The 72,089-nt window shown below is 37.1% G+C and overlaps 1 protein-coding gene across 1 annotated transcript; it reads left to right on the forward strand.

The window, feature by feature from the left end:
* The first annotated feature begins 15,975 nt into the window (after window positions 1-15,975).
* LOC149847066 (histone deacetylase 9) lies at window positions 15,976-54,360 on the forward strand. The gene is made up of 14 exons (XM_089998280.1): window positions 15,976-16,094; window positions 24,755-24,867; window positions 24,979-25,096; window positions 27,506-27,580; window positions 27,783-28,002; window positions 36,773-36,836; window positions 51,202-51,294; window positions 51,411-51,519; window positions 51,697-51,746; window positions 51,988-52,078; window positions 52,254-52,324; window positions 52,422-52,520; window positions 52,862-52,928; window positions 53,863-54,360. Exons 1-14 carry the CDS (start codon window positions 16,058-16,060, stop codon window positions 53,949-53,951), a joined length of 1,296 nt encoding a protein of 431 aa, XP_089854406.1. The 5' UTR covers window positions 15,976-16,057; the 3' UTR covers window positions 53,952-54,360.
* Window positions 54,361-72,089: the final 17,729 nt, after the last annotated feature.

A 72,089-nucleotide genomic window follows, 5' to 3' on the forward strand; every position in this document is an offset into this window, starting at 1 on the left:
GCTTCATGGAATTCTGTTTTGAACATGAAAGGTTGCTCCGCCACACCCACGAAGATAGAAGAACCCTCTGCAATAGACTGCAACGTAGGGGAAAGAAACTCAAGAGTAAAATTTTGATACATCAGGATGGTGGTGCTGGTAATCTCTTTCGCTTTGTCATCCCTCACCCGGGACTGGTGAAAGGTGCCCTATCAAGTTAAAGTCACCCCTCTATAAAAACATCGTCTGTCCCATGACACTGATCCAGGTGTTTGTCTGTGTTTTTACCCACAGGGCTAAGAAGTGAAACTTAAATGTATGTATATTAGTTAGGTATAACATGCATCACATAATAAAAAAATGTAATTAAAAATAAGAATTGGCTCATGCATATGAATGGCTTCTGCATTGGTAAGTATATGCATTTTAATTGTTCATGCATTTTACGTGCTTAAGTTAAAATTAATGATGCATATTTGATATTTTTGTAAATAGTATGCTTACTTGAATTATTGAAATCCATGTTGAATTATTTTATATTTAATTTGATTTAATATATGAAAAGTTAGATGTAAATTTTACTTTCATATCTTCGCTTTACTTGTTTAGTATAGCTCAACCCTACTGAGATATGGTATGTCTCACCCTCTCATTTTAATATTTTTCAGGAAGTGAGTAGACTTACATGCGATGATGGGAGGTTGCGATGGGGACCGAACCATACCTTCGATATTTTGGATTCAGACTTTAATATTTTATTTAGATTTATTTGTGAATGGATAATTATAATTAATTTTGGATGATTATGGACTTTTAAATTTAATTCACAAATGTTTGAATTTCAAATTCCATGGTTGTATGGTTATGAATGTATGTGAGAAGTAACACGCCAAGTTTTAGTCGTGATAGAATTTTTTCACTGTTATTTTGTTAAAGTATCTTAAAAAAATTCTACCATTTTTTGAGATTTAAAACTTAGTGTTATATTGAGTAAAATTTGATTTTTTATTTGTTAATTTAAGGTAAGGAGGGGACCCATATGGGACGTCCCTACCTACCTAGAGATTAAGGAAAAAAAAGAAAAAAGAGATGAAAGAAAAGAAAAAAACAATGAAAACTAGAAGGCAAGTTTTGGATTTTGAAAAAAAAAAAAAAGCTCTAGAGGGGGCAGGGGGACCCACCCTCATTCCTTAAAGAATATGGGCTGCTAAGTCAAAGTATTGGTATATACTTAGTTGGACCCAAAAACCATAAACAGGAGGGGCCCTCTAGAGAGGTGTCCCACCCTTGTTGCCTTCTCTCTTAAACCTTCTTTTTCTTTTCCTTGTTCTTCTTGTCTTCTTTCTTCACCAATAAGAGGCTGGTACAACAATCATTGTAGTTGTACCTTGGAAGTGACCAGCTACTACATTTATGGGCTTTGGCTGTTTACGCAACTGGGAGATGAAGGACCATGAACCTGAGAACTGTACAAGGTAGGTGCATCGAATGCATAGGCTTGGGTCGGTCTGAACACATGGGTTATGCATAGGGGTTATTCCAAGATCTAAACCAAGGGTGGTTCATACCTTCGAACAACAAAAATCTATTTGCTATTGGCCTTTAAAATCATTTTTGATGAATCCATGTCACCATATGGGATTTTTGAAAAATGATTGGCAAGAAAAAAGATAAACATATTTTAAAGCCCTAAAACAAAAAACAATTTTATGACGGATTAGGATCTATGATTAAGTATTAGATCTCAATTATTTTCAGCATATTTAATGTGTGAATGATGGGTTTATATGTTGCAAGCATGAGTTATAAGTTCTAAAAATTTTGTGATGCTTAAATGCATGTTTTTGGTAGAGGAATTTAGGCAGAATTGATGTGGGGATTTGTTTTATGTTAATTGCATGTTAGTTGTGTCAATTAACATGAAAATATATCTGTAAAATGTATGTGTTAATGCCTTGATGGTTTTCTTGATGTTTTTTGACAAATTTTGGCTTTTGGTAAAACTCCAAGAAAGAAAAATACTTTTTTTGAGTATGTGTACAGTTATGTCAATTTTTGCTAGCATGTTAAAGGACAAATACATGCTTATGGTGTGTTGTTAAAAATTCTTAAGCATCTATAATCATGTTTGGTTATGAGTTAATAGCCATTTTGTTTGTATTTCTTGATTGTACATGAATCTTGAAATTTTTTGTTATAATATTCATGTTTTAATCCCCCCGTTTAAAAAAAAATCTTTTTCTCCTAAATATGAATCTAATAAATACAAATAAAAATACAAGAATGTTTTACATGTCTGTGGCTTGATTTTGGAATCTTATTTCGTTCCATTTGAGTCAGTTTAAGGGTAAAATGCTTATTGCAACAGAGTATAGTTTTTTTGTCTTGTTTGCAAGACTATTTTGACCAATCATTTTGAAGAATATAGAAACTTATAAAAAATGACTCAAATTAATTTAGAAAAAAAATTGAGTGGAAGCCAATGCATAGTAAAAGACTTCATAAAAAAGATTTTGTCAAAAGAGTTCACAGTAAATCCTAAGAAATTCTCAATATTAGAAAATATTTCAACAGTTTATAGAATCTGTCCTATAATTTCTCTGGACAGGAGTCTGATGCAGAATTTTCATATATTTATGGTAAATGATTTTGGGGTTGTGCTTTTGAGGAATTGTTCCTAACATGTTCAGGCAACTCCAACAAAAAAAATCAAACCAAAACTACTCTTTGTGATTTTTTCAAAATCAGGTCGACAAAAAACTGATTTTTTCTAAATGTTTGTGTTAATGCATAAACATTTTGCTATGTTGATGATCATATTGAGTGATAGCTAGGACCTATTCTATGTTATTTTATGCAGGTTAAATGGATGTGTATCATGCTGAATCATGTATATTAAGAAGCCATGTCTCATGCTACATGAGATTGTGCATTATGTATAATTAAGCACGACCTTAAGATATGATTGAGACATGTGGACTTGGTAAATAAGCATGATAGTCAATGAAATTATGTATGATGCCTATATGTGTTTGAAAGCTTGTGAGCATGTAAGTTAATGCATGCATGATGACAATGTGAAGGGGTATGTATGACTTGAAAGGTATAGCATGTTTGATGAGCCTCATGAGGCAAAATTTGCATATAAGATGTATTGTTATGTATTAATGACTCAAATAGTGATTTTATAACATTACTCATTGAATATGTGGTATGAGGCATGTGCATGGCTCGTGAGTGAGCCCAAGTTCAATGGAACCCGTGAGTGCCTGTTGGCACTAAACAAAAAACATAGTAAAACATGCACATAATCATTTTAACCTCAAGGAGGCAGAGCACAAAATTATTGAGAGATGGGGTATGTACTGCCAGTTGTTTGAATGTATGTATTAGTAAACAACCATGTGTTATGAAAGTATCCTAAAGTGGAACTCGAGCTAGAGAGCCCGTGTGCTAAGTGCACTTGAATTTTAAGTTATGAGCCTAATTTTAAATAACACCTAGCGCCCCATTCAAACCCAAGGACCACCTTTAGGAAGGTGAAGGTACACACGACCGATCAATCATTTGTTATTTTATAGAGCAAGGCATCTTCGTTGATCCCCAGTCATCAGTTGTACGAGGCTAGAATACTGTGTGGCATAGGTGGTATCTCCCGAATCACTGTAGAGTATGAATCGATTTTGTATGGACCACTTAGAGTATCTCTTGGTTACAAACCGCACTTGTGGGAAACTCCAAGGAGAGTTTGCAGGTTCTTATAATAAATGTGGATAAAAAATCATATGGCATAATAGACACCCCATTAACTTAGTTAAATCAAAGCTAGAATCTCTGAGTGTGTATCCTTTAGGGTGAGAAAAGAGAAACAAAACACTAAAATATAGACTCATAGACATTAATACAATTTGTATATGCATGCATTATTTTTTTATGAATTGTTTGTTTACCTATAAAAAATAGCATAGTAGGATACTTATCATATATGTTTCCTGTAAGTATCACTTTGTTATGAATTCATGAAATGTATTCATCTGATATACTATGTTACATGATTCAATTGTTTATATCAACATATACCTATTCTTATCTCTTGTGTTTGGATCATATCTATATTTATGTTGTTAGTGTATCCTACAGGGGTTGTGGTTTAATGCCTCTACTTTAAAATTTTACAGATATTGCATGAGCTAGCATGATGATAGGTTGTTCCGCAGTGTCAGATGAATCATCATCGTTCTCTTTTTCGGTGGATTCAACTTGTTTTAGATATTATTTATCTTAAGTTGGATTTTTTGGTTGAAACTTGTAAATTCTAATTTATTTGAGTACAAATTTGAATTAATCTGATTAATTAAGTTCTTTAAATATGATTGTGTGTTTTGAGGTTATTCTAACTCGTCTAAAGTTTGAATCGATTTTAAAACGACTATTCTAGCGTTTCCCATGTGCCAAAATCGGACAATTCAAGAGATTATTCCTATAAAATCAAGCATGTAAAACACATTTGTATAATCATATTTGCGAACAAAAAATGAAAAAGAAAATCTTTTATAAGCCTAGTAGGCTGGTGGCATGCACAGATCAGAGTAGAAAACTACCCTCTACTCTCTATCTAAACATAAAAATATATTGTGTTTCTAATTCCACATGAAGGAACCATTACCACTTGTTACAGTTGAATGCTCTTGGTGCAAAACCAATTAACATAATAAAAGTGCCATACTATCATTGACATTCATTATTGTGAACAATAGTAGAACATGTATTTGGTTTGCTAAAATCTTGATTTTCAATTTAAAAAGCCCAAGTTGAATATTTGGTTCTCACTCAAGCAATTTTTTTTTATGTTGAACACTTATTACATAATTTCACAATAGAGAATAATCGACATGTTGAATAATTCACACTTGACAATGATAATCATTGTAACGGCTCCAGACTGACCCTTAAAAATTTTATGATTTTTTTTTAAACAAATAAATAATATTAAAACATTACGGAAAGATATCTTAGGGACTCAGGGCATATTATAGATTTATTACACACAACCCAACCATCATTCTACACATAGAATAAATCAAACTATGAATTTATATTGAATTGAATTTAATAAAATAATTTTCATTTAGGGTTCAACAAGTTCTCTCAAAACAACTCCAAACTCTGTCAGAATCCAAGCCACCAAAAACATAACTCTTGATTTCTCCAAGTCGGTCCCGCCATCACTATGCCTTAGTACTTGAAAAATATTTTTAAAAATAGGGTAAGAACCGAAGTTCTCGTGCGAGACTCTCTTAAAATCCAACAGTAACACTACAACAAAGCAGTAGATTAGCGACGACCACATTCCGTCGCTAATCCGTCGCTAACATGGTTAGCGACGGATTAGCGACAACGAGACGACAATATGCTTACGTCGCGAATATTTCGACGCTAACTGGCGACAGAATTATTCTGTCGCCAGGTCCGTCGCTAATTGCGACGGAATAACGAGCGCTATATTCCGTCGCCAATCCGCCGGTACTCAACGTCGACCACCGCTTGGCGACGGATTTACTTCCGTCGCTATATTAATACGAATAGCGACGGATGGTTCCGTCGCAAACACGAAAAAAAATTAAAAAAAATTATTTGAAAATTAATTACCGAGAACTGTACAATTTCTATTTCCTGTAAATAAAAAACAAACTACACAAAAAAATTCATATAACAAGAATCTACAACAATTAATCGTTCCACCTTAAAATTAAGAAGTTTAATTATTTACAATTCAACAATTACAATTAGGAACAATAAAAAAAATAGAACTTCTTCAACACAGTCCTCTAATCATCGTCAAGATTTTGTGCGTCTTCTTGTTCATTGTCTTTATTTGTCCCTTCAGCTCCACTACCCTGATTATCGCTAGCAGCCTACACAAGAAAAGAACAGTCAGTATTGATAAACAAAATATAATGAAATAAATTACACACTATATGTGATTCTATCATGTGCTCATGTGTGATCTAAGGCAATAAAAAAACTCTATATGTGATTCTATCATGCTCATATGTGCTCTAAGGCAGTCAAAAAATTGAATATGTGATTATAGCATGTTCATATGTGTTCTAAGGCATCTAAAAAAACTCTATATATGATTCTAACATGCTCAGATGTGCTTTAAGGCAGGCAAAAAACTATATATGTGATTCGATCATGCTCGTATGTGTGCTAAGGCAGTAAAAAAATTGAATATGTGAATATAGCATGCTCATATGTGCTCTAAGGCAGGCAAAGCCAAAAATTTTATATGTGATTCTATCATAAATGATATATAACATGTTCATATATGTTCTAAGGCAGTAAAAAAACTCTATATGTTATTATAGCATGCTCATATGTGTGTTAAGGCAGTCAAAAAACTGAATATGTGATTATAATATGCTCATATGTGTTCTTAGGCAGTCAAAAAACTGAATATGTGATTATAGCATGCTCATATGTGTTCTAATGCAGTCAAAAAAACTTTATATGTGATTCTATCATGCTCATATATGCTCTAAGGCAGACAAAAAATATATATATATATATATATATATATATATATATATATATATATATATATATATATATATATGTGATTCTATCATGCTCATATGTGTGCTAAGGCAGTAAAAAAATTGAATATGTGAATATAGCATGCTCATATGTGCTCTAAGGCAGGCAAAGCCAAAAATTTTATATGTGATTCTATCATAAATGATATATAACATGTTCATATGTGTTCTAAGGCAGTCAAAAAATTGAATATGTGATTATAGCATGTTCATATGTGTTCTAAGGCATCTAAAAAAACTCTATATGTGATTCTACCATGCTCAGATGTGCTTTAAGGCAGGCAAAAAACTATATATGTGATTCGATCATGCTCGTATGTGTGCTAAGGCAGTCAAAAAATTGAATATATGAATATAGCATGCTCATATGTGCTCTAAGGCAGTCAAAAAACTGAATATGTGATTATACCTGAGAGGGACCTGGAATCGAAGATCCCCTATCCTGAACAAAGCAGTCCTAGATATCAACAACTAAGTGAGTGTGTGAACAATAAAGTGTTACATTCAATAAATTAAATAACATGTGATGCGCTTGCATCACTTACTCACCACGGGTATTTACCCGATTTGCATTGTTTTTGTCACTTACTTACCACGGGTGGCGGGGCACAAGCGAGTTCCGTTGAGAAATCTGCAAAAAACACTGTGTTAAAATGAATATTGAAGCTAATTAGGGAAACACAAACACTTATGCAATGCAAAAAACAACTAAACTGTTGATGATATATCTAATGATGAAATGCGATGAAATAAAGTGAAAAAGAAGCATTGATGATATATTTTTTTAAACTAGCGTCTTCCCCTAAAAAAAAGGGAGAAAAATTATAAGTGCACTCCGAACCTTGTTTTTGAAGCTTGAACATCAAATTGTAGTGAGAACTCGATGAAAAAACTAAAGGCTAATTTTTCAAATTGCTCCCATGTTTTCAGTATAATTCAAAATTGCACCAATGTTACAAAACTTTTCGCCCAAAGTAGGAAAAAAAAGAAATCTGATTCTTTCATGCTTGATGCACACATTCATGATCATCACCAAAGTGGAAAAAAGAAAAAAAAAATACTTGTGGTTCTGCAAGTTTACACTGAATGTAGGTTCTTAAGGTTAAGGAGTTAGAAAGTTTAGCTTGTAGCTTTTAACACTTGACAAATTTTGCATCAAGAGTCAAGGAACATGTTCTCTTTGTATACGCTTCTTCTCCTGTACTAACCTCACATGTCTTACTTCCAATGGTGTTTTGTCATCATTATATTGCCCTATTTGTGGAGAAGTTTAACATATTGTTAAAATGTGTGTTTCCACTTATATATCCTTGTTCAATGACATTTTCTTATTCTAAGCGTGAAATTTTATATGTTTTGTTCTTATTCTTTATGAAATTCATGGTTGGCATTTTCTAGTGGAATAACAGTGTGATAACCCTTTTCTAAAAGTCTTAATATTTAGAAGTCTAAAAAGTATTGTCATGAGTCCACGTTTTGCCAAAATATGAATTTTACTCAAACAAAGCTGGATCCAAAATGGCAGTTTTTTAGATGGTCGGTCATGGCATGAAACTTTTTAAGGAGAAAAAGTCCAAATAACTGTAACAGGAAAAAACAAAAAAGTTTTAGGCGTGGATGAGCAAGACCTCAAGCCTGACTGAAGTGAAGAATGGAGTCTAGGCTGAGGTGAGCTCACCTCAGGGGAGGCTCAGACGTGAACCTGGCCCAGGCGAGGGCTCGACCCTGGCCTCAACGAGCACACCTTATGGCTCGAGCATGAGGCTGGCTCAAGCGAGGACTCACCTCAGGCTATGAGCCTGAGGCAAGCCCGGCTCAGGCGAAGCCTCACCTCAGGCCATGAGCTTGAGGCAAGGCAAGCTCAGGCGAGGTTCGCCGCCGATAGCCCGGGCTCAACCTCATCGGCCATCGCCGGGGCGTACAGCGTGAAGAAGAAGAAGAAGAAAAAGAAGAAGAAGAAGAAGAAGAAGAAGAAGAAGAAGAAGAAGAAGATTACCTGCGCGTCGCCGGGCGGTGGCGGGAGGTTGACGGGGAGCGGCAGCTGGCGAGCGGTGGACGGGGAGCGGCGGCTGGCGAGCGGCGGCGGCTGGCGAGCGGCGGCGGCCGGACGGTGGCGAGAGCCGACGGGCGGCGGGAGGGAGAGGGCGGCGGGCGGGAGCAATACAGCGAAACAGGAAAAAGAGAAAGAGGGATGGGATTAGGGATTTACGCGACATTTAGCGACGGCTTAGCGACGGAAACATTCCGTCGCTAAGCCGTCGCTAAATCAAAATACAAAAAGCGACAGAATATATTCTGTCGCTACGCCGTCGCTAATTAGCGACGGATTAACGACAACAGAGTTCCCTCTCTAAATCCATCGCTAAAATGGTGTTCTTGTAATAAAAAGTAGCGACAAAAAATGCAGTCGCTAATCCGTCGCTAAGTAGCGACAGATTAGCGATAAAAGTTGTTTCCTCGCTAATCCGTCGCGAATTAGCGACAAATTCTATTTCTAGCTAATCTGTCGCTAATTAGCGACAGAAAAAATCTGTCGCTAATGTCCGTCGCTAATTAACAATTTTCTTGTAGTGTAATAAAACTAACATAAATCAAATCAAACATAAGTTTAAGATAGCTCAACAAACACATATTTATAACAAGCTTGCATATACAAGCAGTTCAATTCAAACAACCATCACTCTCATGTTAAAATAGCCATTTAGGGATGCATGAATCAATGTAACATACATAAATGACTTTTAACTTTAATTATCAGTATTGTTTTTACATGCATATCCCTACTTAATGCATACAATTAAATTTTTAATTATATAAAACTCGTAGATATTAAAAAATGAGCTAAATTCTCGAGGTTAAAGGTAGTTCTCAGTGATATCTAAACACACAAATTGTATTTTATTTACTGAATTCTACACATGTTCATTGATCGACGTTAGGAATCATCATCATCATCAATCGAAACATTAGGAATTATCACTTAATGCTAGAACGACAAAGAAAATCAACAACCATTGACATCATTTTTTTGATATACTAATAACTACAACTAAATAGCGGGAGTTTCCTATAACCGTGTTTGGGAACACAAATAACTCATTTGGTTTTTGGGCAAAACAATGCATATATCATTTAGTATCCTCACGGTTCTCCATGGACGCCATCCGCGGTTTCTACCCTTTGAGAGGGCTATCAAGGAAGAAAATTTTATTATATTGTTTGATCTATTTTATCATTCTTAATCAATTAAGAGTTTTTTATACAAGAACAATTATGAAAATCAACATGCAATGACAAATTTGAGCCTTTGCCCTATTAATTTCAAAAATATAATTAATTAAAAATAATACAAAACATTGTTGTAATATGTTTCAAATTTATTATTTCGCGAGCAACACATGCTCCTAGCTTCCAAAGGGCCATCTGTGGTTCATACATAACCACTACAACATTTAATACAATTAAAATGACATTGCAAGCTTTTTAGTAAACAATAATTATACATAAATATTTAAATTTGTGTTCACGATGTCATATCAATGCATAATCATAACACCTGAACCATTGCATATTGCAGTACACAATTTAGACTTATTATGATAGCAAAACTCTAAAATTTTCTTTCTAACCAACCCAATTCATCTTCTATAGATTTCAAATTTGGCTAAATATTAAAAAAAGTTTAACATTGAATTATTTTTAATGAAAATCATATTTTTGGACAACATAAGACAAATTTTATTTTTTCAAACATTTTTTCAAATTATATTTTTAATTCATATAACATATCAGATTTAACGATTTTAACAAAGTTTATTAAGCCCAAATGCTCAATGCCAAATATATATTTAACTAGTCAGGTTAAACCGAATGACACCAAAAATCATATTTATCTTTTCTGACAGAGACAACCACTAAAGTTCATTTTTAATATATATATATATATATATATATATATATATATATATATATATATATATATATATATATATATATAACATAAATTTATCCCTGTCCAACACTGAAAACAACCCCCAAAAATATGGGTTCTTGCAAAAAAATGCACAAGTTACTTTAGTCTGTACATAAAATCAGATTCAAAACACGTAAGGACAGACTAACATGATCATCAGTCCCTTATCCAAAGTTTATTAAACACTGATTAAGCTTTCACAAAATCAGTTTTAACATGGACCAGTCCTAGTGAAAATTTTCAGGACAAGCATGAAACATATTGTGGTTCACTAATCAGACCATACAACAATTGAAATTGAATACATATGCTGACGATAACAAAATCAAATGCATGTCCAAGGTTCACGATTTTAAAAAAATGCAATTTAACCTTAAATAGAACCAATTTAATTACATGCTTGAGCTAACTAACCCATGATGAACTGCTGACAGTTATAACCAAGTTTTGCAACAATCATGATATATATGCATAAATGTCTCTCAATTAACAAGCATCAACATACCTAAATCACAAATCAACAAATTTACAAAACATGCATTAAAACAACCATCAATGCATGGGAAACATAATCAGAGTATGTGAAACTCTGAGCATACAAAAAAAAACATGAATATACTTAAATTATGGGCATGCAAAATCTGTCCATGTTTTGAATAGGGTCAAACTGATCCAACCACCCAAACTGGTTCATATGGATCCAATCAAACACGTAGGGAAATTTTTTAGATTTTTACACAATGATTTGAACATGCTTGAACATTATAAAAAAATTAAACATGATAGCAAAGAAAAACCTGTACATAACCCCACAAAAATCTAACCTAAACCGTGAGACATATATATGTATTTTGGAGCTTAACGTCACCTAGGAGTGTTACCTTATTTAGTTCAGAACTAGCAGATATGAATAATAACAACAAATCCAATATACTTATTAATACTGACACGCTTATTGAATCGGGTATGCTCGTTAAACCTAACGTGTTAAATAAAAAATTCTAAACAAGCTATTGAATTCAATATATGTGATAGTCTGAGCATGGGGAGAATCAATATGGGAGATAGTATGAGCATGCGAAAAATCTGGTCAGGCCATAAACAATGTCAGCTTTTTACTCAATCAAACAAAAATTTGTTCATGCAATTAATCCAAAAAAAAAACAGGGTTTGAACCTATCTTGGGTTGACTTAAACCTATGCCTAATTCAATCCATGCATAACCCCCCTCACCTATGAGATCTTAAGAGAAACCCGTACCTTGCTGTAGATTCGAGAACAAATTAGACAGAGGAGACGTTGAAGGAGAAGGTCGATGCTCTTTCTCTTTCTCCCTCTCTCACAATTCTGCTTCCCTCCTTATTTTCTCAGTTCAACCCTCTCTCTCTCTGAAAATCAATGTTGAGAGAGAGAGAGAACTCAATTTTTTTTTTAAGAACATGAGGGTCTCCAATAGAGGGGACATCCCATGTTTTTTTTAAATAGGAAGTGTTCTATTTTCTTATGAAAATAAAAGTCTTTCTAAACCAAGAATCTTATATATATATATACCACTTTGTTATTATCTTATCACTAATAAAAGTTAGTTTTGAAAATTAATTTACTTTAGCATAAATGGATCATGGATCTTGGCAATGGGTCCAAGATCCATATTATGATCCACTTTAACGTCAGCCACTATATAGTAATATATATTATTTTAATTTCAAACATAAAAAATATAATTATTTAAATATAAATTATACTTATTAATTTTATAAATAAAGGCAAAGATTGTGGGATATTACAATTATAATATTTCTCAGCCTCATCATATTTTTCAACATCATATTGAAGAATAAACAATAAGGCATTGTTTGGCATGGTAACAACAATGACCTAAGGGATGCAATAACGACTCAAATGTGGATTTTTTTACAATATAATAAGTATATTTATGATTTTAGTTAATTGTTGCATGTGTTTGGTGATTGCATATTCATGACATGTTTGTATTGAATGTTAATTACAATTAAATGTATATTTCATGTGTGTTATAAAACTTACATATTTTTCTTTATGTTTATGTTTTTTAAGGGTTGAGAAGATGACATTTCACTATAAATATTATGTTATATTTGCAAAAAAGGCTAGAGGTATCTACGACTCTTGGAAAGCATGCCAACCACAAGTATGCAAGTACAAAAAAGTAGCATATAAATCAATTAACAACATTGGAAATGCCAACGGTTGGTTACAGGAGTATATGACACATAAAGGAGGAATGTAGAAACAACAGGAGGTGCACCAGGGAGCACATAGATGCAGCACAAGAAGATGCTTCATTTTAGATGCCATGAGACTTACTGATTGATTTCTTTCATTTTTGTGATGTTATATATTGGTGGTTGAAGATAATGAAAAACCATTTGACATGAGTGATTGGTTGGTACTTTAACATGCTATTTGACTTTGTTTTAGATTTTATGACTTTTTGATAGACAACTTCATGCCCAAACTATGCAGACATTAATACATTTGATTTGAAATGCATTATGTTTTTTCATTTTATGAGTATGATATGAAAAATGTGTTTGAATGTTTATGGGTGGGTATATTTGTTGATTGCTATGGTTAGTATATGCGATATATTGTTCTCACTTTATGGGCAATATATGAGTTATGCATTTGAATGTTTGATGAGCATGATATGCATAATGTTCTCATTTTATGAGCATGATCTTTGAATATTTATGGACAGGATATGCATTGTGTATTTAAATGTTTATGGGCAGGATATGCATTATGTATTTGTTGAATGTTTATGAGTAGAATATGAAATATGTGTTTGAATGTTTAATGAGCATGATATGCATAATGTTCTCATTTTATGTAGGATATGAATTATCCGTTCAAATGTTTTTGGGCAGGATTTGAATGACCTATTTTAATGTTTATGGGTAGGTTATGCATTATGTTGTTTGAATGTCTATAGGCATGATACGAATGTCTATAGGTAGAACATGCATTATGTGTGAATAAGATATGGGTAGGTTGAACATTATGTTGTCATAATTTTATGGGGCAAGATATGTAGGGTTTGAATGCTCGTGGGTATGATATGAATAATGTGTTTGAATGTTTATGAGTAGGTATATTTATTGGTTGCTATGGTCAGTATATGTGATATATTGTTCTCATGTTATGGGTAAGATGAGTTATGTATTTGAATGTTTGATGAACATGATATATATAATGTTCTCATTTTATGGGCAAAATATAAATGATCTTTGAATATTTATGGACAGGATATGCATTGTGTATTTAAATATTTATGGGTAGGATATGCATTAATTATTTGTTGAATGTTTATGAGCAGAATATGAAATGTGTTTGAATGTTTAATGAGAAGGATATGCATAATGTTGTTCTCATTTTAGGTAGGTTATGAATTATCCGTTCAAATGTTTTTGGGCAGGATTTGAATAAACTATTTTAATGTTTATGGGTAGGTTATGCATTATGTTGTTTGAATAACTATGGGCAAAACATGCACTATATGTGAATAATATATGGGTATGTTGAACATTATGTTGTCATAATTTTATTGGGCAGGATATGCGGTGTTTGAATGTTTATGGGCAGGACATTTATGAGCTCTGAGAGAGAGAGAGTGAGTGAGTGAAACAGAGTCTTCCCCATTCATGACCCTATTGAGAGAGAGAGAGAGAGAGAGAGAGAGAGAGAGAGGATGGACGATAGTTGTAGGGTTTCTTTAATCGATAAAGGAAAAAGAGCCTAAGAAATCAGATCTTATCGTTTGGGTTTTCTCGTTTTCTTTTTCCACCGAAAGTTGGGGTTTAGTTTCTATAAGATCACGGTCTTTGGAGGAAGCTTTGGTTTTCTGAGAATTCAAAAAGGATGAGAGCTTGCGATAGGGGATTGATGTTGTCCTCCATTTTGAATCTTAAATAAGAATTTTGCTAATTATCACAGCCGATTGTTTGATCATATACCTAAAATTTGCCCTTTTTTTAGTTTTGGCCATAAATTGCAAGTTATATAATATGGTAGTTTAGTGGAGCCATTTTGGTGGATCAAAAGATCATTTTTTTTCTTTTGTGGCTTTTGGGGGTATCGGTAGTAGGATTAACGTTTTTGGGGTGTTGATTTATTTTTGTGAAGGAATATATATGGATTCTTGATGCGCTATTTTGTGGCTGTGGTGTGTTTTGGTTATTGGGAAAATCTTGATTTTTTGACATCAAACTGTTTATCTTAATGATTGGGAAAGATCGTGAAGTCAGTTGCAGAGTTCAGATTTCTCTAAATTGTTTGTGATCCTATTGCTGCTCTTGTTGGATTAAATGTTGGGAGATCTCTAATTCGCAACAGAAAACAATTAGATCGTGGTTGTCAATGTATGTTTGGCTTGATTGGAAGTGTACAAAATTCTTGAATTTGGAAGTTGGGCGATGAAGAAAGTAAAACATTCAGGAGGTGTCCCTGGAAGACAGTGATTTTCTTGGGTTGGAACTTGCCTGAATTCGGTCGGTACTCGTGAGCAACGTTTCCAAAAAGTGGAAGTCTTCTGGGAACAGACTTGATTTCTCATCCTCAATGGCTGAAATACCAGGGTCCAGATCTTGGAGGAATGAATTGGTGAGCCTTGTGGATGATCCAAGCGTTCGATACATGGGAGATGGGTTTGAGAATGGTGAAAAGAAGATGATGGATTTCAGGAGTATCAACGATGGGTTCGACCGTGAAAGGTTCAAAGAGAGTCTATCGGATAAGGTGAAGAAGGGCTTCTTGCAGGCTACGACAGAAATGCTGCACCAATTCGGCATTGGTTGTAAAGATATTATGCAATAAACGCTTGGCGACAAGGACTCTTTGGTAGTGAGGAAGTTTGGAGGTCCTTGGGCTGTAGTCTCTAGCCGATTAAAGTTTCTGAATGACTGACTACATGCCGGAAGACAAGGACCCTACCAGACTTGGCTTAGGTTGGACCAGACCTGGAAGTTGGCTTAGAAATAAGGAACCACATCAGGTGCTAAAGATATTTGACAAATCTTATTCGATTTAGGGTAAAAAAATCATCAGACTTTCATAATAGGCACTTGGCTTTGTGGGTCTGACTATGTTAGCCAATCAGACCTACCTCAGTAGGTGCGGGGCCTAATACCGTAGTGACGAATTGGTTCGGGTCTATACTACTCGGATTTTGTGGTCCAGTCTTATTAGCAAATCGGACATACCTTAAAAGTTAGTAGGTCCAGACCCTAATGCCTTATGTACGGAAGGGATGGCCCGAGCTCGAATGTGTCTTTTTTCTCGAGCCCAGCCTGTTGATTCCTTCACAACTAAACATCGCAAACATCTATGAGCCGTCGTCGGGTTCGAACGGGATGAGTAAATGCTTAGGTCTCGAGTTCGAATTTCACGCGGGTACAAGAAAGTGTCCCCCCCGCTTCGGGGTGTTGGGTAGTCTCTCTCTCTCTCTCTCTCTCTCAGAGCCATTACAATGCCGCCCAAGGACAGGATCTCCTACTTCTATGATGGTACTCTCTCTCTCTCTCTCTCTCTGTAATATTGAATTCGATGAATTGCTTTTCCGAGTCTCATTTGATCGTGGAAACGGTGGCTCTGAAACTCCATTCAATGGAAAAAAAGTTAGGGCGTATCCGAGACATGGTCTTTTTTCCCCCTTTTCTCTTGTTTGATCATGGATCTCTTGCCATGGATATGCTGAACCCTAGAAAACCTAGAACCTTGCAGAGATTAATAGTCATCGAAGATCTGGATAATCTAGGAACATAGTGAAAATCAAGCCCAATTTTTCGTACTATGAGTAGTTTTAGGGGCGAAGTTTAGTTTCGCAACAAGAAACTCACTGTTTGGGGATTGGAGACGGCTTTGGCAACACCGTTTATTGCGTGTTTAGTTGCAGCCAATTATCCGGAGAAGCTGGAAAAGGTGGGATATTCCATTGTGCTCCAAAAAAAATGGTTGTCCCGGGCCTCCCAGCTCCCCCTTCTTTTCTGGATAAGTTGGTGCATCTGAACATCACCTTACGAAAGACTCAGTGGATTATGCGAAGGCGTGTGTGGGATGCCTTGCTAGACAAATCCTACGTGTTTGCCACGGGTTGTATGTAATTTTCCTAGGAAACATTTTCCCTATAGATGCAGAAATCATGGTTTTGGTTTCATATATGCGTGCGCTATCATTACAACCATGTAAAAGAAAAACAGAAATAGATAACTGTTGACAAAACGCCTTAAAAACTATATGCGTGCGTTTTCATATATATTTTTCTAAGTTTTCTTAAATGATACAACTAACCGTAGTATTGCACATCTATAGCACATGGTAAATACACCCCTCACCAAAAATGGGGTGTATTGTGCTATGACCATGCCCCAACATACAATACTTATTGTGCAATCCATGGCGTACTCTAAGATACAAAATTTTTGATGAAAGATTTCTATATCAATTCTTTAGCTCAATTTTCATTTTTTTAACGAGATCTTTTTGAACAAATAAGACTATTATGCTCCTATTCACCCAATTCAGAAGCTAAGAAAAAAAAACTAGACTATTCTTCCAACAAAATTGTTGAATGTTTCTAGTAAAACAAATGCATGCCACATGCATAGACAACAATTATAGGTAACAAGCATCCAATCCTTGTGCTTGTACTAGTAATCCACAAAGAACATGTTTTTTCTTTTGAATGCCATGAAGAACTTTCTGCTTTTATGGTCAACTTGTGGGCATGGTGCCACCACTTTCCTAGTCATAACTATAGCAGCATGGAGTTTTAATTGGAGCAGTGTCAGTGTCACGGGCTTATTTCTTCAACAGGCCAGTGCGGCACGATGGTCCTTCTTTACCGCCGAAAGCCTATTCGGTCGCTCGCTTGCCGCTGCGAAAGTTTTAAGTATAGAGAGTGCAAGAGAGCAAAAGCGAAGAGAGGGAGAAAAATTGCAATCATTTGAAGGTAATCACAACGAGGGTGAATAAAGAAAGCTCAACGCATTTGCATTCATTCACTATTTTGCCCGCAGGCTCGTTACAGTTCAGATCTACGGGCTAACCCTTCAGGGTATTGATCAACCTGAACCAAAGTACAAGGGTGGCCCGGAGAAAAGTGACTCAACACTTACATCATGACTCAACCAAAGCAAAACAAACTCTAAACACTGTACAAAGTAGGTCACAAGGAAACATGCTCTACCCTTCAAATCATGTGCCGCCCTCGGCGCCATATGTTTCATGGTAAGCCCTGACTTCATCTGGATAACGGCTCTTCATTCGGAATGCTGCCTCTCACGTCAGTTCCGCTATCTCCTCCCACTGCACAAAATATTTCTTCACTTCACCCAAGTAGTTGACCTTGTGACGAAGGATCTTACTGAGATGCTTCTCGTCCCGTTGTATTGCTGAGACCCTCTGCAGGATAGGAGCGCGTTGTGGCACACTACGTTTCGGATCCCCCTCGTTCGTATAGAATGGTTTTAGGCTGCACACGTGAAATACCGGGTGCACCTTGAAGTCCGGGGGCAAGTTCAGCTTGTACGGCAGCTTGCCCACTCTCTTGGTGATGGTGAATGGTCCCTCATACTTTCTGATCAGTCCGCGGTGTCATCCATGGAAGATGCTTGTGCGATCAGGATAAAGCTTCACCAACACTTGGTCCCCAACACGAAACTCAGCAGGTTGATGACGCTTGTCCGCCCACTTTTTCATTCTTTTAGCTGCCTTGTGCAGAAATGCCTTTGCCAACTCGGTTTGCTCATACCAGTCTCGAACAAACTGATAGGCAAAGGATGTCCTTCCCTTTTCCTGTGTGCCTAGAGTATGCAGAGTCAGCAATTGCTGCCTCGTGGCTATCTCGAACAGGCTGTGGTTTGAAAACTCATTCTTCTGAAGATTGTAGCAGAATTAGGCCACGTCCAGGAGCTTCACCCAGTCTTTCTGATTAGCACTAACAAAGTGCCTGAGATACTGATCCAACAATTCGTTGATGCGCTCAGTCTGCCCATCCGTCTGTGGGTGAAAACTTATTGAAAACAGTAGATCAGAGCCGAGTAGCCGAAACACTTCACGCAAGAATTTGCCTATGAAGCGAGCATCACGATCAATTACAATGCTTCTTGGTACATCCGAATGCTTCAAAACATGCTTGACGAACAGCTCTGCAGAGGCACTCCTTGTAAGCTGCGATGAAGGTGACATATTTAGAGAAACAATCCATCACCACCAGGATGGAGCTTAGGCCATCTACCTTCGGCAGACTAACAATGAAGTCCATGGAAATGCTTTCTCAAGGACGTTCTGGAATAGGTAGAGGCTCAAGGAAGCAGACAGTCTTCTGGTTGGTCCCCTTGTTTTGCTGACAAACGAGACACATTCACATATATCCCTCCACATCGTCTCTTATCTGCGACCAATATTAGCTGCTCTCAAGAAGTGCTAAGGTCTGCTCCTGACCTAGATGACCGGCCCATAGTGTATCATAACACTCCTTAAGCAGTTCACAGCGGAGACTTCCCCACCACGACACAAAAATGCGTCCCCCTTTTGTCACGAGGAGGCCGTCCCGTGGCCAAAATCGTCGAGTCTTTCCTACTTGCGACAAAGAGACAAGGTGTTGTGTCGTTGTGTCTTGCTGCATACCTTTGCAGATGCGGTCCAACAATGCACCTTCTAAGTGAACTTTGGAAGGTTCTGCACGCGCAACTGCCAGTTCCGCCTTGCGACTCAGAGCATAAAAAATAACATTGGTCTCCCCCACCTTATACTCTAAAGTGAAGTTGAACTCAACTAGGAACATTTGCCATCGAGCTTGCTTGGGTGTCAGCTTCTTCTGCGTCTGAAAATAGCTCGTGACGACATTGTCTGTCTTGACGATGAACTGGGCACCCAGACGCTAGTGTCGCTAGGTCCTGAGGCAGTGCACGATGGCCGTCATTTCACATTCGTGCACAATATAGCACCTCTCAGCATCCTTTAACTTCTGACTCTCATAAGCAATCAAATGTCCTTCCTGCATGATAACTCCACCAATGGCGAAGTCTAAAGCATCTGAATGGACTTTAAAGGGTCTTGTGTGGTCCGACAACTGTAGCACAGGTTCCCTCACTAAGGCTTTCTTCAAGCCATTGAAGGCATCTTGTCAGGCTCCTATCCAGAGCCATACCCGATTCTTATTCAGCAAATCCATGAGGAGCGCAACAATGAGGGAGTAACCTTCGATGAACCACTGATAGTAGTTTGCCAAGCCAAAGAATGATCGCAACTCTGACACTTTAGTTGGCAGACTCCATTCCTAAATGACTCTTATCTTGTGTCCGTCCATACACAACAAACCACACCCCACAACGTGGTCAAGGAAGCTGATCTCTTCCTGTTCGAAGAGACACTTCTCTCGCTTGACACAGAGGTCATTCTCCTTCAACACCTAAAATACTGTTCGCAAGTGCCCAACATGATCTTCCATGCTGCTGTTGTAGATCACGATGTCATCAAGATAGATTACCACGAACTTGTCTAAGGGTAGAAAATCTTATTCATCAATATCGTGAACGTGGTCGAAGCATTAGTCAACCCGAATGACATTACCAGAAATTCATAGGCACCATAGCGAGTGACACAAGTTGTCTTTGGCTTGTCACCATCTGCAATCCTCACTTGCTAGTAACCCGATCACAAATCTAGCTTCGAAAAGACTCAGCTCATAAGTCCGCTATCAGTGGCAACAAATACTTGTTCTTCACCATGACTTTGTTCAACACACGGTAATCCACACATAATCTTTTGGAACCATTATGTTTCACCTGAAAAAGCATAGGGGCGCCAAAGGGTGCTTTTGAAGGACAAACGATGCTTGCTTCTAACATCTCGCCCAGCTGCCTGCACAACTCCTTCAATTCAGCCGGTCCCATGCGATAAGGGACCATGGCAGGGGGCTTTGCTCTCGGGGTCAACTTAATTTTGTGGTCGACCTCGTGTCTTGGCGACAAACGCTTTGGCAGTTTCGAGGGCATCACTTCTTAAAACTTCACCAACAGTGGGGCAAGGGTTGACAACACTGTTGCTTCAACCTTCCTTTCTTCAGTGCACACAACAATTAAGAATGTCTGATCTCCTTGCTTGACACCTTTCCTCAGTTTCATTGCAAATAACATTGAAGTCTTGCCTCCAAGAGTGAGACACTGCACCGTGTGCAAAGAGTTCGACCCCATGATTGTCAATGAGTTAACCTTTGGCAGCATCATTACGTTCTGGCTGTGAAGAAACTTCATGCTTAAAATCATCTAGGGACACCACTGAGAAGTTGGCTTTGCCGGCCCAACTCTCAATTTAGATAGCCACATCCCTTGCTTCACCAAGGATGGGCTTTGCCTCAGAGTTCACTGTCTTGATGGTCCTTTTCTTTGACCCAGGCTTCAAGCCCAATCACTCCGCCTTTTCTCGCAAGACAAAGTTATGTGCAGCCTCGGAGTCTACCATTGCTATAGTAGAGTTCTCATTCGCAATGACTTCTAATTACATGAGTTCTTTGCTGACCGGTATGCTTTCTACTGCATAACTTTTGACTGCATTTATGGTCTGCATGGTCCCCATCTTGGGCTGCACAACCTCGGTGTCACTACTCTCTGCTTGTACTGCATTGGCCTGTCCGTCCTCCTTCACGAGACGCTTTGGACATTACCTTGCGATATGCTTATCACCATAGAACCAAGAAGTCACAACCCGCCTTTTGTTGTCGTTGTTGTACTTCTTGAAATTTTGCTTCTTATCAAAGTGGTGTTGGGTCGACGCCTCACCCTTGTTGTCACGCCGATCTTCTTTCTTGCCTCCGTGGTCTGGCTTCTTCCCGACCTTGGTCGATGGAGTGAAGATCTTGCGCTGAGTATCCACTAAGCGCTCGACCATCACATATTCATCTTCCAAAGTTTCAGGATTGCTCATTTTCACTTCAGACTATGCCCACGACTGTAGTTCAACAATAAACCAGTTGAGTCTGTCTTTATCTGACATATTAGGTACATCCAACATGAGCTTCTGGAACGTCCTGATGTAATCTATCAAGGCTCCAGTGTGCTTCAATTCCGACACTATCCGATAAGCTTGACGTTGTATATTTCGCAGCATAAAGTAGTTTCGTAGCTCAGTTTTGAAGGCCTTAAAAATATCTATTACGCAATGCCCTCTTTCCATGTTGCTACGTTTCCGTCTCCACCAGGCTATAGCATCTCCGTCAAGCAGAGATGCTACAACCTTTACCCTGAGGTCCTTGGCCAGTATATTCTGAATATCTTGATAGTCTTCCATCTGAAACAAGAAATTCTCAATGGCTTTGCTGTCTCTGGAGTCATTGAACTTTGCTGGCCTCGACATATCTATCTTCGATGGCCTATCACCATTTTCACCATCTAGGGTCACTGTTCGTTGTAACGTGCGGTTTTTCAACTGAAGCTCCCCTACTTCAGTCTGAAGGGCGACCAGTGTCGTAGTCAGCGACGTAACCTGCCCCATCAGCAAGTTCACCTGCTTTCGCAGGCTTGTTACCTCGTCGTCCAGTCCTTCGAACGACTCCAATGCACATGAAATCACATAATGCGAAGTCACATCAGTCGCCAGTCTATTGACATTCTTGGCCATCTACTCATGGCCCCGAGGTGAACCCATCTCCTCGGTTTCGACGACTTCGTTACCTTTGGTGCTACGCAAGTTGTATTGGGGCACCACGATGTCTTGCTTAGAAATTGCGGTCTGTCAGCGCGTCTCTCGACACTGACTCCAGAGTCCCTTCTCTAGCTCGAGAATAGGCTCAGGTACCACTTGTCACAAGCTTATTTCTTCAATAGGCTGGTGCGGCGTGATGGTCCTTACCGCCGTGAGCCTATCCGATCGCTCGCTTGCCACTGCAGAAGCTTTGAGTATAGAGAGTGCAAGAGAGCGAAAGAGAAGAGGAGAAAAATTACAATCACTTGAAGGTAGTCACAACGATGGTGAACAACGAAAGCTCAACACATTTGCATTCATTCACTATTTTGCCCAGAGGCTCATTATAGTTCAGATCTACGGGCTAACCCTTTAGGGTATTGATCAACTTGAACCAAAGTACAAGGGTGACCCGGATATAGTTACACGTGACTCAACACTTACATCATGACTCAACCAAATCAAAACAAAATCTAGACACAACTATACAAAGTAGGTCACAAGGGAACAGTCAGAGTTCACTTCTAATTTAAAGGGAGTGGTAGCATCATCAATGTCCATAAAGGATCACACTACTAAGGTTTAGACCATGAACGTGATTGTAATAACACCTTTATGAGATACAATTGCCTGCTTCTTAAAATGTGAAAATTGGATGTACTCAATTTTTTTCCAGCTACATCCAACAATTATGACCAACTTGACCTTGGCCTAGCAGTAAAGCCCCTACAACAAATAGTGACTTTCAATGATAGGTCCAAGGTTTGATGCTTGGTATCCTCCATCTCTACATCCAACCATTATGCTCTTTTTACCCTCCCAAGGCAATAAGGTACAACCAATCCAATCTAAGATCATCAAGGGGAAATGCCCAAATATTTTTTTTTTCAGGTAGGCGTATGCTCCCAATTACCAAACAATCATGCATGCCTATCAAGATCAAAATGTGACTTCACATGTTAGACCAAGGTTGCCAGACTAGGAAGTGAAAGCGGGAAACGATACAGGAAGCGAAAGCGAGAAGCGAGAAGCGATGCATTTTAAACTATATAGGAAGCGGGAAGAGATGAATAAAAAAGAAATATAATAATTGAATGAGAATAAAAATAAAACACAAATAAAAACTAAAATATAAGTGACTAATATTAAATTTCATGATTTTTTAGTGTAAGAATTAAATTTTTAACAAAATCTAAAAATGATGACTACCAATTTAGCGAAAACTCATGGCAGTGAGTGAGAAGAGTCAAAGAAAACACATAAAAAACATGAAAAGTTAAGAGAACATATAATAAGAATAAATGAAGCGTGTGGAAAGCATAGGAGAAGCGTAGGGGAATCGAGGTTCTCATCAAGTTTCGGAAGTGAGGAGTATCGCGCTTCTGAAGCGAGTTTCCGGGAAGCGAGCTTCCCACCTATCTAAGAAGCTTCCGGTAACTCTGTGTTAGACAACATCATTGGTTTTCCTAACACATTAGTTTCAAAAAGCGATATGAAAATTTGATGACATGCAAACCCTTTATTCAAAAGGCATCGTTTTGCCATATTATTTCCGAATGGAACCTTCAATAATACAATCATTTTCTTGATGTCACATTGACAAGTTGACACCTACCACAGTTAGATTATGCTTAGTTATTGCCTTTGTGCTTGAGCAGCTGAATATCAAGTTAAAACCAATATGAAATATATACTTCATGCAACGTGTGCACATACATTGCTCAATGGCATACACACAAGAAGCACCTACAAGTTACACAATCATGATACCATGAATGAATGGTAAGGAGTATTCAATTCCTTCAATTATCAAGATCACAATGAACAAAACTCTTCCAGACATTCATGTTATGCATCTTCTCATTAATGTCATTTACTATACAAACCAATATTGTAAAAAGTGTCATAAGATGCACCAAGGGTTCAAGTTATGGGTCTATCATATCTTATAGCATTATAAAATACATGAAAAAATCAAAATTTGAACAAAATATTGAAAATTAAAATTTAAAACATAACTGAAAAGTTTAAATATCAAAATTTTGTAAAATTATAAAAAGGATTTGACCACAAATAGAAACAAAACATGTTTAACAATCAAATTACATTATTAAGTAAACCTAATTATGGAATAAATACAATGTGGATAAATATGTAAAAGCTAACAAATAATACATGATACGGACAATGAAAACAACCATATTTGCAATATTGTAAAAGTGTATATATTACATGTGCCAAACAGTTTAAATTAAATTGTTGAAAAAATAAAAACATTAAATAAAGTAATAAACCACACTTTTTTTTGGGTGGGGATGGGATCAGCCATCAAATGTTTACTTCAAGTTCAAGATTATAACAAGTTTCAGTGAGTGTTCAAATATGAAAAGGAAAGATTTCTCAATGTCTTTATTAATCACTTTCATTGATAACATGCCTATTATTTGGTGATAGTAATTTTCTTTGATTATAAATGTTCCAGGGGATGTTGGAAGCGTTTATTTTGGGCCAAAGCATCCCATGAAGCCACACCGTATTTGTATGACACATCACCTTGTACTTGCATACGAGCTGCACAAGAAAATGGAAATCTATGTCAGTAAAATATTGTTTTCTTTTTCTCCTCTGATTTTTATTCTTCATGTTAAAGAACAAAATTCTTGATACTTTGTTCAGAAATTTGACCTGATTTTCTGTTTATGATAGAGGCCCCATAAAGCATATCCTGTGGAGCTTGCTCAATTTCATTCAGCAGATTATGTCGAGTTCCTGCATCGAATAACACCAGACACCCAACATCTATTCCGAAATGAATTAGCAAAATGTATGATTTTGGAATCGGACAGCTTGGTTGGTGTTTTCATGTTTTTCCTGAGTTATGTAGTGAGTCCAATTAATCAATGTTGCTCATTCTACTGACATGGTTTGAGAGTCAGAGGATCGTATGATCGTGATGAGATGTCACTTCGTGTTTGTTTCTTCCTGAATGTTATTAATAATTCATGGGTAAGGGTTTGAGCATGCTTAGCCCTGGACGATCTCTTAATGTGTACTGAAATGCACATTCTAAAAAGGTCACCGTCAAACCTGCTAGCCGCACCTTAGGAATCTGATGTTTTTGAAAATCATTGCTTCCTCTCCTATGTTGTTCCTTTTCAACTATTGCTGATCAGAGGACTTGTCCTAAGAGGTACATAAAAGAATCTGAAAACATCTATCATCTTAATGAGGGATATAGAGTATTTGAGTTTTATTTATAGAATTGAAAGGCACCTCATGTGTACAGATGCACCTTTCTATCTCTATGACGAAAGCTAGTTTGAGTAGGTAAGTGGAAGCTTAATCAAAATAGGAAGTGAACAGAATAAACGGTAGAGATGCCTAAATTGCTCAATCTCCCATTGACATCGATTATGATTTGAGCCAGTGGTCCTACCTACTCTTCATGAGCTAACAGTAGGCAAACATATGCAAAGGATGAGAAATGTGCAATTAAGCTGTGCAGTACTGTTATCCTTGAAGTAAATGGCAACTTCAGGGGGTGTCTGGGTGATGCTCGAAACATCATTTTGACCACCCAAGCTATGTTTTCAAAAATTGGCTGACAAATAACTATCAAAATGGCATTTCTGACACATCATTTTGAGGATCAGAACATAGTTTTGAAAAAAATGGAACAAATCTGTTTTCTTAAAAACCCTTTTATGAGAACCTCTTGAGTTGCTCTCTCTCTCTCTCTCATGCCACTTCTTCTCTTGCCCTCTTGAAAGTATTTCTGGACATGTTTATCGTCTTTTGAGCCACTGATAGAAATTCCATATCAAATCTCTTTTATGGCGGGAAATATCATCGGAAAGTGCAGGCAATGCCATGGATTTCATATTTTTTCTGGTCATATACATATATGTATACTGTATGTATATATATACATATATATATTTGTTTGTTTAGATTGTAATCTAGGTTATTTCATATGTAACTTTCCTTTGTATTTTTCTTCCTTTTTATTTTTATTTTTGTATTTTGTATGCCCAATAGGGCCGTTTTTATAATAATGCTCCTAGCTGTTTGAAGTGGCCTAACAGCCGTTAGGCTACTCTAACAGCTACCCTTCTTCCCTTCTTTGTATACATATGGGGCAAAGCCCCTCTTGTAGTCAATGCTTTTCTAGAGCATTTTTAGAGAATCTTTTTATTTTTGTTACTGTGAGCTCTTTGAACTATTGTGATTATTGTAAGTTATTTGCTCTTTGATCACTGAATTATTATTTGGGCATTTGTTGCTTTGAGATTGCGATATCTTGTGCTTGATTACCATTTCCTTGCAGTAACAACAAAAAGAAATGCAAGGAGAATTTCCATAATATTCAGCAGAACCCTCTCCCCTATTTTCTGGTGACAAAGGTGCAGCAAGAAAGAAGTGCAGGGAGAGATTCCATAATATCGAGTGAAACTCTCCCTTTTTTCAGTGACGATGCTGTGGTGATGACTATGATAGTGGCGATGGTGGTGTGTCATTCAGAATTGTGATGGCATTATGTAAATGTGATTGCTGGTGGTGGCCTGGAATGTCAGGATTATGGTGATGGTGTGTAGGAAATGGATGATGATACAGTCTATGGTGGTGGTGATGCAACAAAAGGAAACGATGATGGCGATGGTAGCGGTGGCTGAGGGGAGAGAGAAATGACAAATTAAAAATTTATTTATCTTATTATAAAAGCAAAAGTAATTTTTTGTCATCCAAACACATTAAATATGAAATGTGGTTTAAAAAAATCAAATTTTAATAAGTTTGTCTTAAAAAATAAATTTCTGAAAAAGCTAATCTATCAAAGGTGTCATCAGTCATGCAAATGGGACCTTAGCCTAATGCGAAGATTTCAGTGATCAAGTATGATGACACTTGGCATGTTTGTTATGATTCTTTCTATTTCATGAGAAATGATTCAAAAAATTCTGGAATGGTTTAAGTTTTTTATTCTTTCCTGCGGTGTTCAAGACAAATTTTCTGCATCTAATTATCTCAGCAGCACCTTAACTGATCTTTAAAACGTCAACATTTTCTCATATCTTGAATCTAGTGTCCAATAATTTACAGGTGCTATCTACTATCTGCTGTAACTTTGAGATCATTGTTTGTCTATTGCACATGGAACTCATGGTTATCTTATTATATCTTTTAGATTTTCATCATGCTTCATATAACTGAATGCTTTTCTATTCATCTGTAGATAATCTTGGTGAAGATTGCCCTGTCTTTGACAATTTGTTTGAGTTTTGCCAAATCTATGCCGGTGGTACAATAGGTAGGCTTTGATTGTTTTGTCTTTATTTTTCTTGAAGCACCAAGATATGCATCGAAAAATGGCTACTCGTGATAAAAAATTACCAAAAAGCATTTTAGATTATGCGGTAGGAACTTTTTCCAAGCAGCATGTATGAGCTGTTATAGACTTTGCATATGATGTGGTCTTGATATTTCTTTTGGTGGCTATTTGGTTTATGCAGATGCTGCAAGGAGATTGAACAATAGATTATGTGATATTGCTATAAATTGGGCTGGTGGATTACATCATGCTAAGAAGTGCGAAGCATCTGGTTTTTGCTATATCAATGACTTGGTACTGGGCATCCTAGAGCTGCTGAAATATCATGCTCGAGTTCTGTATATTGATATTGATGTGCATCATGGTGATGGAGTTGAAGAAGCTTTCTATTTCACAGATAGGTGCTGTACATGTTATTGTTCTTGTTGCCTTTTTTCTATGCAAGCTGTCTTTTCATGAGGCCTATTTTCCAAGATTAGTCTCGTGCTCTTTTTTGGCCACTCTATTCCATGAATGGATCTCTTCTTGTTGCTTGTGGTGGTATTTTGTAGTGATATAAAGTCAATGCTTTGATCACTGGGTGCTTGTTTCCTTTCTTATTTGTTCTCCCCTTTGGTTATTGAATGTTCCATGCAGTGTTGTTAAAAACGTGCCTCAAGGCACAAAAAGCGTACCTCGCCTCAAGGCAAGGACCTTTTTGACTTGAGGCGCAATTGCCCTGAGGCGTACGCCTCATGCGCTATGAGGCATGCGCCTCACAGTTATGAGTCAAATGGGGGTCAAAGCTCCCATTTGACTCAATTTTGGGGCTAAATAGTCCATTTTTTTGAGCTATCTCCCTCCCTGCTCTCTCGGTCTCCTTGTGTCTCTGGCAAAGAAGAAGAAGAAGAAGAAGAAGAAGAAGAAGAAGAAGAAGAAGGTATGTACCAATCCTCTCTCTCTCTCTCTAGTCTCTCCCTACTCTCCATGCGTCTCTCTGCTCTCCATGCGTCTCTCGGTCTCTCCCTCTCTTTCGGTCTCTCTCTCTCTCTCTCTCTCTCCCTACGTCTCTCTGGTCTCCTTGCATTTTTTTGAAAGGCAAGCTGAGCTTAGTCAGACCCCTACCAGTTATACAACTATACCATTGGGTTTTAACCTACAACACCCCAACATAAGGTGACATGCACTAGCTGCTCCTACCAGACAAGCCGAGCCCCTGTTGGTTTTTTTGGCTGCTTTCTAAACATATCCAATTCATTGGATTAGATAATGTTAATTTTTTATGCATTTGGTTGTTAATGTTAATTTTTTATTGAATGAATGCTCATATTTTATTTCTTAGATACTTACGTCGATCAAGTTGTTGCATTAATGTTACTTTTACATGTTAATCTCATATTTTTTTTCGGTATTTATTTGAGATTTTTTATTTCTTGTTAGTTGTTGCTTCATCAATAAAGCATTTATTTATAATTTTAGATATTTTTTATAGTTTTTTTAAGTTTTCGAAAAAAAAATCGAGTCTTACACTTTATGCCTCTCAGTTTTTGGTGGAGCGCCTCGCTACGCTTCAACGCTTTTCACAACATTGGTTCCGTGTTTAAACTTCCTTTTAAACATGCATACGGCTAACTATCATTTAAGGTTTAGTCTGGTATTTAAAAAATAAAAAAATCAGTAGCTCGGGTTATTGTATGTTTATGGGCTTCTTTAGGCTTTTTCTTCAGAAAGTATTTACTTGGTTCTTGAACATCTCATATATTTTTTTGGACATTCTACATGACATAAAGTCATACATATATCAAATATTTAAGGCAAGATGGGAAAGAAGTTACTTCTTTAGGTAACTCTAGTTGCTTTATCACTTAAAGATATCACATTTCTCTGAATATTTTTTAATGTTATTACTCTTTATGGTTATGGCGCCCTTTCATGTAATCAGGAACCGAAATATTCCTGAACAGTGATTAAATATAGATTTTTTTTGAGCAAAAGTTGTACTTTCATTAAAAATGCAAGACAAGAAAAGTGGCCAGGTGTCACATGGTTACAAAAAGAAGTATCAACGCATACATAACATAATTAAGAGAGGAATAAAAGGAACAACTCATCTGATTAATGCTGTAGCCTATTCCCTAGTCATCTTGGCCCAATCCTGCTTATATGCAAACCCTTTCCCATCGTTTTGGCATAGAGATATAGCTGGGACTAAATTCTACTATGTATTATCATCACCTCCTCTTTATTGCTGAAGATCTTATTGTTTCTTTGTTTCCATGTGCTCCACTATGCCAAATAGATCCACCATCAACTGGCTCCTATTCTTGCCCCTTTTACTTCCTCATCATGCTAGGATTATATGCTTGAAATTTGTTGTATGCCACTCATCGAGTCTCCAGTCTTCCCAAGCTAGGTTGAGTAGGTTGGCTTAAAAGGTTCATGCTCATAATAGGTGCCAAACTACCTCCACACATGTAGCTTCTAGAGGCCCAATGATAACCTCATTTTTTGGAGAAATGGCTCAGTTGGAATGCTTTCTGGAGAGATGAGCCAGGCGAAAGAAACCAACCTGGGGTTCGGACGAGGACCCATATAGACCTTTTAGAAAAAACTGAAATGAGGGATTGCATATCATTAGTAACATGGTTTCATGCTAAAAGGTAACCTCCTTTGAGAAACTCCTAATGACAATATCCTCATCTTGATTAATTGACTGGTTGACTAACTCTCAGTTCAACTCAAACCAGTCATCAAGTCCAGAAGAGGTTAGCTGTCTTTTGAAAGATATGTTCCATGCACTATTTCCAATCCAAATGCCAGCAACTGGTGGGCTTTTGTTCTTATCTAGAGTGTACAGGTTATGGAACCTAGCTCCCAATATTCCATTCTGCACCCGTGGATCCAGCCCGAAATTTGTTTTCAATCCATTTTCTAACTTAAGGCTAATGCGTTCCTTAAATTCTTTAAGAACCCTGCACCACACCTTCTAAATTCTCAAGCAAATATTGCCCGATGTGCTCAATTGCCATAGGGAAGGGAATCTTTTCACACTATATTTGACTCTCACCATTGCTGACCACTAGTTGTTATCAGAAAATAGTTTCTACTACCATTTGATTAGGAATGTCTTTTTCAGATCCCTTAATCTTCTAATACCCAATGCTCCTCTATCAAGAAGTAATTATGCTAATTTCTAATCTCATAGATACATTTTATTCTTTTCACCTGTACCTCTCCATAACAATTTGACAAAACTGTTTAACCTATGTCACAGGGACTCGGCAAACTGGGTGCCGCACCTGCATCGACATGACGCAACGCGATGCGACGTGGGTGCGCGTGCGGCACCCGGTGCGGTCAACCTGACGCTGGGTGCGTTGACCGCACCCTGGATCATTTATGTCCAACTTTTGGACACATATATATATATATATTATATTATATTATATTATATTTTTGCCGCACCCCCGCACCCATGTGACATAGTGTTTAACCTTCTTTTTGTCTCCCTTGGCATTTCGAAAAGAGAGAGCTGATAGGTGGGAATGCAGTTAGGAACATGATTTATCATGGTAATGTTTCCAGCAAAGGAGAGGTACCTTGTCTTCCAAGATTGGAACTTCTTGCAGGCTGTCCTCCACCCCTTCCCAGTGCTTGTGCCCTGAGATTCCGTTGTAAATGTCATGCCCCAAGAGTGACCTATGGTTGATCTCAAGGTATGACTATCGGGCTGTTCATTTCGTCATCGGGTTTTAAATAAACCCAAGTTTTGTACAATGAATAAGAAAACAAAAAGGACATTTACAGCGCATTGGTACAATATCTATTAACTCAAACTTTCATTACAAACTTTAATATAAGCCAAAATACAATCATAAGATAGTTACAAGATATTTCATTACATAAAACTAACAGACCAATGACTCAACTGTAGATTAAGATGCTTGGCTCCGTGGTTGATATCCTCGTCGTAGTATCCCTTGAGCTTGTTTCAAAATCTTTGCTACCTCCATCAAAATTGTCACCCTGACAACAATAAGAATCCACTAATGAGCTATGATGCTCAATAAGCAACAAATTAGAATCTCAGTAATTAGGTTTTTAAGGTTTTTAATAAGGGACAGTCAAAAAGACATTTTCAAAAAGACAATGTAATAAATCTGAAATCACTTTTGCAAATTCATGAGACTTGCTTTCCAAAAAGGAATTGCATATAAAGGCAGTAAAATAGATCTTAAAACACTTGTAAATTGCTGTACCATTTCACAAAAGTTGCTTTTCAAATGAAATGCAATTACACAGTTATTTTACTAAGCTTTTTAGAAACAATTTCTTTTAGGTTTCCCATCGAAGATCTAAAGGGCTAATAAATCCTAATTGTATTTGGGCTGATAATATCACTCTATACTTCAAATAGTGGTGGCATGCTCCACCTCCCATCAGATATCCATTGGGACAAAGATCCCATATCCTTCTCGAAAACTCCAATGAGCTACTTACTGGTTTGGGACTTCACCTTTTCCATTGACTGAGCCAAAGGGCCACTTGATTTCCCTGGGCCGATAAATTCCAATGACAAGCCATATGGGCTGATTACCTTTTCAAAAGGGGACCATAAACTCCGATAAGGTTTGTGGTCCACTTACACTTATGTGAACAAACATTTTAAAACACAAATATTTTGATTTAGTAGGCAATATTCTTTTCGAACCAAAGATTTTCAAATAATTTGAAATAGAACCTTCATTTGGTTTTAAGTGCTGATTCCAATTTCCTGAATAACACTTTAAAATAGACTAACAACAACAAACAACAACAACTACGCCTTCATCCCAAAACAATTGGGGTCGGCGATATGAACCAAAAAAGAAAATCATTGTGGGTCTTCCATATGAATCCTTCTCCTCCAATCATTTCTATCCAATGCCATCTCCTCGGTGAGGTTCAAAGCATTCATATCCTTTCTTATCATCTCCATCCAAGTCTTCTTAGGCCTACCCCGACCTCTTTTAACTAATATATTTTCCTATTTCTCTATCCTTCTAACTGGAGCATCATTAGGCCTTCGCCGAATATGTCCAAACCACCGTAAACGATTCTCTCTTATCTTATTTTCAATGGATGCAATGCCTACCTTCTTACGTATCTCCTCGTTTCGAATCTTATCTTTTATTGTATTTCCACACATCCATCTAAGCATACGCATATCAACTACATTCATTTTTTGAATATGATGTCTCTTGGCAGCCCAACATTCCGTACCATATAGTAAAGCGGGCCTAATTGTTGCCCTATAAAACTTTTCCTTCAACCGCAATGGCATTCTACGATCGCACAACACTCCAACTGCACTTTTTCATTTCATCCACCCAACCTTTATCCTATGATTTACATCTTCATCAATTTCTCCATACTTTTGAATGATAGATCCCAAATATTTGAAACAGTCATCCACCGGTATTTCTTGCTCACCAAGCTTCACTACACTCCCATCACTACTTCGTTGCTTACTAAACCGACATTCCATATACTCTGTCTTACTCTTACTCAACTTAAAACCTCTTGCTTCCAATGTCTGTCTCCATAATTTTAACTTAGCATTAACCCCAGCTCTAGACTCATCAATCAAAACAATATCATCAGTAAACAACATACACCACGGCACATTTTTTTGAATTGATCTCGTAAGCTCGTCCATCACTATAGCAAATAGGAAAGGGCTTAAAGCAGATCCTTGATGTAACCCAACCGTTACAGGAAAATTGGTTGTCACCCCTTCACAAGTGCAGACATTGGTTACTACTCCTTCGTACATATCTTTAATTATACTAATGTACTTGAGAGAAACACCTTTCTTCATCATTGTCCACCAGAGAACATCCGTAAGTACTCTATCGTATGCCTTCTCCTAATCAATAAAAACCAAATGCAAATCTTTGTTCCTCTCTTTATATCTCTCAATAAGTTGTCTAAGAAGATGTATAGCTTTCATAGTTGATCTTCCAGGTATAAAACCAAATTGATTCTTCGATATCATGACAACCTTCCTCAACCTATACTCAATCACCCTCTCCCAATGTTTCATAGTATGACTCATGAGTTTTATACCACAATAGTTTGTGCAATCTTGTATATCACCCTTTCTTATATAGAGGCACCAAAGTACTCTTCCTCCACTCATTAGGCATCTTATTTGTCCGCCAAATCTTGTTAAAAAGATTTGTCAACCATTCTAAACCTTTCTCACCCAAGCATTTCCAAGCTTCGATAGATATACCATCTGGGCCAACTGCCCTTCTTGATTTCATTTTCTTCAAAGCCTCTGCAATTTCTTTCTTTTGAATCTTGCACATGAAGTCACGATTCATCTCATGAAAAGGAATGGAGAAGTCTCCAAGATCCTGAGCACGACTTCCATTAAATAGCTTATCAAAATAATATTTTCATCTCTCCTTAATCTCCTCATCTTTGACTAAAACCCTTTGCGTTTCATCTTTGATACATCTAACCGTACCCAGATCCCTCGATTTCCTATCTCTCATCTTTGCAAGCCTATAAATATCCTTCTCGCCTTCTTTGGTATCCAACTTGTCATAAACCTCCTTATATACCTTATCCCTCGCGTTTCGAACTACTTTTTTAGCTTCCTTCTTTGCTATCATATACTTCTTCAAATTCTCATTATCACGACTCTTACTTAGATTTCTATAACACTCTCTTTTAACCTTAATAGCTAATTTGACATCCTCGTTCCACCATGATGTATCCTTACCTAGCGGTGCACCGCCTTTAGACTCACCCAATACCTCCTTAGCCACCTTTCTCATGCCACCCGCTATCTTGTTCCACATTGATTCTGAATCCTCCTCGAGACACCAATCGACTTCTTTAACTACCTGCTCTACAAACATTCCTTGTTTAGCTCCTTTCAGTGCCCACCACTTAATTCTAGGATCTATCCTATGTCTATCCCTTTTGCGGCATTTTCTAATTCTAAGATCTAAAATTAAGACTTTATGTTGTGTAGCTACATTTTGTCCCGGTATAACCTTACAATCGATGCAACAACCCCTATTTCTCTTTCTAAGTAGGAAAAAATCTATCTGACTCGTATTAACCCCACTTTTAAATGTTACTAGGTGAGACTCTCTATTCTTAAACCAAGTGTTTGCTAGGATCATATCATAGGACAAACCAAAATCTAAAATCTTTTCTCCACTTTCGTTTCTTTCTCCTATACCATAGCTTCCATGGATACTCTCAAATCCATCCCTACTAATGCCTACATGTCCATTAAGGTCACCGCTGATGAAAAACTTTTCTCCATAAGATATCCCTTGTACTACTCTATCTAAATCTTCCCAAATTTGACGCTTAATGGAATCATCTAAACCTACTTGAGGTGCATAAACACTAATAATATTAATAATATCCGTATATAATACTAATTTAATAAGTAAAATCCTATCACCCTTCCTACGGACCTCAACTACATTATCTATAAACTCACGACTAATAACAATCCCTACTCCATTCCTATTCCTATTTATTCCTGTATACAAAATCTTATATTCTCAAGGTTCTATCACTTTTGCTTTCTCACCTACCCATTTGGTCTCTTGTAGATATAAAATATCCATCTTTCTCCTACACATAACATCTACTAACTCTACCAACTTACCAGTTAAAGACCCTATGTTCCAAGTGGCTAACCTAATTTTATGGTCTTGAACTATCTTCTTTACCCCCACCCGTCCAACAAAGTGAGGGAACCCTTGTCTATTTGACACCACACTCGGGCGCCGGTGTGACGTGTCGCTTCTGGGCGACGACCTAGCAACCATTGCCCATTTATCACTGCCTCCTGGCCTATAGAGTACAGCGCGTCGCTCAGTAGGGAACGCCCCAACTAAATTCTCTTATTGGTTCATATTCATAGGGTGTGACTAAAAAAAGGAAAATATTAAACCAACCAAGACATTTGCATGCAATTAAGAGGATAATCAAATCCATAAGGGTTGTAGTTAATTACTTATAAAGCAATTTATAAACAATTTTGAAAACTAGTTTATCTTGGAAGAAATGTTTAGAGGTCTGACCTAAAATTTGGTAATTTTCTGTGCAGTGGTTTGAGAGATAATTTTTCTCCCAAGCCCTATCAGAACCCAACAGATCCAGAACCTGTTTTGACTGAGTTAGCTTACCTAACCTACTTGTCCGAACCTAGTTCTATCTCGTGGGCCCAGGAACACAACACACTCTCTCTCTAGGAACAACTTTTAAGGTTTTCCTCCTTGCCTATACACTACAAATGATGGAGAAGGGGGTCGCCATCCCCCCTATTTATAGATTTACAGTCCTACTAGGGTGTTGACACCTAATGTGCCATGTGTCCTCTTGGTATTTGGTGTAATCAAGTTCATGGACACTGAACTACTTAAGGTGTCCACTTCTTATTTGTTTTCATTCTTGTGTTGACACCTAATAGGCTGAGGTGCACCTACTTGGGGTGTCTGTAATGAAATAAGAGATCATAAATAAATAATGATTTTATTGACAAAATGCTCATAAGAAAGAATACATTGAGAGGGGACAAGGTCCCCTATTTATACACAAAAGGGGAGCTCTGATCCCAACAGTCTTATAAACATGGACTAGTTTGTCCAGGGTCACCTGCCTTATGCCCAATCTTACCACAAAGTGACCACCTCCACATCACCACCCTCACCTGCTCAAGTTAGGTTATTGATTAAATATATATAGCATGAACAATTTATAAGTCTGGGTTGAAAAATATTGGACCCTCATTGTCATAGTATTTTTTACCATAAAAGGTTGATGCAATTTTTTTTGTTCATCTTGCAATTTTTGATATTTTTTTCTGTTAGGATGGAGGACTTTTTGGCCAGACCTTGACTTTTATTATGTGTCAATCATAGCTGTGTTAGTATGTAATAATGTCTATAACATGGTTTTTTTATTATTCAAAGGCATTTAGTTGGCTAGTTTGTCCAAATTATGTAATCTGGTGACTGGTGAGCTTTGGACATTGTTCATATTCATTTTGTTCTTTTGGCTCTATATCCATTTACCACTAAATTTTGTGCTTGCTTTATTGAAATCTATATTGATTTCTACTTATAATGATATTTTATGCTTGCATTTTCTCTTAAACAAAATTGTTCTAGACAGGGTGATGACTGTAAGCTTCCACAAATATGGTGATATGTTCTTTCCTGGAACAGGCGATGTTAAGGTATGGTTTTTATGCTAGGATGTCTTGGAATCGATGTTGTTTCATTGTCAAACAATGTTTGCTTATTTAAACTCTACATTTGTTTGAGAGTTGCATTTTCTTTTCTTTTCTTTTCCCTCTTTTTATAATGTTGCTAGTTTATTCTCTTATTTTCACATTTTGTGTCAGATTTTGTTTCAATTTCTCGTCCATCTAAGTTATCCCTTCTAAATGTTGTGCTTTGCTGCAAACTGGATGCAGTGAGAAGTAGGGGTATGCTTAAGCACTCACCCTGCGGTTTAGTTTCTTGGCATGACAAACACTAGTTTTTCTGGAGAGGAAGCAAATATGATACTTCATCTTTTTCCTTTTTTCTTTCCTTTGGATAGTCAACTTATGTGTTGCCTCAGGGTTTGAATCTAAGATACTTTGATTGAGGCAGTGTGTTTAACCACTCCATTCAATTGCATCTTTGTTCTTACAACCATAGTTACTAGGAAGCGAAATGGATATGGGAAGGGATGCATGAAGCGGAAGCGAGTGTTAAAAAGTAGCATGAAGCAGGGATACCTTTTAGAAGTGATTATGAAAAGCCAAAAAGGAAATGTATAGGAAGCGAAAAAGAATATATACTAATATGAAAAACGTAAAAAAAGAGGGGAATGCAAGGAAGAAGCGGCGGGGAAGTGATAGGAAGCAAAGGAGAAACGAATGGGAAATGATTTGATAAGTGAATTTCCCCACAAACAGGAGCCGCAGTTCCTATAACTACGCTTACAATTAGGGTTGGAGAGGAAGCAGATACCATACTGCATTTTTTTTTGATAGTCAAGCTTCATGTTGCCTCTAATCGGATTCAAATGTAAGATCCTTTGGTTGAGATAGTGAGACTCTTACCATTCCAGCCATCAGATTCAACCCTAGTATACTGCATATTTGTTCTTACAGCTAAGGTATTTACAATAGCAGGATGGTACTGCATATTAGGTCTTATTTTTTTGGGCATGATGTCATGGATATTTACGGTTATTTATGGTTAAAGCGTAAAGATATGTGGTTTCATAATTTAGAAGATGGCAGGGTGTTAAGTTGTACACGTATGTGTGTATATATATATATATGTCACGAAATATGCAGAAAAACAAAAGCAAGAACCACAAAGGGCTTACGATAACACAAACAGGAACGTGCACATGCACAAGTCCACCATGGGATAATACAAGGTGCCAACATAGGCAATACAAACAACCACTAAGGGCAATACCATGCATTAAATCACAAAAACAAAAATAAAATAAATAACATTTTATTCATAATATATTCACAAAGTGAGTTAGAAACTTAGAATGGTTTAAAAGAGCATTGGAGAACAAGAGGGGGTTCACCCCTATTTGTACACAAGAGGTAGTCTCAAATAGAGTTGTTGGACTATTCCAAGAGCTCTATTGACCAGTCAACTCTATCTTGACTAATCCAAAAAGAACCCAATAACTCTATTTGGTCTTTAACCAAATAGTCCCTATAGAAACAGAAAAAGATAAAAAGAATAAAATAAAGTAAAAGAACTAAAATACTCCTAATGGGCACAACCTATTACAATATTGTGAAATGACAAAAATACCCCTATAAGGTATTACCTATTACATCATTATAAATAAAATATATATGCATATATATGAATATATATGTATATATGTACCAGTGTTGTGAAAAGCCTCGAGGCGTAAAGCGTAAGCTTCAAATATTTTTTTTGAAAACTTTAAAAAAATTATGAAAAATATCTAAAAATACAAATAAATAAAGAAGTGTTTTATTGATGAAATAACAACCAATAAGAAATAGAAAATCTCAAATAAGTACTAAAAAATATGAGAGTAACATATAAAAGTAACTAAAAACTGATTACATAACTAGAAAATATATGAGATTAACCAAAAAAAGTTAAAATATACTAAGAAACTGATTACATAACCGAAATAACTGGAAAATATATGAGATTAGCCTACAAAAGTTAAAATATATGAGATTAACATATAAAAGTAACTAAAAAATGATTACATAACTAGAAAATATATGAGATTAACCTACAAAAGATAAAATATACTAAGAAACCGTTTACATAATTGGAAAATATATGAGATTAACGAACAAAAGTTAAAATATGTGAGATTATTCTAAAAGATATGAGATTAACATATAAAAGTAACTAAAAAACTGATTACATAACTGGAAAATATATGAGATTAACCAACAAAAATTAAAATATACTAAGAAACTGATTACATAATTGAAATAACTAGAAAATATACAAAAGTTAAAATATATGAGATTATTCTAAAAAATATGAGATTAACATATAAAAGTAACTAAAAACTGATTACATAACTGGAAACTATATGAGATTAATCAACAAAAGTTAAAATATACTAAGAAACTGATTACATAACTGAAATAACTGGAAAATATATGAGATTACCCTACAAAAGTTAAAATATATGAGATTATTCTAAAAAATTATGAAATTAACAAATAAAAGTAACTAAAAAACTGATTACATAACTGGAAAATATATGAGATTAACCAACAAAAGTTAAAATATATTAAGAAACTAATTACATATCTGAAATAACTGAAAAATATACGAGATTAACTAACAAAAGCTGAAATATAGTAATATACGAAGAAACTGATTACATAACTGAAATAACTGGAAAATATATGAGATTAACCTACAAAAATCTTGTTGATCATGTCTTAGAAATCTTTTTGTAATTTTTTTGCGCCTGGGGCTTGCTCCTTGAGGCATAGAGGGCCGCGCCTCAAGGCGAGGCGCACCTTTTGCACCTCAAGGCGCATTTTTGATAACACTGATATGTACAATATGAATATATATATATATATATATATATATATATATATATATATATATACAACTTAACACTCCTCAAACTTACGGTGTTATATACCGAAAGTTTGGAAATACAAAAAAGAATCAATGAGAATGATCAAAGTCTTCAAGTGTCTTTATTGAGAGTCTCCATCTTTATGACACATCAGAGAATTTTGCAAATATAAGTCTTTAAATGTCTTCATTTGTGATCATCCCCAAACGTCTTCATGTTATGATGTATCAAAGATATTCTTTTCTCAATCCATCGCATGTTTATGAACCTGCATAAAGAACAAAACATTGATTTCGGCTACACAAAAAGAAGATATCCTAACCAAATAGTTATATAGTTAAAAAAAAAACTAGTATGTATATTTTGAACAAAAATAACACAAGTAAAACAAAGTAATAATTTTAGAAACATTAGTAACAATTCAAGCAAGAAAAGAAGAGTTGACAAACATAAGCCCATAATCAACATATTTTTCAAGAAAACATAAATATTGATCACAAGATAATTTAATCACTTAAAGAACATTCAAATTATCAAGAAGAGATAAACAATCATGTATTAGTAATATCCTAAATTTTTAGAAAAACACTTCAAATATAACAAATCATCAATTTATACTAAAAACAACATGCATATAAAGTATATCACTTCAAAAAAGAACTCTCAAGAAAAGAGGAGTTAATTGAATTTATGCATACAACAACATGGACAAGATAATCAATTAGAAACAATGAAATGCATGAAATTTTATCGATAAACATTTTTTCATACAAGAAAAAAAGTAGTAAAAATGTAAAAATTTTATGGAAAGATTTTAAAAATCCCACGTAACAAAGAGAATGATATATGCAAATCAACACCAATTTGCAAAAGATATAAAGAGATTTAAAAATCCTATAAATATCAAGAAATGATATTTTTTAGATCTCAACAATAGTTCGACCACCACAAGCAATCACCTCACTAGACCTCCAAACCTAAAAATTCAAGTGTATCATCGACTAGAACAAGCACATAGACATGCTTGTCTACATATAATGACACTCAAAATAAGTGTATCAGTGACTAAAACAAGAGCATAATCACAATGCCAACGATGAACTAAAATCACATATGAAGGTGTAAATAAACATCTCTTGTCTACATATAATGATACTAAAAAATCAAGTGTATCAACGACTATATCAAGAGTATAATCACAATGCCAACAATGAGCTAAAAACACATATGAAGGTGTGAACAAACATCTTTTGTCTATATATAATGACACTTAGATGAGAGGTACAATAGCAACAACACACGAGATAAGAGAGCTTGGAATGAAAACAAACTAATGTCATCAAGAAGAATAAAATTATAAATTTTAACAATCTTTCGAAACACCATAGTTTCAAAATAGATAGCCATCACAAATAAACATAATTATAAGCATCCATAATAACAATGGCCAAATAAACAAATAAGTGATACAACACACCCACAAAACCATAGATCAAACAACCACCAGTTAGTGCCAAATTATAAGCCGACAATCTAAACTGACAAAAAAATGCGGTGCACACAACTCACCCCTACAAACATCTCTGGTTCAACAACAATAAGACTAAAAATAAATGAGGCATCATATAAAAATCTGTGAGGGACAAAACAAATGCCATAAGGAGGCAATACATACTCACAGAAATCAGTTTTCAAATAAGTGAATTCATATATAAGAACTAATTTAAAAACACAAAGTTTCAAATCAAATCCAATAAAGGTAGATGAAAACTTTAAAATGAATATAGTGCAATCATATGCACAACACAATATCAAATGATGCAATCATATGCATGGTCAATATAAGCAAGTCTATTATGAGAGAACAATGACATACAACATTAAAGATGGTAAAAAACATATATAGAGATTTTTAAAGAACCATATGGAAAACCAAGAGTATACACAAGTACAACTAATCATTGATACTCACAAAGAGATCAAAATTCATGTATATGCAATAATCTAATAACGTTAAAGTCATAAAAAATATGAAGGAACACATAAGATAATGCATATAAACACCATGATTTTACATAAGATACTAACATACCCAAACATATTTTGAGTTATCATGCTTACGCAAGAGCCAATAAAACAATAGCTCACTTAAAAAAAAGATTTTTAAGATAAAACTCTAATTTCAATTTAATTTGAGAGCATAAAACAATACCCAAAATGTTTATTTTTTCAACCCAAAATACCAAAAACAATTTTGAAATGACACATAATCATTAATGACATATAAAACATGTATAGACATATGTCTACAACACATAAATATGGAGATGATATGCCGATAGAGCAATCTCATGAGAGCATACAAAACATCCATGACATGACTAATGAACTTAAAATCATGATGACTCAAGATATAAAACATACAAGAATTTAAAAATTCTTAATGAGCACGTCTTAATGAAAGCACCAAATAGAATTCAAAGAACATGCTTTGACATGTGCATAAAGTCACCAATAATCATAATGGTGTCTAAGAAACCCAAGATAAATATATATACGTACATGAAATCATAAAATTATATATTTTTTTATTAAAAATAATAATAACATGGAGAACTTACCATAAGGAGCTCAAGAGTAGACTACTTATGGGTTAATGTCAAAAGAAACAAACACAAGAGCCATTAAAATAATATTTCACAAAACTCAAATTTCAATTGATTCAAAATACACATTTTACATACCCAAGAAATAACCATAATAATTTAAACAAATTTTGAAAAGAAAAGAAAGGAAATATATATTATAAATACATTTTTTTAATTAAACAAGAGATACACACCAAAATACGAGAGCCTCGATTCCAATCCATACATATCAATCAAAAATTTTCTTTCTAAGCACGAACTCGAACAAAATACTAAGATAAAAAATCCCTCGCTCTGATACCATGTCACGAAATATGCGAAAAAACAAAAGCGAGAACCACAAAGGGCTTATGATAACACAAACACAACGTGCACATGCACAAATCCACCATGGGATAATATAAGGTGCCAACATAGGCAATACAAACAACCACTAAGGGCATTACCATGCATTAAAGTACAACAAAAAGAATAAAATAAATAATATTTTATTCATAATATACTCACCGAGAGAGTTAGAATGGTTTAGAAGAACATTGGAGAACAAGAAGGGGGTTCACCCCTATTTATACACTAGAGGTAGTCTCAAATAGAGTTGTTGGACTGTTCTAAGAGCTTTATTGGCTAGTCAACTCTATGTTGACTAGTCCAAAAAGAACCCAACAACTCTATTGTTAGAATCTCCTTTGGTACCTGTATTGAGAATGGAGAGAGAGAGAACAAAAGAGGATGAAGAAGAAGAGGCTGCGGCTGTCACAATTTCAACTAATGAAATCGTGCCTAAACTTTGTATTAATGCGTTTAAAAGAATAGTATGGATCCGGGTCTGGTGCAATGTCTAGACCCTAAATAAACAAAATAAACCTGTACATGACTCGGGTCCTTAGTAACTAGACTGTACATACAATGGACCCGGGTTGGGTCCTAATATCCCAGAATACACTTTTTCACCCCCCCTCAAGTTGATCATGGTTTTGGACCGTGAACAACTTGCCTTTAAGCATCAAAAAACGATCCTTTATCAAGCCCTTTGTAAATATGTCTGCAACTTGTCTTTCAGTATTGACAAATTCGGGCTCGATCTCTTTTTCTTCTACCTTTTGTCTTACAAAGTGTTGGTCGATCTCAATATGCTTAGCACGACTGTGATGTACTGGATTGAATGACATGTTGAGAGCACTTTGATTGTCACATAGTAAGATAGAGTGTGAGATCTTTTCTCCCACTTTAGTTAGTAGATGTCCGATCCATGTGGCTTCGGCAGTAGCGGCAACCATAGATCTATACTCAGCCTCAGTGCTTGACCTAGCGACAACCTTTTGTTTTCTACTAATCCAAGAGACTAAATTTCTTCCAATAAAGACACAATAACCTGATGTAGATCTTCGTTCATCAGGTTCCCCTGCCCAGTCTGCATCACAATATATAGTAAGTGCATGCTCATCCTTGTCGTATGACTGTGGTGAATATATCAATCCATCCCCAATGGTTCCTTTCAGATATCTAAGAATCCTTTTAACCGCTTCCATATGTCCAGTACGAGGTGCGTGCATAAACTGAGACACTTGATTGACCGAATAAACAATATCAGGACAAGTGAATGTGAGATACTGCAACATCCCTATTAGACTGCGATACCTGGTGGGATCCTCACATAGATCTCCATCATGAGTGCTAAGTTTTTGGTGAAGCACACTTGGAGTTCCTAGAGGCTTGCAGTCTTTTATACCTGCCTTGCTGAGAACATCGACTGTATATTTGTGCTGAGTGAGCGTCAAGCCATGAGCCTAGTTGTCAACTTCTACACCAAGAAAATAGCGCAGGACACCAAGATCTTTCATTTTGAACCTCTGACCTAGTAAGTCTTTTACTTCTTTGATGTGAGCTTAAGAGTTTCCTGTGATGACAATGTCGTCAACATAAATTAATAGTAGAGTGGTCACATTCTGACTTCTAAAAATAAATAATGAGTGATCCAGTAGAGAATGTGAAAATCCATGTTTTTGAATCTCAAGCGAGAAGTTGTCAAACCAAGAACGAGATGCTTGTTTTAGACCATAGATAGCTCTCTTTAGCGTGCACACATGGGTTTTACAATTTTGTTCTTGATATCCAGGGGGTTGTTCCATATAGATTTCCTCCTTCAAATCTCCATGCATGAATGCATTTTTCACATCGAGCTGACTCAGCTTTCATCCATGTTCAACAACCAAGGAAAGAATAATTCGAATTGTTCCCATCCTCACCACCGGGCTGAAGGTCTCATCATATTCTTGCCCTGCTTCTTGGGTGAACCATTTTGCCACCAGTCTTGCCATTGTATCGTTCAATGGTTCCATCTGGTTTATACTTTATTTTGTAGACCCATTTGCATCCGATAACATTTTTGTCAGGTGGTCTGGAAACAACTTCCCAGGTGTTTGAATCTCAAGCGAGAAGCTGTCAAACCAAGAACGAGATGCTTGTTTTAGACCATAGATAACTCTCTTTAGCCTGCACACATGGGTTTTACAATTTTGTTCTTGATATCCAGTGGGTTGTTCCATATAGACTTCCTCCTTCAAATCTCCATGCATGAATGCATTTTTCACATCGAGCTGACTCAGCTTTCATCCATGTTCAACAACCAAGGAAAGAATAATTCGAATTGTTCCCATCCTCACCACCGGGCTGAAGGTCTCATCATATTCTTGCCCTGCTTCTTGGGTGAACCATTTTGCCACCAGTCTTGCCATTGTATCGTTCAATGGTTCCATCTGGTTTATACTTTATTTTGTAGACCCATTTGCATCCGATAACATTTTTGTCAGGTGGTCTGGAAACAACTTCCCAGGTGTTTGAATCTCAAGCGAGAAGCTGTCAAACCAAGAACGATATGCTTGTTTTAGACCATAGATAACTCTCTTTAGCCTGCACACATGGGTTTTACAATTTTGTTCTTGATATCCAGGGGGTTGTTCCATATAGACTTCCTCCTTCAAATCTCCATGCAAGAATGCATTTTTTACATCGAGCTGACTCAGCTTCCATCCATGTTCAACAGCCAAGGAAAGAATAATTCGAATTGTTCCCATCCTCACCACCGGGCTGAAGGTCTCATCATATTCTTGCCCTGCTTCTTGGGTAAACCCTTTTGCCACCAGTCTTGCCATTGTATCGTTCAATGGTTCCATCTGGTTTATACTTTATTTTGTAGACCCATTTGCATCCGACAACATTTTTGTCAGGTGGTCTGAAAACAACTTCTCAGGTTCCACATTCGTGTAAGGCCTGCATTTCATCATTCATGGCTTCTACCCATTTGGTAGAAGTGGCTGCCTGATATTACATAATAGGTTTATCTTCTTTATTGAGGGCAGTTAAAAAGAGTTGAAAATCCATGGAGAAGTTGTTATAGCTGACCCACCTATCAATAGGATGTCGTGTGTGATTTGATTTATTGACTTCAAGAGCATGAGAGGAAGTAGGATCGGCTGCTGAGGCATGATTTTGGTTTGATGTTGTCGTTCTCTATCTAGAGTAGAAAATGCCCTTGTATCTGCCCGGTATGGATGATGGTACTTCTTCCTCATTCTGTGATCCCGATGTCCCAGTGTTCTCAAACATTTCTTCTTGCTGCATACAATCTGGAGGACAAACTTCATTGGAACTAGCAAAAAGTTCTGAATTCAGCCAAGGATAGTAAACTTCAGTTGTGTTAGATGACATATCCATTGTGCCTGCTTTGTGATCAAAATTTTGCTCATTGAAGACAACATTCCTTGAGATTTTGATGCGCCTGTTGGTTGGATCATAACACCTATATCATTTGTAGTCGTCTGCGTATCCCACAAATCTACACTTTTGAGCCTTGTCCTGAAACTTATTTCTCAGGGACTGGTCAATGTGCACATAACAAACACATCTGAAGGCACGCAAATCATGATAACTAGGGTGAGCTCCAAAAAGACAATAATAAGGAGACTTATTTTCCAGAAAAGCTTTTGTCCATAGATTAATGGGAAGGTTACTGTCATGAAGCATACTCATGGCGCTTTCAACGCTATGCCTATGTTTTCGCTCAGCAATCCCATTTTGTTGAGGGGTGTGTGGACATGACACCCTTTTTCATATTTCGTTATTTTGAAGAAAAGAAATAAAGTCACTAAATGAGAACTCCCCACTTCCATCACATTGGAAAAATTGGATGGACTCAGAGAATTGATTTTTTACTAGGGAAAGAAAATTTTGAAACAAAAGGAAAACTTCTAACTTATTTTTTATGAAATATATCCAAGTGTATCGAGAATAGCTATCAACAAAGATTAGGTAGTATTTGCTCCCAGATCTAGAGACAACTGGGGCAGGTCCCCATACATCAAAACAAATTATCTCAAAAGGTTTCGAAGCTCTCTTATTAATGTAATGAAAAGACAATACATGACTTTTGCATAAAAGACAACTGGAACACTTATGACTTTTCTCATTCCCTTTGAGACTTTCTTTTGGAATGAGATTATTAAAGACAAGTTTCTTAATAAAATGACTCCCACAATGTCCTAATCGACTATGACATAAGAAAGACTTATTGCATTGAGAAATACTAAAAACGTTTACAGAAGAGAAGGAACACGACTCTAATTAAGACTTTGAATCCAGATAAGCAGGGCAGACTGACTGACATGGAGTTTCTTCAAAGACATACATATTGCCTCGTCTCTTTTCTTCAACGAATGTTTTCCTCGTGCGTAGGTCCTTGACCTGTACAGAGAAGGGAGTGAATTCAACTGAAGCATGATTACCATAAATAAGTTTGGAAACAAAGACAATATTTTTCTTGATATTGGGAGCACGAAGGACATCAGAAAGTTCAAGAGTAGAATGTGACATGGGAATGACAGTTTTTCCAACATAAAAAACAGGATGGTGGGATCCATCGCCAGTGACAATCTTATTTTTGCCAAAATAAGGAATAGGGTTAGAAAGTTTACCTACATCACATGTCACATGAGTTGCTGCTCCTGAGTCGACAAACCAAATGGCTTGATCATTCTGCTTAAATTTCAATTCTGACAAGGCAGATATCAGCAGATCTTTAATCTCTCCACTATCTCTGATATTGATGGACTTTTTTCTGTGGAGCCTTTCCTTTATTTTCTGGATTGTGCCAACAATTCGCCTTGATATGCCTCCTTTTGTTACAAAGGAAGCAAGTGGGAATGGGTCTTTGTCCCTGTGCATGAGTCAACATATTTGGAGTGAGAAGCAAACCACGTCCTCCGTGTCCACTTCGCCATTGCCCCTCTCGTCCTCGACCATAAGTCACTCCTGTGGCAAAAACTTCTTGGGAATTTGTATGAACATGAGTTTCTTCAGAAAAACCTTTCAGAGTCATTTCGTACTGAATTAATTTAGCTTGTAACTCATTAAAGGTAGGAAGGGCAGGCAGACACAACAGTGAAGTGACGATCATATTGTAGTCAGATCCCAATCCACTCAGAGTTTGTTGTACCATATCACTGTCACTTACCGCACATCCTATAACTGCAAGTTGGTTTGTGATGGTCTTCATCTTGTTCAGATACTCCATGATGGTCATGGAATTTTTTCTCAGCAACTGAAATTCCCTCTTGAGAAAAACCATCCTCGCCTGTGAAACCTGTGAATACGTCTGAACCAACCTCTCTCAAAGTTGTAGGGCTGTACAATTGTCAGGAATAGCAACAAGAACCTCTTTAGACAAGGTAGAAGTGATATATGCAACTACCGATTGATCTTTTCTTTTTCAGTTAAGGTATACTGCATTTTTGACATACACAATTGAACTCACTCCTTTATCATCTTTCTCTTCTCGTAACAAATTTTAGTGGGACTGGAGTGGTTCCATCCAGGTGACCTAAGAGACCTTCGCTCCTTATAAAAGGAATGATTTGTCTCTTCCAAATCAAGATGTTTGAGGTATTCAACTTTTCAGAAACGAGTTGATTGAGAAAGCTTGAAGAAAGACTCGATTGAGAAGAATAAGAATCCATGGAGAAAGAAAATTTAACAAGAGTGTTCACAGAGTGCTCAGTCTTCCCCCCCTTTTTTTTGCGGCTTTAAAGTGGAGGTCGCAGACTGTCAGATTTAGAAGAGAATCAGACCTGAGCTTTCCCTTACACTCTTGCAAGATTTGAGATTAACGTGATGAAAATCCTTTTCACACGTTGAATAAAGTATTGATCTAGATGTATTTTTAGGCAAAGGTAGTGAATTCCAACTGTCACAGCAACTTGGAAAGAAAAGAGAATTAGAAAAAAAAATTGTGTTCCAACTGTGACAGCAACTTGGAAGGAAAAAGAGAATCAAAAAAGAAAACTGTCACACAGCAAAGAACTTGATATCCAGATCTGATGGTGGAGTTGCATCAGATCTGGATACTTTGAGTAGATGCGTAGAGGAGATTGGTAAAGAGAGACAGATCTGGTGCACTAGATCAGATAATGTCAGATGAAAAAGAAAAGGGATCGTTTCTGTGTTTCACGTGAATCGATTTCAGCGATTCACGTGAAATAGAATTACCCCTTTTTCCTTTTTTTTTGCACAGTGCTTTACGTGAACAGAGTTCACGTAAATCGTAGACCCACGTGAATGTTAGGTCCACGTGAGACGTGAATACACCAAAAATTTAGAAAAGAGATGGTGGAATGAGAGATAGAGAGAAGAAAAAAATGAAGAAGAGTAGAAGACAAGAGACGAAGGACCTCAAACCTCTGGCCGTTGCACCTTTTCGGAAGCCTCTTCAGCCCTCAGATGGATCTCAGCTCTAATACCATGTTAGAATCTCCTCTGGTACCTGTATTGAGAAAGGAGAGAGAGAGAACAGAAGAAGATGAAGAAGAAGAGGCTGCGGCTGTCACGATTTCAACTAATGAAATCGTGACCTAAACTTTGTATTAATACGTTTAAAAGAATAGTATGGATCCGGGTCTGGTGCAATGTCCAGACCCGAAATAAACAAAATAAACCTGTACATGACTCGGGTCCTTAGTAACCAGACTCTACATACAATGGACCCGGGTCGGGTCCTAATATCCCATAATACACTTTTTCATCTATTTGGTCTTTGACCAAATAGTCCCTGTAAAAATAGAAAAGGACAAAAAAAAAGTAAAAGAACTAAAGTACCCCTAATGGGCACAACCTATTACAATGTTGTGAAATGACAAAAATACCCTTAGAGGGTATTACCTATTAAATCATTATATATATATACATGAATTTATATGTATATATGTACAATATGAAACAATATATATATATATATATATATATATATATATATATATATATATATATATATATATATATATATATATATTTTTACAACTTAACTTGGGGTTGAGAATGGTACTGCAGTAAGATGAATGGATTAATGACTATTTGTTAATTGTCTGATTTATGGCCATCAATTTTTGATTCACTGGAAAAACCTTCTTACATGTCAGAATCCGGTGATCCAAATGTTGTTCCCCTCTGAATGGACCATTTAGATCTCATCTGTTGTGTGTTGAATTTAACAAAAAGAACAAAGAGTAAAGAAAATAAAAAAGGCTAGGCACAGCCATAACAAATATATGTCCTATATATGTATATGGGTACGTATATGCACATGCATGAATGTACATTTGTACATAGGTATATATGTGCCCATCTTTATTCTACATAGTTTTGTGAATGTACTTATGCACACATGAATGAATGTACATAGGTATGTATTTGTTGAGATATGCATCATACATTGTATCATATGTATTTTTTCTGTATTTATAAGGCCATTTCTGTACTTTAGCATAGAGGCAGTGTAGTAGTCAAGTTAAAAGTCTAAAATTTGTCCAAAATGTATTTGTTTGTTAGAAATGCATTTCGTGCCAATCTTTATTCTATATAGTTTTGTGCATGCATGTTTTCTAACCTGTTTCAATTTCATTATTTAGGTTATTGCTTTCATTACTTCCTACTCCTTTCCTTAGAAACTGGCCATCTATTTGTACTTCCCATGTTCATTTGCACTTGACTTTAGAAGTCAAATGATTCTATTGTCAACACACCGGGGAAAGGAAAGGCGATCACTCTACGAAGAGAACACCATTGAGAATTTTCCATGAATACTTTTATAAGCATAATCCAAATAGAGGAGATAGTCTGCCTCCACATAAAACAGAATATAACAAAAAGCAATTCTTTAAGCTAAACAAAATCTTCATAGTGTTTTGAGAAGGCCAAGAGGTAAACTTTTCATCCAAGTTCAACTACAAATTTAAAAAATCAGTCCTCAAGCTCTTAATCGAATAATAGAAAATGATTACCTGGAAGAATCATGCCCATAGCTTTCACACTAAGTAAACAGTAGATCTACTGCTAGAGCTGCAACTTGTCCATAATCATTCTACTAATAGGTATTCAAAATTTCTCTGTGCCCATTTCTGTAATGTTTTCCAATAGTAGTTATTTGAAGCTTAGTGGTTCATAAAGTGACTTCCGGGCAACTTATTTCTTGAACATAATGTTTCATGGTCCACATGACACATCTATGATTCTTAAATACGTTTTCTGTTACCTATTGGGCTTTTCAATGTTTTTTATCTTCAAATAAAGCAGGCTGCACTTTCTTCATTATTCATATCTTTCTCCTGCAGTTGTGTCATCACCCTTTCTTTATCAGATTAGAAACAGCTGTAACAAAGGCTGCCAGTTCATTTGCTTTTTCATCCTCTAAGTTTGTCATGTTCTCAGTGATTATCTTCTTTGAATTTGATCTTTCATGTGAATCAGTTATCAAAAATTTTAGTTTAATTCATTATCTTTGTTTCAAAGGATATAGGAGGGAGAGAAGGAATGTATTATGCAATTAATGTACCCCTCAAAGACGGAATAGATGATTCTAGTTTTACTCGTCTCTTCAAGACAGTGAGTTGCTGCTCAATTGCCTAAATTTATGGTTTTTATGATGTTATGATCTGCATTATAGATATCTGTATTGATCTTCAGACTGGATCAGTTGATTTGTCTGTGTACTTCTGTAGATTATTGCCAAGGTCGTAGAAACGTATCAACCAGGTGTGATAGTTCTCCAATGTGGGGCTGATTCGCTTGCGGGGGATCGCTTGGGATGCTTCAATCTTTCCATTGATGGTGCTAGTCTTCTAGTAATTGAATATCTTTCCACCATTTGCCTTGAAAGAGCACCCTTTCCAAGGCTTGACTGGAAAAATGTTATTGGTTTTATGAACATAAGCTGGATAATTTTTTATTCAATTAGTTTGTTGTGCATATGATTCCTAATGTCTAACCATATCCATCTGCATATAGGCCACACCGAATGTGTGAGGTTCGTGAAGAAGTTCAACTTGCCCCTATTGGTGAGTTCTCTTTGTGCATGTGAACATTTCTTCATCCTTCTCTAGTTACTAGCTTGTGTGGAATTAAAGGCCTGACTGGGGATCCAAGACATGATCCTAGTAGGCTTGTCGCACAAACTTAAGGGTCAGGCAGCACAAGCATCTTGGGTTGAGATGCAGCAAGTGGACAATGTTTTTGACAATCATAAGCATCTAGATGCTTTTTGAAGTCGTATATCTCTACTTTCCTCTCTTTTTTCAGGTTACTGGAGGTGGAGGATACACAAAGGAAAATGTTTCACGTTGCTGGGCAGTAGAAACAGGAGCCCTGTTAGACACTGAGCTTCCCAATGGTAACAACTTTATTGTTATACTTCATAACAAATCTTCCTTTTATCCTGTTTCTGTCCCAACTCAAACATGCCTATGGCTGCAAGATATTTCTTAATTCCTTTAGCTACAATGTGTGCAATGCTGAATTTTCTGAATCCGCATTCCATGATTTATTTTTCTGCTTTTTTCTTGCAGAGATTCCGGATAACGAATATATTAAGTACTTTGCTCCAGATTATTCGTTGAAGATTCAACATGGCAATATAGTATGATATTCCAAATTTTTAATCAAGTTTCTGCTTGGATGTTCTATCTTCTTTGCTATCGACTAGGTATGTGTGTCATGTTTTGTCCAATTCTCAGGAAAACTTGAACAGTAAGTCGTATCTGGGCACCATCAAAATGCAAGTACTGGAAAACTTGCGTTGCGTACAACATGCTCCTGGAGTTCAGATGCAGGAAGTAAGATTGCTCTGCTTATTTCTTCTGTATGAAGTTTGAAGGCCTGTAGTAAATATTTATTGAAACTGAGGCATAAGCTCAATCTAGTGACCTTGTGGACTTGAGCTTAGGGATGTGGAGGCATAGAAACCATAGCCAGTGCCCTCCATTGTTGAGGGTGGTTGTTATGAGCAGAAACTCATGAGATTCTATTTTAATTGGCATCCATATATTTTGAGAACCAAACTTGAAAATATGGTGCTTAATGCTCTATGATGTCTCAATTTCATAATTTTTGCAGTTTACAAAATAGATGCATTTCAACCTTCTGACTGTTTTTCATTTCTTACTATTATTGCCAGGTTCCCCCTGATTTCTATATTCCAGATTTTGACGAGGATGAACAGAATCCTGATGAACGAGTTGACCGTAAGTGATATTCAGATTGCACTTCATTTTTTTTTTTGAATTCTTACCATAAATGCCTTTAATTGGTGTACCTATGCTGGAAAAAACTGTGATTCTCAATGTAGTCACACATATTATTAATCTTGGCTCAACCCTGTAATCAAGCTAGTCAAAGTACTTGTTGCTTTTGATGATTCTGCCATGTAGCAGTGATGCACATCGACACGTTAATGGCTGCAATGAAGTTCAATCAATGAGGAAGATTGGATTAGCTTATGGATTGAAGTCCAGCTCTGATTCAAGTCTGACCAGTATGTATTAGTATTTTTGGTTTGGGCTGGCTCCTCTCAGTAATCTGATATAAGCCCATCCTGATCTAGGTTGACGGTATGCCTTCTCAAAAAAAGATCTAGGTTGACAGTATGTCTAGCATTCATATACAAACCATCTGGATCTGTACCCAGGGGAAAAAGGAAATTGGAGAGGGCAGATATCTGTCCTACTTGCAGCCTTCACACAAGTTGTCCCAGTACAAAATTGGTTTTCTGTTATTATTAGTTTTTTAATAGTCAAGCTAAGAGTTAACACTGTGACAATTGAACCTGGAATCCATCAGTTATGGTAATGCGACCTCACCATCCAGCTATCTCATCTGATCCCGGTTTTCTACTGCCTTGTTTAACACCAATTCTAAGAACGTCTTTAAGACCAATCCTGGTGCTATGGCTGGCATTTATGCAGGATTGAAGGGGCACTAGGAATCTCTCTCTCTCTCTCTCTCTCTCCAGTAACATATTTGGACCCCATTCTATTTGTTTCAAGCTGTCTGTTAGTTGCATGAAGTTGGTCCAAGTCACCCATCCCTGGTGAGATTGATGTTGCTTTAGATACTTTAGTCCTTGCTGGTCTTGGATTTCTGCTTTTAGTAATTATAATTATTGTTATTCATATCTAGAGCACACAAGAGACAAACAAATCCAGAGGGACGATGAGTACTATGATGGTGATAACGACCAAGATCACAACATGGAAGATGGCTTGTAGCAATTGACGGAGTTGCATATGATTTGCTTGTATCATGTCAGCCAAAGGCAGGAAGCTTGTTTGGTATGAATGAAATGTCGAGTTTTTGGAGGTTTTTATTTTCCATGAAAGACGAGGAGCAGATTCAAGGGCAGAAGGGCCAACATTTCCCATGAAGTGCATGCTTGGGTTTCATGGACTTATTTTTCAATGTATATTCCAGTCCTGCTTCCAATTTATATGAAGATTTTCCTATTTTATTGCAAGGTCCTCCTAATGTGATGATTTATACATGGAACAGAACCCGAAAGTGTAGGGCATGCCAAGTCTCTCTCCTAGGGAGATTATTGCTTGTAAAATGAAAGTTTTATGGATAAAAAACGTGTAATTTATAATACCAATGAGGCCGCCCTTTGTGGTTGGACTGTAGGCTGTGTTTGGATTTTGTGGTATTGGTTAGAAATGTGCTGCAATTCCTTCACCAAGTCAAAATTCATTTGTATCTTGGCAGGGAAAAAGGCCAGCCATAATAACCAAGCTTACCCAATTCCTCTATTTCTGTGGAGAAAACACAGCAAGAGTGAAAAAATTTCTTCTCCCTGGTCTTGAAAAAAAGGAGGGGAAGTAGGTAGGTCTAATGACAGTCGTTCTTGCTGCCCTCCGAATGCACCAAGATGATGAGGTTGCATTTGACAGCCTTGGTTTCAGATCCGAGGATCTGATGTTGCTTAGGCCAATTGATGATTCCGCATGGGCCTCACATCAAGATCTGAGGTCCTGATGCTGTATCTGAGATCCTCACTTTTTGAGGATCTCAGATACAAGGGAAACCGGAGGATCTCTAGCCTGACCTAGGGGTTGGGCCAGAGATTGTCGGCTGTCAGAACTGAGCATCTCAAAATAGATCCCTCAGTTTTGAGGTCCGAGGCCCTCAAACACAGGCTACCTTGTTTGTTCCATGCAATTTTCATGAGAAATTGCTGAGCTGACATCTCTCTTTTACTTCTTCCCAGAGTGAAACAAACATCAAATCAACATGGTGGGAAAGTGTCATGCTGACACAAGTGGGCCACCGGGGGCTCAGCTTGTTTTGTAGGAGCTGTTAGTGCATGTGTTGGGACGTTGCAAGTTCAAAATTCAATGGTACCTTGTGTAACCGGTGCCGGTCTGCCTAACCCCAGCTTGCCTATAAAAAAAGAAAAGAAAAGTGGGCCACAGTTTTTTCCGCTATATATCACTTTTTACGTGCAAATCTTTCCATACCTCCCTCATATGAAAACATTATCATGGGAAGGCTGAGCCGAGAGAATTCTTTTAGAAATCCATGTTCTTTTTACTGAAAGGCCTTTTCCTTCCATGAGAATGAATCAAGCGAACCCTAGTCTATGGTCATGCCACAAAATGGTATACGATACCTTGCACAGGAAATGGTAATACCATAGTGTGAATCATAGGCCCCACCCCACTATGCCAAAACCCTCCTCCGTTATTGGTTGGTCCCCGAGAAGAGAACTCACTATAATCTGTAAACTCAAACTGTACCTTCCTCAGAGTTGCCCTTAACCTGTTGGTTGTTCTTAATTCTCTGTGCTTCGTGGTCGAAGGACATCGTCTTATCTTGATGTGCATGTGTTTCTCAGAGTCAGCGCATCACTCACGACTTCTTTAATTCAACGGATTTTAGGCCCTGTTTGGACTCTTCCAGTCGGTGATGATAGCCAAGGATGCAGTTACGGAATCTCCAAAATTTGTGGTTTTAGCAAATCTACATGGTTGTTTGGGATAAGTGGAATGATTCAGCTAAGACTTTACCACTTTCGCCTGCAGGTCGACCATGCAAATCTCAACATGTCTCTCGAGTATGATTTGGCTTACCACAATACAAGCACTTTCGGGGTTCACCCCGAACTTCTACCACGACCTCTCCTGCGGCCACGGCCCCCTCCTCCAGGATTCCGAGTTTTTGGGTCTTCGATTTGTCATGGGCAATGGTTCAAGTGGGGGGTCTTCCTTGATCTCGATCTGGGTGAGTCTCTATCCTTCATGAGGTGGAACTAGAACTCGGTCTACTGGCATGGTGAACCACGATTAGCACAGGGCCAACAGAAACCTCTGCTACTGGAGCTCCTGGCTTTGCAAAGAGCTATCGACTAGTTTCGGCGTGATCTGCAGTAGGTTAGGCTGTAAATGTGTAGGCTCTCATTTGTAGGCATCGTAGCAGTTGTAGGTTCGCTCGCTGCTAAGGGAGAGAGCTGCTCTGCGAGGGCGTTCTGTCTTCTTATGGCTGGGTGAGAACTCCACTAGTGGGTTTGACTTAGTTGGCTTTGGCAAAAGGCCTAATCTCTATAAGGCCGCCGGCTAGCAAGGTGTTCCCCTCGCAGTAGGGAATCTCTCCCTCGCCTGGCGCTTGTGACATGCTATGAATGAGCAAAGCGAGCAAGTAGTAAAGAGCCATTCCAGTGCCAAAGTGAGATAGCAAGGGATGTCACCCATACTATCTCACCAATACAATAACTTTTCTGACTCTCATAGTGGAAAGGGAATTTGTTATTGAGCGCAGGTAGGCTGGTCCTTATCAAATCAGGACATAGCGGTATGCCAATTTCTTGGCTTCCGTCCTTTCTTCTCCCTATGCCTGTTGTTGGCAAAATGAAGAATTGTTCGACACCTTTGAACCTATACCCTATAGCCCGTCTATCATGAGAAACACAAACGTTGTCATAATTAGAATGGAAATAGCTAAACACCAGAAAGGATCAAGGCCCAAGCCCGTACCCTTTTAAAAAAGAAGTAGCTAACTATTACATGACCTTTTTCAAAGGAAAAGCAAACTTATAGAGCACTATAAATTGCTTACTAGGAGAAAGAAAAGATATATCCAATAGAATTGGTCTTTTCTTCCTTCCTGCCTAAACAACTAGTAGCTCATTAACCTAAAGGTTAAGTAACACTAACTTAATGTGGTTCTGAGTACAAGTAGGGGACGAGGCACTGCTCCATCTATTTCTCCTCCTCTGTGTGGAGAGAAAAGGTCTTCTTCAGATGAAAGGATGGAGCCTTCCAAGTAGTGGGAAGGTCCCTCAGGAATAAAAGAACTGTCCCCTTGTGCTTGTTCTTCAGATGAAAGGAGCCTTCGAAGTAGTGGGAAGGTCCCTCAGGAATAAAAGAACTGTCCCCTTGTGCTTGTTGCAACTGCGAGATACGGCCTAGTCACCAGAACCTCCCCCATCTATGTAACACCACCAAAATTTTAACCCTTTTGAAAACACGTAAAAATTAAAACTTTTCTTTTATATTTAAAAACAACCGTGAAAACATTTACAAACAAGGTTCAAAACCTCGGGCGGGTTACATTCAAGACAAAAGTTTGACAAAACATCATTTGCAAACCAATATTGCAATATACCAGGTTTTGGCATAAAAATACATTTATTTATTCATTATAGAACACATCATCTATTTTAAACAAAGTACCAAAACCAACACCAACACCAACACAATTCTCAAAAGCCGTCCCAAGTCCAATCGGCAGAAGTCCATGAGTCCTTCATGCGGCACCCTTCGCCTGTCTACTAAGCACATGAAAATCAGTTGAAGTAATGGGGTATGACAAACAACAATGTCATAGTATGATCTAACATTCAACCCGCATCACAAGACAAGCATACAAGCATTCATGATTGGAAAGCCTCTCATAGTCAAATCTCTAATTCTAAGTATCACACAAAGATAGTCTTTCAAAATCATATGATCATAACGTGAGTGTAGATCATCATAGTCCAAGACAAAATTGTTGAGAAATTCGGTTTTGATGTCACATAATATGATACACTGTCTTATTTGATTTTGTATGATATGATAATATGTTCTCTTGAAATAATGTTATCTTATGACTGAATATGTTTTGCCTTAAATCTAACGAGTATTTGATGCAAGGATATCTCACCCAATAAGGATGAAGACTTCCTGTTCAAGTACAACTATGGTGCAATCATACTCCTTGAAGAAAAAGCTTGATGAGCCATGCTTTCCTAAAGCTCAAATGAAGAAATCGGCTACCTCAAGATGAAGATTTTTTTTCTCTTTAAAGTCATATGTAACAGAACCTTCAGGAACTTGCATTTTGCATATTACATACTCATTCATACATACTATATCATAAAAGTATACGATAGTTTCAAAAAGCTTCTTTTTTTTGAAAACCAATAAGTGTACCTTCATACAACCTTTTATGAAAAAGATATTTTGTCATATAATAATTGTACCTTCTTACAACCTTTTATGAAAAAGACTTTTTGTCATATAATCATTGTACCTTACACTATATACAAGACAACATGAAAAAAAGGAATGTAGGAAAAAGACAAAAACATAACATCGACTACATGGAGAAAACAAATAAAATATGTTTTTGAAAAGACTTTAGTTATCTTCTTTAATGAAATATTTTTTTAATATAAGAAGAAGACAAAAACATAAAATCGACTACATAAGAAAAACAAATAAAATATGTTTTTGAAAAGACCTTAGTTATCTTCTCTAATGGAATGTTTCTTAAATACAAAAAGAAGACAAAAACATAAATCGGCTACACATAAGAAAAACAAATAAAATATGGTTTTAAAAGAACTATAGTTACTTTTTCTCATAACCATAGAATGTCGACTTACTTGAAGTCATCATTCTCTCTACAAAGCATTAAATGCCTTCTGTAACAAATCCTTTCTAAATATCCTTCCCAAAGAATGTCGACCTTCTTTTTGGTCCTTATTCTCTCTGAAGACTTTGAAATACACTACATAAAGAATACACTTGACATGACTATGTACAAATAAATATCTCAAAGCACTCATAGTACTTACACTCATTTAAAGTAAAGAAGTACTAATGTACCTCAAATCATTAATTAGAATAAAGACAAAACTACAACCCAACGTTCAAATGTACTATTGTAAGAAATAGACTTTTTACATAAAATATGTATTACCTAAAACACTACAACGACTAGTGTACCCTCTATCTTACTCTTCTGGAAAAAGGCATTCTCGATCTTCTCTAAAAGATATTTTTGAAAAGACATAACATTTCATATTTCAAAAAGTTACAATTCCAAAATGTAACGACTACTTTTTATAAGCTATATAAACACACACACATAAACTATTCAAACGAGAGGAATGAAATAGACGTGTGAGCTTACAAAGAGAAAAATATTCTATTCGTGATTTGAAAAGAGAGCCTTGAAAAAGAAAGAGAAAAAGAAAAAGAAAGAAAAGAGAAAAAGTCAAGTCCAGCTCTTTGACAAAGAGTATCCTCTGAGTGACAAACAGAACATTCTTAGAATCCTTCATTCGTGCATTCATATCATTCTGAAGGTTCTATAGGAAGTATTGTAACTCTGTTTATTCACTGTACTCCTTCTTTGTTTAAAGAAGTAGACCTCTGTGAAAGAGGGTGTTGCCCTTCTCTGTTGAGAGAAGAAGACCTCTTGGGAAGAGGGTGTTGCCCTTCTCTGTTGAGAGAAGAAGACCTCTTGGGAAGAGGGTGTTGTACTATTTATCCGGTAACTCGGATGTTATAGTGGAATCTCAAGTGGTTTGCTTGGGGACTGGATGTAGGTCTGGATATTGACCGAACCAGTATAACTTCTGTGTTTTATGTGTTGTGCCTTATTGCTTAATTATTTTATTTTATCGATCATTATCATATTTCACTATTCACCCCCCCTCTAGTGGAATTTCATTTGGTATCCAACACAGGTTCACTAGCATTCAATGGCATATTCCAATTGTCATAAGATCATAACTATCAAATAACATTCATCAATGTATATCATTCTCGTAGTTTGGATAACTTGAGCTAACACTCCACATATCTCACCATCACGGTGCCAGGGTCTTGGCCAAGACACAACTACCGCCATGAAACAAAATAATATACAACCAATCACACATTGTACCTTCTTGGTAGTGACTCTCACGACCAATGCTCCAATACCCTTTAGGTATGAGCTACAATCATAATTACGTCTACATACTCTCAAGTACGGACAACTAATTACCATACTGGTACTTGGGTCTGGATCAAAATGAGGAACACACAATAGTAGTTAACACAAAGGTCAACCCAAATTACCTACTCAGTAAAACATATCAATATTCAATTCTCAATCAGCCACATATGGGATAAGACCCGATCATACGAGCCCATGCTCCTCAATACCAAAACACTTATTGCAATTGATTGCACAACCAAGTTCTTTGGTTCCAACACCTCGTATCCATCTCATATAGATCAAAGATCACATGATTCAATAATGATTGATTCCATATAAAAAAGCATAACGGAGAAGTCGACCCTCAAAAGAGTCCAATCGTTCCATAACAAAAGGAGGAGATTCATTCAATCGTAAGAGTAAGGCATTCATTTAATAATAGTAGGTGGAGATGCATTTAATAACAAAGGAGTAAATCTAATCAATAACAATAAGAGGACTCGACCATCTGATTCTAGGGTCAACCCAAGCATAAACCTTGATCACACCAGTTAGAGGAGGTCCCACCAGCCATATCACATCAGGGGTCGACTCAGGTGTTGCAGGAATCGACTTTTAATAAGCCAAGGTCAACTTTGCATTGCAGGGGTTGACTCACCCACCGGAAGGGTCAACTCTTTAATTAAATAGAGTTGACTTTTTCCTATAGGGCTTGACTCTTTATAAGAAAGGGGTCAACCCAAGCTTGCAGAAGTCGACCCTTCAGATACAAGGGTCAACCCTTAGGCCAACAAAACATGTTCAACAGTCAGAACTCGAGGGTGTTGACTCTCCAAATCTGGGTGTCGCTCAGGATACAAAATAGAGAGGTGTCGACTCTCCAAGTTAGGTGTCGACTCTTAAAACTGGGTGTCGACATATGAGACATAACAGAAAGGCGTTAAAACTTAAGGGTGTTGACTATCCAAATCTGCTTGTCGACACTCGAGATACAAAATAGAGAGGTGCCGACTCTCAAAACTGGTGTCAACACCTAAAGGCACAAAATAAGAGAGGTGTCGACTCTCAAAACTGGGTGTTAACACTTGAGACATAACAGAAAGGCATTAAAACTTGAGGGTATCGACTCTCCAAATCTGTGTGTCAACACTTGAGATACAGAACTGAAGATTAGACTCAGAAGTCAATTTTGAAGGCTGAGGGTCGATCCCAGAGGTGACCTAAACTGCATTTTATTATCACAAACTGAAACACATAAATCTTCCTAATTTGTTCCAAAACATAATTCCAATACGGGATTTCATATTATATTAAGGTTTTATCAAATAGGAAAATCATCATTCACTTCAATTGCAAAAATCCCCATGAACAAAGCATGAAAACATAAGATTTAACCATGCTATTCTTCCATTACTCGATTTACTCCAACCACAATTCCTAAAATATGCAAAATACTCCCCATATGCTGCATACTGTCAAGGGAAAGGAAGAGTACAAGATCATACTTGAAAATCACCCCAACTAAGCACAACCTTGGCCTACGATTTTCACCAAGCACCAACATCATGGCAAAAGCTCCACCAAAGAGAACTCAAGGAGGTTGGCCATCGACCCACCATGAGAGAGAGCAATAAAGATTTAGATATTAGAGAGAGGGAGGATGAGATGCGTATTCAAAGAGGGAAAGACCTCTTTATATGGGGTGAGAAGGGGAGGGCATGTGTTGCCAATTGAAAAACACAAGCTACCAAGTGTTAAAAAACATTTTAACACTTGGTAACTCCTTGAAAAACCATGGGTATAAACCCATGTGCGGGTTTGGGAAGGGGAGAGACTCGGATCTAGGTTGGATCTGACGTTCATATCCAATCTCGACCTGCATGGGTTGTTTCCCAACAACCAAGGTCGATCCTCTAGGCCCAAATTCTCTTAGATTTGTGAACATGGGTTGACTCCTAGTTAGCAGAGTCGACTCCTAGGCTTTCTATAAAGTGTCTCGTGAGTAGGGGTCGACTCTTCCTAAGAGGAGTCGACTCCTAAAGTCTCGAAACTTGTCGAGCTTACTTCAAATGCATTTCAACTTTGTTTTTGACGAAATGAAAACCATTTTTCATCAAAATTTTGATATACACACAACCATAAACTCAAAAATCACAAAGTATGCTTTCACATATATCTCTTTGCTCAAAAATTCCGATTCTAACCTTTGGCTAAAACTAATACAATCCAAATACAAAGAAGAACCAATATTCTAAAATATTAAATACTAAATTCAAAGCAAAGGTTCGCAGGCGATTAATAATTTCACAGTAATAATATGGGGTCAAAAAATTCAGGGTGTTACAATCTACCCATTCCATCCATCCACTCCGTCAATCCGATTCATTCTTTTCTATAGATAACGCAAGAGAGAACTTATGACCTTGCAGATAGAGAGGGATTTAAACCCCCAGTATTCTTGTTTCGAGAAGAAAACATTATCCTTGTGGACTGCTAAATAGAATATATGAGAGCAACATTGCTTGGGAGAAAGTACTTTTGTGGCGCACTTTCCTCTTGGTCTAATGCAATATGGAGTCTGCTTCTAAGCTTCATCTCAACCTCAACAACCTCAAGGGAGCCATTTTCTAATGCAATCTGGTTGGAAAATGGCCTCTTTCTGCAGGATTATCTTCTTTGAAACATTGTAGAAGAAACAAAACTTCTTTTTGTCTTTGGGTCCCCTCTAATAAAGCCACCAAGGAATCCCTACTCACTGTTTTCCCTAATATCCTCCTTTTACCACATCATTGGGGGTTTACAGGAGATCCTAGAGGCTTGCTCAAAATGGCTGCTATACTAAACCCTTTTACTCTACTTTACTAGACTAGATTAGACTAGACTAGACTAGATGTAGTCACTAGAAAAACTAGACTAGAATAGGGAGTCTGGATGCTCTTGCTGATATCATTACTCTTCATTCTCTCCTGCTCTAGCAATTGTTCCCCATAGATGAAAACCATTTAGTTAGGAGTGCCTCTAAGTGTTCCAGTCGGTGGTGCCACTAATGAACGATTTTTTAATAGAAAACCTGTTGATAATGATGGAGATACTCGCACCTTTTGGGTGAGCTTACGTGGACTCTCTGCCTCGCTAGTGAGGTTGGCAGGCGGGCAAAGCCCCCTACTTAAGCGAGCAACCCCTACCCTACAAAAGATTCATGGGTAGTAGATAACTATAGATCTCGATTCACACACGTTAGTATAGTTGTTATTCCACTACATAGAAATAGTAGATAACTATCGATCTTGATTCACACGTTAGTATAGTTGTTGATCCACTACACAAAAATGAGACAAAAGGGGTCAAGAGAGAGTGCAAGTCTCGCATGCAAGCCTCGTCTCGCGACGTATCTTCATTTTTGATGTCTTATAGTCTTGCTCTTCAAAAGTCTTTTCCTTCCCCCACTGCATCTCCCTCCCCTTGTCGAGCCTTTTGTTTATTGAGGGAAGCATATTCTCATACATGAAGAGTCAGTGATGATGTGGAGTGAATGAAGGTTTGATATGACTGAGCCATTCTCCAATAAACTTATTTAACACCACTCCTAACCCTCTTATTATAGAGTGTGGTGCTAAATAAGTTGTTATGGTCTTCAAAAAAATTGAGATTTGTTTCGTAAAACACTAAAAATCAGCTACTTTTTCCTTAAAAAGCAACTTATTTTTTGACAAAACCAACACATTCTCCAACAGAAACAATGCACTCCAAAAATTCCTTTCCTATTTACGCAAAAACTTTCCTATTAAAGAAGACCAACAAGAAGAGGTCCCTCATCCATATCAATAAGGCATGTGAGCAATACCAAAGTAGATGTAGAAGAGTGGAAAAGTGTCCACAATAGTTGTAAGGGTCTCATGCGATTTGTAAATGTCTTAGTCTTTGCCCAGTTGCTAAGTCATTGTGCATAAGTAACCATAAAACAAACTGAAGTAGAAATTGTATAGAGCAGTACACTAAAAGCAATGCACAAAGAGCATTTCAGTAGCAGTGGTAGGGTTGTATCTATTCTCTCTAACTTTCCCTAGCAATAGTAGAGCTAGGGCTACAAAGAGAAGTGCTTATTTTGAAGGAAAAGCGAGGATCTGAAAAAGAAGAAAAGTAGTGTAGTAGGTCATAGAGGTAGTTCTATAGCTTGTTGCACTGTTCTCTTCTCACTTGCCTAGAAGGATTAGCTATAAGAAGATTTTCTAAACAAGAGCTAACGCAATACAGAGCTAACTAAGCAATGGCCACCTAAAGAAAAAGAGCACATGAAGACAGAGTCAACCATCTAATGATCGCCTTGTAGTTTTCTTTGAAAAAAATAGCTATTGCTATCGATACCATATGAAACCAAAAGCAAATGAACTCGACGAAGTGCACTAGCCTCCTCACAGAGTTCTGGTTTTCTTCACTTGGTAAGGAATTCTAAAACAATCTAGAAGATTTTATTGATCGAGAGCCCTGACTAGGAGCAGTGAAATAATCCCTTATCGAACCTACACCACCCTTCCATCTAGATTGCTGAGAAACCTTCATCACCGGCTCAGAAGAAGAATGCCTTGGGTACTTTTTTAGTACAATCCCTTTTACCATTGAAGAGAGGGGAGGAAACAAAGATTGGGCTCCCTCGAAGGGGGTACCCATTGTGGAGGACCGACCAATCACTCTCTTTACATGACTTAATAGGGATCAATTCAATCTTTTTCTCACTTCCCAATGGACCAAGACTTTATTTCCCATCACCACCACTATAGATGCTCCTGTCTTTTTCAAGACCTGAAAACGAGGAGGATAATTGATAGAGGTTGTGAGGCTAATAGACTTGACTTCCTTTGCTCTGATGTGGATGTTAGTGCAATTGCGCCTTGACCTGGATTACATTTAATATAGCCTAGAATAGAAAAGACTGTGAGTGTAGCCTACCCTTGCTGCACTGTGAGTGCAGCCTACACAGAGCGAGCTTTTGCGCTTTCATAAGTGCTCATATAGACAACTCCGGCGAAAAGGATGCACACTCCTGCTACGACACCCATAACTGAAGCTAAGCAAGTTGTAACTGCTGTATTGTTGAATAGATTAGAGTGTAGAGGTTGATTGTGGACTACGTGAGGGCAGTTTCTTTTTTCGGTGACGGTTCATCACTCAAAGATGGTCGAGTGTAGGCAAGGGAGTGACACATCTTATGAAAACATGACAGTGTGTTGGTTCGACCCATTTTTGTTGTTTGATATAGAGCTGACATGGAAAGAAATCACAAATCAATGTTGTGGTGAAAGACAAGGCATAAGATGGATCCTATCTAACACCCCAAAATTTTCAAAATTCTAAAATTTCACTTTTTGCCCCTAGCACCCACTTGAGCCAGTCAGAAGGGGAAATTGAGTAAGTTTCTAATCATCTCTCGGATTCACTTCCTTGTGAAAGATCTAAAATCCAAATTCATTTTTTGTACTTGATTCAACGACGGATCTAGATCAGATATCCAAATCAAATTCTGAGCCTGGATCTTCTAAAAATCCAAAATCAATTTTCTGTATGGGCTTGGGTATTTCACCCAGATCCAATCTCCATTTGGATCCATTCTTCTCATGTTTCCTCAATTCGAGATCCAAACTTGATATTTGCTCAAAACCTCAGATCCGGATCCATTTTGAAACTCAATTTTTAAAATTTAACACTCTTATTTCACAAAACCTCCTTTCGAAAAATCCTTGAATTTCAAAGCAAAATATTTTACAAATTTTCTTAAAAACTTCATCTGGATCCCCTCCCTCATATTTTTTTAGACTCTTCTTTAAAAAACATAAAAGAAATTTTTTTAGAAAGTAGCTTTACCCTCTTTTTCAAAATCCTTATAAATAAAACCTTCTTTTAATTTTTTTTTTGAAATCTTAAGGGACTATTTTTGAAAATATTGTAATGGTCCTCCCCTTTATAACCACCATCGAAGGTGAGGGGAGGATCATCGAGCATCGCTCTCATCCATCGAGCGGAGGCAAAGGGACTCTCCTGATAGAGTCTCCCGATCTCTCTTCTCCTTCTTCACTTTTCCCTTCTCCCCTTCCTCTCTTCTTCTTTTCCCCCTTTTCCTCTGTTTTCTTTTCTTACCTTGTGAAGAAGTTCGATCCTGCAGCAGTGGCCATAGTAAGAACCATCCCCTCTCCCTCTTTGTTTCTATGAATTGGCATTTTGATCATTTTTTCTTCTGGTTTTCTTTTGATTTTGCATAGCATCGTTTGTTGTTTTCTCTTCTTTCATGATCCATTGACTACCGAAAGCACATGATGCAGTATCGATCTGCCTATAGCGGCATCGATCTGCACACTACAACATGTTATTGATTTCATTCTATTCATCGTTACCATCAGATTGCTTATACTTCAGCACTCTGTTCTTTTGGAATTCATTACCACATCTCCATTGTCAAAGGGATTTGCCTAATTCTGTGTTCATTAGCATTTTCATATATCACATTTGTTAGATCAATTGCATTTTCTGCTTCAACATAGTTTGTATAGCAGATCAGATCATCTATGTGTTTTGATCTGATCGGGCTATCCTTTGATTGGATCTAAGTATTATCATCGATCAGACCATGGTTATGAAGTAGCAATAGGTGTGTTGTATTATACTTTCTCTGATATTTGTTTGCATAACACCCGCTCTTTTCGAAGTGTTGCGAAATTTTGTAAGAGATTCATCAAGGTATCGCCTTTTTTGTCTGGCTGATTCAAAAATTTCTAGTGGTTTCACAATAAAGACAACAACTGATGCATGTTTTGCTATGAGATTATTGTACATTTTGCAGTAGAACCAAATGCGTTCTACCATGAAATCTTTTATCCAAGATCAGTTGCTCTGGTTCATCGTGGATCGACACACTGATTCACTGTAAAACCAGTTATCGATCTGCTGATAGAATCATTTGATGCCAAAAATTCTGATATAATATTTGCGCATTAATCTGTTTCAGCATCAACATCTACCATGATTGATTCATTTCGTACGTTTCATGTTTTCATGAGCATCTGCATCAATTTTCTGTTCCATTCACGTTGCACAATTAGCATCGATCCTCTGTTCATCCTGCGTTCTGCATCACATATTTCCTGTTCGTTGCATCAATTAGCATTTCAGCATCTCATATCACGATATGCACAATGTTATATTCAATGGATTCAACAATCCAGTAAGAATCACTTCAATCCAGCGTCTGTCTCACTGGATCCACCGTGAACCCCAGATCTAAAGTCTTTTTGCTTGAATTTGCAAAGAAATTTACTCTGCATCCATTTTTTACCTGTACTGTACTCAACCAATCATCGGTGGTGACCTTAATGGACATGTAGGCATTAGTAGGGATGGATTTGAGAGTATCCATGGAGGCTATGGTATAGGAGAAAGAAATGAAAGTGGAGAAAGGATTTTAGATTTTTGTTTGTCCTATGATATGATCTTAGCAAACACTTGGTTTAGGAAGAGGGAGTCTCACCTAGTAACATTTAAAAGTGGGGTTAATACGAGTCAGATAGATTTTTTCCTACTTAGAAAGAGAGATAGGGGTTGTTGCATCGATTGTAAGGTTATACCGGGAGAAAGTGTAGCTACACAACATAGAGTCTTAATTTTAGATCTTAGAATTAGACAATGCCGCAAAAGGGATAGACATAGGATAGATCCTAGAATTAAGTGGTGGGCACTGAAAGGAGCTAAACAAGGAATGTTTGTAGAGCAGGTAGTTAAAGAAGCCGATTGGTGTCTCGAGGAGGATTCAGAATCAATGTGGAACAAGATAGCGGGTGGCATGAAAAAGGTGGCTAAGGAGGTATTGGGTGAGTCTAAAGGCGGTGCACCGCTAGGTAAGGATACATCATGGTGGAACGAGGATGTCAAATTAGCTATTAAGGTTAAAAGAGAGTGTTATAGAAATCTAAGTAAGAGTCGTGATAATGAGAATTTGGAGAAGTATATGATAGCAAAGAAGGAAGCTAAAAAAAGTAGTTCGAAATACGAGGGCTAAGGTATATAAGGAGGTTTATGACAAGTTGGATACCAAAGAAGGCGAGAAGGATATTTATAGGCTTGCAAAGATGAGAGATAGGAAATCGAGGGATTTGGGTATGGTTAGATGTATCAAAGATGAAACGCAAAGGGTTTTAGTCAAAGATGAGGAGATTAAGGAGAGATGGAAAGATTATTTTGATAAGCTATTTAATGATAGTCATGCTCAAGATCTTGGAGACTTCTCCATTCCTTTTCATGAGATAAATCGTGACTTCATGCGCAAGATTCAAAAGAAAGAAATTGCAGAGGCTTTGAAGAAAATGAAATCTAGAAGGGCAGTTGGCCCAGATGGTATACCTATCGAGGCTTGGAAATGCTTGGGAGAGAAAGGTTTAGAATGGTTGACAAATCTTTTTAACTTGATTTGGCGAACAAATAAGATGCCTAATGAGTGGAGGAAGAGTACTTTGGTGCCTTTATATAAGAATAAGGGTGATATACAAGATTGCACAAACTAGCGTGGTATAAAACTCATGAGTCATACTATGAAACTTTGGGAGAGGGTGATTGAGTCTAGGTTGAGGAAGGTTGTCATGATATCGGAGAATCAATTTGGTTTTATGCCTGGAAGATCAACTATGGAAGTTATACATCTTCTTAGACAACTTATTGAAAGATATAGAGAGAGGAACAAAGATTTGCATATGGTTTTTATTGATTTAGAGAAGGCATACGATAGAGTACCTAGGGACGTTCTCTGGTGGACAATGATGAAGAAAGGTGTTTCTCTCAAGTACATTAGTATAATTAAAGATATGTATGAAGGAGTAGTAACCAATGTCCGCACTTGTGGAGGGGTGACAACCAATTTTCCGATAACTGTTGGGTTACATCAAGGATCTGCTTTAAGCCCTTTTCTATTTGTGATAGTGATGGATGAGCTTACGAGATCAATTCAAGAAAATGTACCGTGGTGTATGTTGTTTGCTGATGATATTGTTTTGATTGATGAGTCTAGAACTGAGGTTAACGCTAAGTTAGAATTATGGAGACAGACGTTGGAAGCTAGAGGTTTTAAGTTGAGTAAGAGTAAGACTGAATATATGGAATGTCGGTTTAGTAAGCAACGAAGTAGTGATGGGAGTGTAGTGAAGCTTGGTGAGCAAGAAATACCGGTGAATGAGTATTTCAAATATTTGGGATCCATCATTCAAAAGTATGGAGAAATTGATGGAGATGTAAATCATAGGATAAAGGTTGGGTGGATGAAATGGAAAAGTGCAACTGGAGTGTTGTGCGATCGTAGAATGCCATTGCGGTTGAAGGGAAAGTTTTATAGGACGACTATTAGGCCTGCTTTACTATATGGTACGGAATGTTGGGCTGCCAAGAGACATCATATTCAAAAAATGAGTGTAGCTGAGATGCGGATGCTTAGATGGATGTGTGGAAATACAATAAAAGATAAGATTCGGAACGAGGAGATACGTAAGAAGGTAGGTGTTGCACCCATTGAAAATAAGATGCGAGAGAATCGTTTACGGTGGTTTGGACATATTCGGCGAAGGCCTAATGATGCTCCAGTTAGAAGGTTGGAGAAATGGGAAAATATATTAGTTAAAAGAGGTCGGGGTAGGCCTAGGAAGACTTGGATGGAGATGATAGGAAAGGATATGAATGCTTTGAACCTCACCGAGGACATGGCATTGGATAGAAATGATTGGAGGAAAAGGATTCATGTGGAAGACCCTAAATGAATTTTTTTTTGGTTCATATCGCTGACCCCAATTGTTTTGGGATGAAGGCGTAGTTGTTGTTGTTGTTTGTTGTACTGTACTCAACCAAGATGTATATCCCATCATTTGATGCATGGCTAGGCATTCTTCATTTTCACATCCGTATCCGAAATATGTTAACTTCCTTGTGTATATTCGTGGGTGTACACTTTATTTACACATGAGTTGAGTGCAGTTGTCTGTGTACATCCATTTTGATATGATCCTGCAGTTTGTGTGGGAACCTGCACTTCACTATGTCATTCTGTTCATAGGTGTCATGAACAACTTGTTTTCAGTTTATGATATCTATGATGATTTAATATCTCGAAGAGTACACTCTAGTGATGCTGAAAAGTTTGTTGATCTTTGCCTGTGCCCCTGCGATGGAGTTGCATGGGGAGTCATTTAGGGATTGATATCTTTTACATTTCTTTGTGGTTCTATGTACCTTGGACTTGTCATCTTGTCCTGAGATTTTGGTTCATCATTTTGGGGGAATGATTTTTATATCTTCATCCATAAATCTACTGCTTAATGCTACTGAAATCTGTTTGATAATACTGTTGCAAATCGATTCACTGCGGCTGAAGGTGACTCATTGAGTTGCTGTGCTGTGATAAATCAATTTGGGAACTCGGATTGCGGAGTGAATTCAACCTACTGAAGTTGATTTGTCATCGAGTTGAGAAATCAGTTTACCTATGTATTTCAGATGCTGGTTAGTGTTTACTTACTAGCATTTGCATCCCATATTGGATTAAGCACTTGCATCTGATCACTCCAGCACATCACTGTGTATTCATCCCACTCTCACACACAGTTTTCTTTATTTTCATCTCATGTTTCATTGATGGATGTGAGCATTGGTTAATTTGCTATCAATTTGCTATTTGATTGAAATGTTTTGTCATGATAATGGTTTGGCTAGGAAAAACAAAGATTGTTTGGATATCCTCAAGAATAACAAAACTGTTATCCTATGCATTTAAATCTTTGCCTCAGCTGTGTGTTTCGGTAGGATTATTTTCTTGCAAATTGTGTAGTATACATTACATTGAGAAAATCATCATTTTTTGTCATGGATCTCCTAGCGTCATCCATGATCTAGTGTGGTTAGCAGCTACTCTTGCAAGCTGAACTAGAATATTAGCCAAAAGTTTATTTACCAAACTCAACACAACCAACCACTATTCTATTGTTGTTAGTATGTAAGCTGTTCTAAACTGAATTTGTAGATTCTTTTTATTTGTGGGATAGGCAACTTGCTAAAAGTTTTGGATGTATTCTTTGATGGGGATATCTTGCCTACTGCATATGGTGAGCTACACCCACCTCTTGGCAAGCATCGACTTAAGATTGAAAAGTTCATTGCGGTACTGTTGATAGGTAAGTTGATTCCATTAATTCTAGACACTCGTGTAGGTCAGGTGCCTTGACCCTTGATAATGGATGGAAATCCAACTCAGGTATCACTAGATAGTACTGTAGATTCACCTCCAAAGGGCCTTTTGCATTGAGAAAATTGATAATGGTTCTTATCTAACCATGGCAAATCATCCTGATGGTAGCAGTTGTGTATTTCTATCCAACCAAGCTGGAAAAATGTGGTTGACAGCAACTTCTAAAGCTGGGTCTGGTGGAACATTACAGCTCGATGAGCCCAGCCCCTTTCTTGATATAACTGATGTAGTACATTCAGAATCTGGCCTAATGGGAATAACATTGCATCTAGATTTTGTTAAAAGTGGGCATTCTTTTGTTGTTTCTTACAATTACATCAGGTTGTTCTACTGTGGAAGACTATGACCCTACTTAAGATTGGTTCAAACAGTGGTTCCACGACATGCCAATGTGGCAATGTTGTTGCAGAGCACTCTGCAAATGGCATAATACCACCCTCCCAGGCGTGTTTACTTACATTGCCATGATGTCTGCAAGCTGCAAAACAGAAAATTGGAAAATGACTCTTGAATTAAGAACTGAAATAAAGAGAAACAAAGTATTGCCCAGTTTTGCCACTCATAGTTTGCTAATACAGGGACATTGTGAGGGTGGAAAGGTTGATGCAGCAAAAAATATGCCAAATGAAATGATCATTGGCAGGGTTTCATCCAGATTCCACCATCCATGGATTATTGCTACGTGCCTCCTTGAAAATGAAGGGATGGACTCAGTTTTCCAAATGCACGGGCGCTTCATCAAGATAGGATTTGTAGTGGAGTTAGCAGTTTACATTAACCTCATTAATATCTTATGCATGCATGCTATTGTTTTCATGTACAACATATGTCGATTTAGCATAGGTTTGTGTTTTCATTTCCCGTATTTCAATTCAACCTCTATCAATGCTTCCATTTC

This window comes from Nuphar pumila, chromosome 2, assembly GCF_984573655.1.
Source record: "Nuphar pumila chromosome 2, dmNupPumi1.hap1.1, whole genome shotgun sequence".
NCBI lineage: Eukaryota > Viridiplantae > Streptophyta > Magnoliopsida > Nymphaeales > Nymphaeaceae > Nuphar > Nuphar pumila.

Excerpts from the sequence above, each read along its gene's own strand:
- LOC149847066 (XM_089998280.1), top strand. The coding sequence starts at position 16,058 with ATGCCGCCCAAGGACAGGATCTCCTACTTCTATGATG. Across the intron at positions 25,097-27,505 it reads CCGAAATGAATTAGCAAAAT|ATAATCTTGGTGAAGATTGC; the intron begins GTATGATTTTGG and ends ATTCATCTGTAG. Across the intron at positions 36,837-51,201 it reads CTGGAACAGGCGATGTTAAG|GATATAGGAGGGAGAGAAGG; the intron begins GTATGGTTTTTA and ends TTTGTTTCAAAG.